Source organism: Oreochromis aureus, linkage group 3 (assembly GCF_013358895.1).
Source record: "Oreochromis aureus strain Israel breed Guangdong linkage group 3, ZZ_aureus, whole genome shotgun sequence".
NCBI classification, from domain to species: Eukaryota; Metazoa; Chordata; class Actinopteri; order Cichliformes; family Cichlidae; genus Oreochromis; species Oreochromis aureus.
In genome coordinates, this window is record NC_052944.1 from 107,658,988 (window position 1) to 107,728,688 (window position 69,701).

At 40.3% G+C, this 69,701-nt stretch overlaps 4 protein-coding genes and 2 long non-coding RNA genes across 8 annotated transcripts; 1 reads left to right on the forward strand and 5 right to left on the reverse strand.

Annotated features, from left to right (window-relative positions):
• Positions 1-14,734: 14,734 nt before the first annotated feature.
• On the reverse strand, positions 14,735-39,987 carry LOC120437855. Of its 2 annotated transcripts, none has more exons than XM_039608422.1 (6): positions 39,862-39,987; positions 38,469-38,549; positions 21,903-21,944; positions 15,351-15,629; positions 15,040-15,270; positions 14,735-14,943 (listed from the first exon to the last, which is right to left on the reverse strand). In XM_039608422.1, the coding sequence occupies exons 2-6, from the start codon at positions 38,503-38,505 to the stop codon at positions 14,846-14,848; spliced, it is 687 nt and encodes a 228-aa protein (XP_039464356.1). In that variant the 5' UTR covers positions 38,506-38,549; positions 39,862-39,987; the 3' UTR covers positions 14,735-14,845. The 2 variants fall into 2 exon arrangements, with proteins under 2 accessions (XP_039464356.1, XP_039464355.1); XM_039608421.1 differs by having other exon boundaries at positions 15,040-15,276.
• On the forward strand, positions 27,116-30,617 carry LOC120437854. Its single transcript, XM_039608420.1, has 7 exons — positions 27,116-27,318; positions 27,506-27,704; positions 28,069-28,114; positions 28,190-28,281; positions 29,450-29,560; positions 29,735-30,011; positions 30,139-30,617. The coding sequence occupies exons 1-7, from the start codon at positions 27,150-27,152 to the stop codon at positions 30,343-30,345; spliced, it is 1,101 nt and encodes a 366-aa protein (XP_039464354.1). The 5' UTR covers positions 27,116-27,149; the 3' UTR covers positions 30,346-30,617.
• LOC116314051 lies at positions 31,030-35,335 on the reverse strand. 2 transcript variants are annotated; one of them, XM_039608419.1, is made up of 11 exons: positions 35,132-35,335; positions 34,611-34,667; positions 34,361-34,434; positions 33,876-33,976; positions 33,528-33,728; positions 33,282-33,368; positions 32,824-33,077; positions 32,543-32,671; positions 32,320-32,460; positions 31,701-31,824; positions 31,030-31,629 (listed from the first exon to the last, which is right to left on the reverse strand). In XM_039608419.1, exons 1-11 carry the CDS (start codon positions 35,309-35,311, stop codon positions 31,412-31,414), a joined length of 1,566 nt encoding a protein of 521 aa, XP_039464353.1. In that variant the 5' UTR covers positions 35,312-35,335; the 3' UTR covers positions 31,030-31,411. The 2 variants fall into 2 exon arrangements, with proteins under 2 accessions (XP_039464353.1, XP_039464352.1); XM_039608418.1 differs by having other exon boundaries at positions 33,528-33,731.
• On the reverse strand, positions 35,342-36,200 carry LOC120437857. The gene is made up of 3 exons (XR_005611447.1): positions 36,160-36,200; positions 35,942-36,017; positions 35,342-35,381 (listed from the first exon to the last, which is right to left on the reverse strand). It is a non-coding gene; the product is annotated as an uncharacterized LOC120437857 (long non-coding RNA).
• Positions 36,206-37,899, reverse strand: LOC120437856. The gene is made up of 3 exons (XR_005611446.1): positions 37,807-37,899; positions 36,912-37,066; positions 36,206-36,372 (listed from the first exon to the last, which is right to left on the reverse strand). It is a non-coding gene; the product is annotated as an uncharacterized LOC120437856 (long non-coding RNA).
• Positions 39,988-47,372: 7,385 nt separating the features above from the next.
• Positions 47,373-59,751, reverse strand: LOC120434952 (matrix remodeling-associated protein 8-like). Its single transcript, XM_039603628.1, has 4 exons — positions 59,730-59,751; positions 56,961-57,302; positions 48,334-48,450; positions 47,373-47,401 (listed from the first exon to the last, which is right to left on the reverse strand). Exons 1-4 carry the CDS (start codon positions 59,749-59,751, stop codon positions 47,373-47,375), a joined length of 510 nt encoding a protein of 169 aa, XP_039459562.1.
• Positions 59,752-69,701: the final 9,950 nt, after the last annotated feature.

Genomic DNA, 69,701 nt, shown 5'->3' on the forward strand with positions numbered 1-69,701 from the left:
CGATTAATTGAGCAGCCCTAGTCACATATTGACAGTGGTTCACCGATGCCAATGACATATTTACCCAGCTACATTTCCGAAAGAATGCAAAAGCATTGACATATAATTTTCCTTCCTATGATAGCCCGACGGGCAGGGCAGGGATAGATTCTGGTAGCCCGACTGGAAAAATCGCTAGCCCCGGGACGTCGGGCTAGCGATTTTGTGAGCCCTGAGGTTTCCCTAATCTTATAACCAGTACATTTGCATAATGACTGAAACCAGCCCACTGAAGGAACAATGGGCTGGGAGGTCAGTTGTAGGTGGATAGAGGGACGTGAGTAGCTTGAATAAAGTGATATCGATTCATTAAATCCGGGATCGACTTTTAAATATAACTGTGTTTTGTCAGAAACACCAGATTCTCAGATTAAAGCTCTCAAAACTATTTCAACAACCACCAAACAGCAAATGAGAGCAGGTACACGGACTCCACACAAAGACGTAAACACAGACCCAACGCATCAGAATCAGCTTTGTCTTTCTCGGCTTTCTCACCCGACGGCCCGCAGACAGACACGCTGTCGCAGCTCAGCGATTCTGATGCGTCGGATCCGCTCTGTGTTTACGTCTTTTTGCGCTGATTCTGAGCTGCAGGTTTTGTCTCTCCAACCAAAATTCCCCGAGCCAGCAGCAAAAAAGCAGCTTCACATTTGATCAATGTCGTCATGAATTCCCTCTGAGTTTTGCTGTTTTGCTTCCACCACGATAAAAATCACACTTCATGCACAGCTCTCTCTCTCTCTCTCTCTCTCCCTCTGTGTAATTCAAGAACAGTTTCCCGTCTCAAAATCTCTGTTTTCTGCATTATTCATTCTCTTATCACCCACCAGTCTACCGTTGTTTACAGCGCTGTCAGCCGTGGTCTTTTTCTTTTCTTTTTTCTTCACTTAAATGACCTTGGGCAAGAAAGCCTATTTTCTGCTGTTCAATACTGAAGAAATTTAAACTTTTAAAATTTTGCAGAATATTGCAGAATATTTTTAAGGTTATCTGCTATAAAAAGCCAGACCAGGAAAATCTCCTTCATGTTTTTCTGTTTTATTCTCAGTTACTATGACACAAAGGCATCTGCTGTGATGATCACAATTCTGATGAAGTCTCACATGTGTATCATGTTAAATTGTTCAATTATTTTCATTTTCTTTCTATAATAATCACTGGTTCTGATCACTCAGTGCAAGAGCACTCCTAATTCACTCTTATGAAAACTACTTTAATCATTTTTCTCTTCCAGAGCTCACTCCCTCGTCATGCAGCTTCTTTTGAGTCAACTTCAAACTTTTAAGTCTATTTTATTAAACATTCACACCATTCTATCACTCATACAATTAGCAAGCTGATTAAATTGCATGTGTTTGTGTTCTTAGCCAAGTTTGATCAATGTCTACGCATTAATCCTCATGAGCTTGTCTTCGTCTTCTTAAGATTAATGCATTTTCTGTTTGTATGTACGGTTTTGCATATGTTGCTTTGGAGTATTCCAGACTCCTTCACAATTCTCCAGTTAAACAGTCAGTTTTCTCCTTCCCCGAATTACTAGCCCAAACTTTTCGATTTCCCACCTTAAATAACAGCCCTCCTGGTCTTCAGCCAGGCGTTAGGGCTTTTCAGGTTCCTGGACACATCATTCTGTGAACAGTTCACCCAGAAACTTGCCTTAACATATCCATTGATGTTAACCTATAATTTTCCTCCGACTGCTGCATCTGGAGAATTGGTCCAGGTCTGCTTGCCCCTGAAAATAACAAAACTAAGACATTTTCATTATTATCACGGGTGCCTAAACGACCCATTTCTCTCTCACTGATCAGCAATACCAACTTATGTTATGTATGTAAGCGTGTTCTTCCTTGCATTATGTGGTCATGTAAATGCAGTGTAAGCTGTTTTCTTCGTTGCATGCCTTCATTGTGTTCTTCATTGCATCTTAAATTGTAATCAGTTTTACTTAATGCATCTTTTCTCTGAGTTCTGGATTCAAACTATCTCACTTCTGATTCATTCCAAAAATAATTTCACATGTAACAATTTGTGCATGTGTTTTTCTATTCATTAATATAGTTGTCAGTTATTTTCTTCCACCATTTTACCTTTGCTATTGTTTACCTCTTTGTTGTGACGTGGTGGACATCCCTAAACCATCATGAGTCCAGCCTTCAATTTCAATCCAATCATATCCCGTATTCTCGCAGTCAGACTTGTCCTGGTTCACCTGACACTGGTCCTTCTCTTCACAGTGTCCTGTGCGGCCTTCAAAGCTCCAACAAACACAGTCTGTTTCTTCTCTGTTTTGATCTTTCAGTATTCTTCTTTTACGTTAAGTTCCAGCCTGGCAAAATATCACATTCAGTGCCTTCGAATCAGTGCCCCCAGTCATGTGACACTGTTCTTGACCAGCGTCCAGTTCCCCCTGCATGTTTTATCACGAGGTTTCCTCCATTCTGCTTCTGGAGTCGTCAGTCAATCTTATTTTCATTTGCTCTCTTGTTCTTCTCCAGTCATCTTTTCAGTCTTCTCTTCCAAGATTGCTCCAAGCGTGGCAAATGTGAAACTCAATGCCCAATGCTTTTCCACAGTTATTTATCCCACTGTTCAACTGCCCAGCCTGTAATTCACAGTACATGTTGTCATCAGGTGAATTTCTTACATGCTGCTGCTGGTGTCGTCAGTGTTAATGGTTCGGTTCCTTTTGTCTGCTGTTGATCCACGATGTTCTGTCGGTCTTCATCCGGAGATTAACTGGCCTTTGAACTTCTGTTCAGAGTCCGGACAAAGTAACAGGTGAAGCTATAACTTTTAGCCAAAAACTGGCTTGTTTTCCCAATTGTGTTAATCTATGCTTTTGCCGCTGTACTCAGGGTTCCAGGTTGAGAGAAGTCCACCTGTATTAACACACTAAAGCGTGGAATTAATATCCTTTTCATTTCTTTTCTTTTCTTTGCTTTCTCCACCTAGAGTTTAACTCGTCTCTCTCTCTGGGTTCTCCCTTCACACACTCCGTTCCTTTTATGGGCATGCAGCCCCGGTTACACACACACACAGGCACACAGAGCCATATTTCCTGTTTCTTCAGACTAATCGAACTCTTTGTTTTTTCTTTATATGTATAGTCCTTAATGTTATTATTACCTATTTACTTATTTAGTACCAATCACACAGAGTCACTCAAATCAAATACTGACAGCATTCACACGGTTAAAATCACTCAACATATGCTTTCCTACAAGTATTTTAGACATGCTTTCCATAATCAGAAAAAGCAAGTCAAAGAAAAAACTGAAATCTCTACTCATTCTCACAGCTTCTCACACCACACACATAACTGAAAAATAAACCACACCTTCATTTGTGGCTCACGATAGGTTACTACTTTAAAGCAATATATTGGTCTTAGGTACTGTACAATGCACTCAACATATATATATATCTATCATAAGTCAGTCAACTCCTATACATCCACAGTAATAAATTCAGACTCTATTTATACAATTCTAATGAGCAAAACCAGCATCTCAGTCACAGGCATTTGAGAACATCTACAAACAATAGTTATCAAGCTAGATAACACACGAAACCGAAAGCAACCATGTTCATGCACGTCATGGCTCCTCATTTGCATTCTCACACACACACACTGTCTAAAAATAGAATCAGCAGCCAGTGCACTGTTGGCTGAGAGACTCCTCTCACACAAAGATCTCTTCTTTTATATTACACAGACGTCTTATAATTACAACTGCACAGATTTCAGGCCTTGTAGGTCCTAACAAATTTCGATAAATTTACTATAACCGACTTTAACGGACAAACCCCAGGTTTTTTTGCGATCAATTCACCAGGCCAGACTCGAACTGCCCTGTCCAGATTTCTAGCCCTAACTTAATTTACCAGTACCCAAAAAAGCGCAATAATAGGAGACTTTAACTCCTAGCAGTTTTTGAGGTTCCCAAATTCTCACTGGCTGTCTGCCGTACTATCCCTACTCGCCGGTAGGTCAAGGGTCAGCGTCCTGCCCAGGCGCAAGCGTTACCAAGGAGAAAATGCGCTTCTTAACAGACGCCGCTGTCGTTCTAGAAAAATTTAGAGTAATTTGAACCCACAATCTACACTCCCAAACAGGAGTAAGATTCAGGCAGATCTTCCGTTGTGGACATAGGGGACTTTAACCCACACAAATGACCATCACCCGTAGACCAAATGACCAATGGGACTCTAACCCACGTAATGACCAAATTCCCTACTTTCTACGTGAGACTCTAACTCACTTTAATTCTTTTCCTTTTCTTTGGGACTTTAACCCAGTACTTTTACTTCTAACTTATCCTTATTTCAACCAACATGCTCATGAGATTACGATCAAAACCAAAATCAAAACAGACATTCACCAGTAATTGCAGTGAGTAGGCTTTAATTTGACATGCCCAATGTGACACCTTTTGGAAATATATTTCAACAGGCAGTGTCTTACCTTTACATGCCCCGGGGAATGCCTCCTCACTTTCACCACTGACTAGCGTCTGCCCGTCTAATCACCACGGACCCCGGATCTCTCCGTCTATACCTCCAAAATTCCCCTCTCTCAACCACCGGACGAAGCCTCCAAATGTTAGGGTTCAGAAATTGAGGAGGTAGACCAAAAATAATGACCACTGATCCTGTCGGGTGCAATTAGACGACATTTTAATGAATACACGTGGAGCCCAACACGGTGCAGATTCAGTGTTGGACTAACTGACAATATTCAGAACAAAGACTTTATAGGGGTGAAACAGTACAGCCCCTCTCCAGGCAGACTTAATATCTCCTACGTCAATCCAAAACCACAACTGTTCAGTTAACTTTTGACACAGTTTAGAAGAACATCATGTCTCGTCTCCATCCAGGTGTCGTCCCCTCAGCTCGCCTTCGCTGTCGCTTGTCTCTGGAACATCCTGCACCGGCTTCTCAAACAGTCACGTACAACCTGAAAGCTGCAACCCTGGCAAAACAGGCTTAAACTTTCCCCTACTAAATGAGTCTACTACTGTGTGTGTGTGTGTGCTGTGTTGCCCTCGCTCTGCACCTTATTTGACCTCAGCTTAGGCACCCAGGCTAAGGCCATCCTGTGTGTACTGATCTTGACTTATGTGTAAAATATATAAAACAAATATTTCAATCTAATACAACTGCTTAAAACTTAATCAAAGCTTAATCAAAGATATAAATCCATAATAAAATAACTTGCTCAAAATACTTGCACTCAGACTCTGCTTTCGGTTTCACTTTTGCAAAGCATGCTCTGCACAAGCCTGTGTTTCCTGTCAAGACCTTTTAGGCCCAGAGTTAGACCTTTTCTTCTATAAAGTAATGTGGCCAGCAAACACGTATTCAGATTATAAATTTAAATCTCAATAATCAGTACTGATATAATATTTCTGACTGTCTGAGGCTAAATTGAATCCAATCAGGACTTTGAGATTCGGAATCGAATGGATTATAGAAATCAGTGATGATGCCCAGCACCGGTGCAACCATGGCAAAAAAGTCTAGAGTCCTGTTCTACATAAATGGACGAGTTAGAAAGAGTCCTTAGTCCCAGCAGTGTCTGATCAAACCGATCCTCTGTTGAGGAGACAATGCTGTTTCTCCATCGTGGTCACATCTGGAGGTCAAGGTCAAAGCAGCGCTGCTGAAGGTCAAAGGTTAAATGAACCCCGAGCCTCCTGATGAGATCATGTTCTGTAGATGATGAGATGTTCACAGTGAGGAACATGACTCTACAGCTGCTGAGCCTCTGTCTGCCTCTCTAACATGCTCTTTCTATGCCAGCCAATTAAAAAGGAGCTCATTTTATTAATGTGGTTCATTTTCTCAGTTTTAACAGTCCACATGTTTTCTCTCTTCTATTGTGAGTTAAATGTGTTCAGTTGTTATTTACATATTTCATCGTCCAGTGTTTTGTACAGTTGGGTGGATTCAGTCCTGGTCGTCTCTCTGGCTCAGGTCCTGGAGCCATCGTTGTCTCTGGACAAACCTGGATCTGAGTGATTCATCTGACCTGTGAACTCTGACCCTCTTATGAAGAAACCTCTGGCTCCACAGCAGCTGGATCCACAGCAGCTGGATCCACAGGTTTAATCTGGTAGCTTTCCTGACCCGGCCCACCCAGGAGCTGTGACTCCTCCCAGTCTCAGCGGTCAGGTGGATGCTGTATAAACAGCACTGCACACTGACATGAACAGGGGAAATGTTTGTATCTGTATCTGCTGAATACACTCAGTGATGGAGCCTCAGAGGTCACACAGGTCAGATCGACAGTCAGCCTTTAGGGATCTCCTTACCTGGATCACTGAGCGTGCATCAGGACATTTTTACATGGAAACGTATGATTTTGGTTCAACACACAGCTGTGTTTATTTAGCAGTGACCATGCTATTGGGTAAGAGAATATCCTGAAAAATCAGTGGGAGGGTTTACAGGGGTGTGTTCATCGTCCAGACCTCAGTAACAGATTAAAAGATGATGAAGTTAGTTTGTCACCTCGTATGCTGAGGTAAACTTACTGACTGATAGAAACACATCAGAGCTCCATGATCTGCAACGACAGATCAGCTGGAGAGAGGAGGAGGAGACAAATATAGACAACTGAGCCGAGAATGAGGTTAAACAGAAAGACAGTCATTTATTGAGGCTGGAATGTTGACATACATAAAATGTGAAACCGAGACTAGACTCACTGACTAAACTGGGGAAAATAAAGCAAAAAAACAAGGAAAACTGGAACATGACATGAGAGACACAGAGGAAAAAAGACACAATATAAGCACACATGGTAATTAGGGAGACCTGACGACACAAAGGAAGCAAAACTACAAAAACTGAACACAGGATGTGACACTGTCAAAGTAAAACAGGAAACACTAATTCACACAACATGACACAGGAGACGGGAGGGAAGAACGGAAGAACTAGAAGAAGACAACGGGAAGAGACGCACGTGATGGACTGGAGAGAATGTACAGGAGGCACAATACAGACAGAGGAGACATGTAGTGAAAACATGAAACAAAGGGAGATGAGACACAGGAGACATAACTTAACAGAGAAGAGACTTTCACAGGAAACAGGGATGAAGAGATAAACTCAAACCTAACTAATCCACACTGACAGTAAACACCGGGCCTCCGCCTCGCTGACCCGCTTGACACACTCATTAACATCCTTCCTCACGGACTCTATTGCTGACAAAATACCGTCAAGCTTGGAGGAAAAGTCGGATTTCAAGCTTGCAATAGCCGCCAGTATTACGTCTGAGCCTTCGGCCATCTCTTCCTTCTCAGTCGGCTCATCATTTCCTTCCTCCATCGCCTGGCTAGCGTTGATACCAGTCCCGCTATCTTCACGGCTAACGCTAGCTTCACAGCTAGCCTCAGAGGTCAACTTAGAAGTGAAGTTAGATAATTTCGATTGAGTCGGTCTACTAATGTTTTTCCCGGGTTTCCTTTGCGAGAGAGGCATCACAGCTGTCCTAGGTGTCGTTCAATGTCTAACAAACGAGTATTATTCAGGATTTTACAGAAAGATAGCGGAGCAGAGGTGGGCACGTCCTTTCAGCCATCCGCCATTACCGGAACCTAGAATCTCACTTCTAAATGAAATTAAAAAAATGTTTTTTTTGTAAGTATGGCTAATGTATACTTTGACTTCTAAGGCATTCACGCACACACACACACGAACAACATCAACACAGAGAAGAAGAAGAGGGGGTAGTTTACTACGCATCATAAAAGAAACCAACCCCCCCCCACAATCATTAATCTTCCAACTGTATATTTCTGTTCTGACTTCAGAGTCCTTGTTTGTTTACTGAGCCGTACTTTGGGAGTCATACTGTTGTGATACTGGTAAGAAAAGGGTAAGGTGTGCGAGACTAAACCATTACACACAAAACTTCAAAAATCTAAAGAGAATGTGAGACTGATAGCTTTATTGTCCAGCAATAAACTTATCTACAATGTGCTAGTAAAGAGCAACTTGTACTTCTGTCCCATTAAGCGATGGTTTAACAAATTTCATTGCACGCTATAAAAGAAATCTGGATTTAAAAAGAACATAGTAGTGTAGGAAATAAGGTGTCTGTCAGGGTCCTGGGTCTGAGTGACCCAGGATCTCTGACCAGCTATGGCCTTTTGTTATATTATTTGTATTGTATATGTATTTTTGGTGTTGCTGCCACTACTGTTTGTGTGTGTGTATATATGTGTTTGGCTGTAAGAGGATGTCAAGCACCTGCAGACCTGGTGGGTGTGGCCCTGCTGGCGGCCTGGCCACACCCGAAGCCACACACCTGCTGCTGATCAGGGCTCGTCGGGGGAGCTACTTAGGAGAGTCTTGGAGCTCCCACCGACGGGATCATTGCGTTAGACTCCACGTTAGTTTTCCAGTTTAGTTAGTGTATGTGTATGCCGCGGTTGTATGTGTCCTGACGGCTGCCTCTATTTGTGTCCCCAGGAGAAGTGTGGGCGCCAGACAGCAGCCAGCACGCGGAGTGCTGAGACACGGGAGCGGAGAGCACTGAGACACGACACGGGAGTCAGGGGAAATCACAGGGGATTTATTGTCATTATTCCATTCACTGTAAATAAAGAGCACCGTTTGCATCGTAGAGTACCGCGACTGGGTCCTCCTTTCCCCACATCCCCACGGTCCGCCATGCCAGACCGTGACAGGTGTCTATGGAACAAATCTCCTTCAACATTCATAATGACCAAAGTGAGGACTACAGACATTTCTCTCAGTCAGCTGATTGTGTTTAGGGTATAAGCAACTAAATACACTGAGACTGCTCCACATTTTAGTGAGTTAACTCTGGATGTCTGCGGGTTTTGTCAACTTGGGGTGAACAAAAGCAGAAAAAACGGTAAAAGATTCAGACATTGAAAGTCTGGTTTATTTCATGAATACAATGAAACATTTTACAGTCCACAGAGCAAAGTAGCATACATGACAATGGATACTACAACATAACACGGACAGTGAGAAGTAAAACTCATCGTCTTACCAGCTGTTATATTCTGTAAACTTAAAATAAACCCCTGAAATTAGATTTTAGTGTTTTAAGTCATGTATTTAAAAAGAAATGAGTCAACACTTGTTTCCATCAGCAGCATTACTGAGGTGACACTTTAACAATGCTTCATATCACAGTCTTTATGATGAAAAAACATGTTCTCTCGTTAGCAGATGTAGCAGAATGCATTTATTGCAATGTATGAGCTACACTTCTTGTTTAAAAAAAAAAGAAAAAGAAAAAGAAAAGCTGATTGGAGATGCATTCAAAAAAAACAAAAAAAAGCTCCTGTCTTGACCTTCGTTCTGCGAGCACGCACGCACTCACATAGTAGCACACGCAGCATTGCACACACACACACACACACAGAGAGAGATCATTAATACAAAGGATTGCAGCAGCTTTTTGGATTTTCACTGTTTGATGGATTTAATATGAACAGCCACATAAAATTCTTTCCAATTTCTTGCCTTTGCTTCAATTAAGATGTGTCTTTAAATCTACGATACCTGCCTTGTTCAAAAAGTTTACTGACATACGTAGTAAAGAAGTAGCTAGGGAACTCAGTAAATATGAGCCGCAGTAGCTTAGGGACACTTTCTCAAATAAAGAGGATTTCATCATCTGCAGTTCGTGAAAAAGTGCCACATTAAAAACAAATCAATAGATCCACAAATTACGGATGTAGACTCTTTTCATCTATTGAGGTATACTTCATGCACTTATCAGCATGCAGTTTAAAGGCTTGCATTAGAGTGCATTGGTGCACTGTTGGGCATCTTTTATGCTTATACCACTGTGAATTTTGCTATACAAATATGCTCAAGAGACTATCATATGTTTGACATCCAACTAAAAATTCGAAAATATATATTTTTAAATCAGTAACTTTGCAAATTTAGAGGAAATGTTTTTTGGACAACAAATGAGTCACGTTTTAAAAACAGTTTAAATAATCTGCTCTGCCAGACAGACATTTATGAAGCGCCGGCTATAACACACTTGCTTACCGTGTGAAAGGACCACGGATGTCTTGGAGCAGAGAACCGCGTTGTATTTAGGGCTGGGTATCGTCACTGATTTCTAGAATCGATTCAATTCCGATTCACAAGGTGCCGAATCGATTCGATCCACGATTCGATTTAATTCGATTCGATTCAATTCAATTCGATTTGAATCTGGGAACTTTTGACAGTCAGAAATATTATAAATCAGATCAGTACATTTACATATTGTTGTATCAATAAAAAGGAAGCTGACACACGCAAGACTTTATGAAAGGTGTGAGCGTCACAGCAAAGTGTCAAAGTAGCTGAAGATAAAACACAGAAAAACATGAAGGTGATTTTCCTGGCCTGGGATTTTATAAAAATATTCTGCAGTACATCAAAAACGAAAGAAACTCATTAATCAACATATGGACATTACAGCGGTTTAATTAGAGACACGGCTGAGCGTTTTGCATTTTGCATAATTTTAAAAAGTTTAAATTTGTTCAGTATTGAACAGCAGAAATGAGGTTTTCTTTTTGGAAGAATGTAAAAGGAAGAAAAAAACAGCGGCCGACAGCGCTGTAAACACAAGCAAGCGAATAATGCAGAAAACGCTTTTTAGACGGGAAACTGAGAGAGAGAGAGAGAGAGAGAGAGAGAGGTGGAAGCAAAACAGCAAAAGTCAGAGTGACGATGTTTATGTGAAGCGTAGTTTGGATCTTCTTTTGCTGCTGGTTCGGTCAATATTGTTTGGAGAGAGATAAAATAGCTTTAGAATCAGCGCAAAGGATGTGAAAACAAAGCGCGGACCCGCCGACAGATCAGAACCAGCGAGCTGTGCTTTCAGCCCCGACCGTGTCCGTGCCGTCGGGTGAGAAACGCGACATCTCACTCATTGTGATCCGCGGGTCTGCGCTGTGTGTTTACGTCTTTGTGCAGAATCCGTGTACCTGCTCTCATTTACTGTCTGAGCTGTTTGGTGGTTGTTGAAATTTTGAGGTTTCACCAGAGATTCTGGCATTTCGGGCAAAATAAATTTATATTAAAAAATCGATTCTGGATTTTAATGAATCGATTTTACGTTTTCCAAGCCAGAATCGATTTTAATTGATAAATCGATTATAAAAACCCACCCCTAGTTGTATTGCTGCTTTTCTCTTATGCATAAGCAACGCCGGCTGGTCAGAAACGCTCTGTGTGGGTAGAAAATGGTCTGCACCGGCGCTGGTCCTGACGCGAAATGGCGAGGGTCTCAGGCTCTGAGGAACTCTTCATATAGGACCGGGTGCTTCCAAAACAGTAGATGGGGGACCGATAAGTCTGGGGGCGATACGCCTGCAGGGCATCACCTTGCTGTGCCAGTTTAAAACAATGAGGGTGGGGCACGCAGTTGCTGAGCTCCGGTGTAACTGGCCAAGATAGGCCTAAGGGTCCGCTGTTGCTGGCTACTTCAGAACATAGGCGAGAACTTGCATGACTGGTACATATGCGGGGCTTTTACCTTGTCCAGGAATTACAAAAGGAGCCGATACTTCAGACAATAGGCGGTGTCCCGGCTCGACTGGTACACCTGTCGGCTTTTACCTTTTCCTAAGGAATTACAACAATTAAATGATACCCGCAGTGGGCTTTTGCAATCCTGAACAATTTCAAACAATTAACCGGCTGTTTAGTAGAAGTATCACTGCAGCGTTTATTTTCTAAAGGGACTGAATGTTATTTGTGACCATCTGTTGTGTTAAAAACTACTCTGAAACCATGAAACCCCTTACAGAAGAAATGCCCGTTTGATCCGTTTTTAAAATAAAATGCTTGCATCGCTGCATGCTGTGACATCAGAATCACAAAATGAGTGGGATTAAAACACAATTAGTTTGTAAAGAGCGATACTGGTTGCTTTGGGGGAAAAGGTGACATCATGTGCAGCGTGTTTTAGAAGTAGGCTTATAGCATTTATTTTCTAAAGGACTGAATGTTATTTGTGTCCATTTACTGTGTTAAAAACTATCTGGCTCTGTCTCCCTCTTAGTTCAACATTCCGAAATCCCGATTTTTAAATAAAATGATCGCATCAACCTTTGAAAGAAACCGCAATAGATGCGTAAAATTAGTTAAATTAAAACTAGTGGTTTTATTAAATGAAACGCTTTTGAACAGGCTGACATTACCCATTCAGAAGAAATTCACATTTGTGCCGTTTTTAAAATAAAATGGTTGCATCGCTGTGTGCTGGTGAGACATATCTAGCATATACCATAAAATTAGGGTGGTTAAAACACAATTAGTAACACTTTTGACTAGATGTAAATAAAAAACATCCCCACTTTGTTAATGTGCACTGCGAAGCAAAACGCCTTCCACACCGCCCACAAAACAATGAATTGCTCTTAAGGACACATATGTCTGCATAACTGAATGTTGAGACATACCAAAATGATTAAAAAAATAGTTTAATTAAAAAACCCTATGGTTTGTTTAAATTAAAAAACAGTCAAAACCACATGAACTCATATAAACCTATGAACTCATATAACCTCTCTAACGCCCTGTGTGTGTTTCCACACATGAACTCGCATGACCCCCAGCACACCTGAACGCGCATACACATGCACGAAACCGGTCAAACCGGTTGTCAAACCGGTTTGGTTGGCCGCCATCTTGAACAGGTGCCATCTTATTAGTAGTCCCGTAAGAACGCTGCGTTACTGCGTTACTAAAACCGTGATTTTTTTGCCAGAATGTCTCATGACAGTGACGTAAGCGAGTGCGACGTTCGTGACAACAGCTGTGTGCAGATCAACAGTGGATAATATATCGAGTGCGGGAGAGAGTATGACCATGAAGCGTTTAAAGCGTGGAAGTACTGACCTTACTTTGAGTTTGATTCCGTAAAAAGTGAGAAAAACATTAGTGTCCGTTGTGCGTGGGAAGAAAACTTCTCTTTACAGCGAACCCCCCCCTAAACTTCCGAGAAAGCATCTAGTATGCTACCATGTAATGGGAAATTCACAGAGAAACTCGCGGATTCTTCCACTGACCCCTGCGGCACACCTGCACCAGGGTAAACCTCCGCCTACCTCACTCCTGCTATACAGGTGAAAATAGAGCAACAGGACCGCTAGTGTTTGATTTTATTTATTTTCTGCTGTGTTTTACTTGCATATATTTGAAAGAATTAGTGTAAACACAAAAAAGTTTTATTTTATGTGCAGGAATGTGCAGAAAATAATCTCCAAAAGTTGAATCTGTTCATCTGGACGTAGCGTTTTGTGGGAGAAACGTTTCGTCACTCATCCAAGTGACTTCTTCAGTCTCAGCTGACTGCAGGTTTCCCCAAACCTTATAAACAGTACATTTGCATAATGACTGAAACCAGCCCACTGAAGGAACAATGGGCTGGGAGGTCAGTTCCTTAATCAGTGGGCTGGTCATTATGTCATAACAGCAGGGTGCAAGATGCTAGCAGGCAAGGCATACATGGAATGCCATAACCAAGTGGCCAGGGTAGTGTACAGAAACATCTGTGCCGAATATGGCCTTGAAGTCCCGAGGTCAAAATGGGAGATGCCCCTAAGGGTGATGGAGAATGACCGAGCTAAGATCCTGTGGGACTTCCAGATACAGATGGACAAAATGGTGGTGGCTAACCAAATGCACATAGTGGTGGTAGACAAAGAGAAGAAGACGGCCGTAGTGATCGATGTAGCGGTTCCCAATGACAGCAACATCAGGAAGAAGGAACACGAGAAGCTGGAGAAATACCAAGGGCTCAGAGAAGAGCTCAAGAAGATGTGGAGGGTGAAGGTAACAGTGGTCCCCGTGGTAATCGGAGCATTACTTGCAGTGACTCCCAAATGAGGCGAGTGGCTCCAGTAGATTCCGGGAACATCGGAGATCTCTGTCCAGAAGAGCGCAGTCCTGGGAACAGCTAAGATACTGCGCAGGACCCTCAAGCTCCCAGGCCTCTGGTAGAGGACCCGAGCTTGAAGGATTTACCACCCACAGGGACGAGAGGGGAATTTTCTTTTTCTTTTATATATATATATATGTGTGTGCGTGTATGACTCTTTTCCCCTTTATCAGTTTGCAGATATAATAAAAACTCACATACGTTAGAGTGAAGTAAGAAACTTTTTTGTAACCTGTGACAACAAACACAACAACACAAATCTGAAAGAAAAGAACTGTGTGAGAAAATGATTAAATACTGTAAATGTGAAAGAGAGACACGAGACGTCATGTTAATATGCAAAAACATTTAATGTGGTTCATACAACACCAACATCACAACATCATAGTGTCAGAGTGATTATATGGATATATATGATACTGATGGAGGCAGCTGTCAATCAGAGGGACTTACAGGAAGTGTGGGTGTGGTCGCAGTGCCTCCGTCATGGGTCCTTCCTGCTCTGATTGGAGCTCTGAGGTCAGAGGGGGTGCTTCATGATGTTCGTCTGATGCTTCCTGACAGTCAGCAGCTTTGACCTTTGACCCACATAAAGCGTTTTGACCCCACATGTGACACAGAGTCAGGTCGCTCCATGGAGATCCATCAGAACAGCAGAAACACGATCAACATCATTATTATAACTTCTAATGTTAGACAAACAGCTGCAGAACATCTGGCTGAGGTTAGTTAGCTGTTAGCTGTTAGCTGTTAGCAGAGGAAGGCCAAAGCAAAGCTGCATCTTCATGTGTGTATATACTTTATCCTGTATATACACACAGGCTGCTCTTCATCACCAGCTCCTCCTCCTCCTCAGACTGTTTCTTTTTTCAAAAGAGGAGAATCAAAATTTGTGGAGGTGCTTGGAGGAGGAGGACAGTGAGGAGGAGGATGAATGATGGTAGGAGGATCTGCAGGAGAGATGATGAAGAAGGTTCCGTCAGTTTATTATCAGGTCACAATGTTACATCATTTTTTTAAACAGGAAGTGATGTCAGTGTTCTGACCTCTGACCCTCAGAGAGCTCTGAGGAGACTTTCCACCCTCATCAGTAGAACATGAGTAGAGACCTTCATCAGCCTGCGTGATGTTAGTGATGATGTGCTCTGGTTTAGGACCAACAGAAATTCCTTTGATGAAGAAATAAGCTTTGACTGTGGCACCATTCCTCTGTCTGCAGCGCAGAATAACATCACTTCCTGTCCTCACAGGAAGTGCAGGGATCTCCAGGATGACACCTTCATCTGACCATCAGAGACAAACAGAGTTAATGAGAGCAGAGTCACACAGAGACAGAGACACAGCTGGAACATCTCACCTGTAGTGTCTGATTGGACACTGAAGGAGACTCTGTCACTCTGCTGTCCAGAGGAGTCCTCACACCAGAAGGTTTCACTGGGAGCAGAAAGATCCACAACACAGTAGGAACCAAGAAGCCTCCCAAAGCCTGCAGCTGCTCCACAGTCCTCAGTGAGTCCTCCTCTGGTCCTCTTCACTGTCCATCCATCAGCTGTCTGTCCATCATCAACACAACTCAGATACACTGAAGAAGATCCACTGAAGACCTGCTGAAGGTTTGGACTGACAGACAGAGACACTGGAGGACACACAGAGATGATAAATTCATAACTATATGTTGATTAAAGTCTAATATAAGCACAGTGCTGGTGTGCAGGGCTGTTATATGCTGCTGACATATTATAAACTGTTGTCTACATCGAGCTTTTAGCCTCATAATAAGCAGAAATATTTGTGTTTGTCATCAACATTCAGATATTAGAGATGATTTGATTTGTGGATCAACAGGATCACTAATTGAAGCACTGTAAAGTGGAAAAATCTCCCTTATTTCAGCTGTGATCACACACTTTGGTTTTCACAGGAATGGCCAACCAAAGGAAAGACTTGACTGAGTGAAGAAAGATGAAGATCCAAACTCATGATTCAAGATTTTTATTTGCCATTTGCTCACAGGACCAACAGTCATATCCACATTGGAATTCTTTTTGCAGAGCTCGGTAGTCATGTCACATTTAAAAGGTAACAGAAAGTAGAGATCAAGCAAAGAGTGGAGCAGTCTTCTAGTAGTATTTACAATATCAAAGATATAAGAAACATTGTACAGGTTGTGTGCTGATACAAGTACTTGCTGGTGAGAGTTCCATTGGTATATTATATATAAATAGTGTAATAGGATTGTACACATAATATCGCACATTTCACAGATCTGAGTAAGTAATTGCGTATTAATCCATGATTTTTCCAACATTTCATTCAGAATGAGGTAAAGTAGTGCTGTGTTATTTTTAGGTGTTCAGTGTTTTTTGTTTGCCATCAGTCTGACAGTTGCGGGGAAGAAGCTGCTGAATAACCTTGTTCTGTGTGTGATGATGCTGTCCGCTCTGTTGTGTCTCAGATTGTACGTAGGTGTGCAGGGCTATTGCTGTTGCACCATACACTGATCAATTGGGGCGGTATGCAAAGTGGAGGAGGTCTATAGTGTTCGGGAATATGTGATTGATGTGTGTGAAAAGTCATTTGTCTAGACACTTCATGGCGACTGGTGTGAGTGCCATTGGTCTGAAGTCGTTCAGGGCGGATGTGTCAGTTTTTTTGGGAACTGGTATAATGATGGAGGTTTTAAAAATGCGTGGGACTACTGCCTGGGATAGTGACAGGTTGAAGATGCCAGTGTACACTCCAGCTAGTTGTTCCCCACAGGCCTTCAGTACTCTGGGAGTTGAGGCTGTCTGGAACGGTGGTGTCTCAGGGGTCTGTGGTTGTTGTTGTGGTTCCCCTGTAGTTTGTGACACCTTGACTATTGGGGTGATCGTGGCTCAAGAGTTGGGAGTTCGCCTTGTAATCGGAAGGTTGCCGGTTCGAGCCCCGGCTCGGACAGTCTCGGTCGTTGTGTCCTTGGGCAAGACACTTCACCCGTTGCCTACTGGTGGTGGTCAGAGGGCCCGGTGGCGCCAGTGTCCGGCAGCCTCGCCTCTGTCAGTGCGCCCCAGGGTGGCTGTGACTACAATGTAGCTTGCCATCACCAGTGTGTGAATGTGTGCGTGAATGGGTGAATGACTGGATATGTAAAGCGCTTTGGGGTCCTTAGGGACTAGTAAAGCGCTATATAAATACAGGCCATTTACCATTTGAATTCCCTGCCACATACTACGTGTATTGTTTTTGTTGAGGTAGTAGCCTTCAAGCTTTTCTGAGTGGGCCCTCTTTGCAGCTCTGATGGACTTCTGCAGTTCATAGCGGGCTCTCTTATGCTCTGCCTGATCTCCTGCCTTCAAGGCCTGCCTCCTCTCCCTGATTTTCTGTTTAATGTCTCCATTGACCAAGGGTTTTTGATTGGGAAACCTACGCACAGTCCTGGGAGGGGCACAAACAGATGCACACCAGTTTATGTAATCGCTCACAGTCTCTGTGTATTCGTGGATGTCGTTAGCAGTTTCTTTGAAGATGCTCCAGTCTGTAGCCTCTGAGCAGCCCTGCAGACTGGCTTTTGCACTCAGTCCAGGTGTTAATAGTCCTGACTGTGACTGGGTTTGCTTAATGAGGGCGGCCGTTCCTCCCCCGCGGATCTTGCCACTGTCCGTAGTGCTTCTGTCCTCTCTGAAGAGCGATTAGCCCTCTGGTGTTATTGCCATAGCAGGTGTTCTCTCCCCAAGCCAGGTTTCACAGAAACACAGTATGGAGCACTCCTGAATGTCTCTTTGCGTGAAAATCTGAGCATTCATCCATAAAATGGAGTTCATCCATTTTATTTTCCAATGACTGAATGTTTGCAAGCAGTAGCCTTCCTTTGCTAATCATGCACCGGAACCTTCGTTCAGCTCCTTCCCGTCTGCCACACCTCCGCTCCAGCTTGTTGTTCACAGGAGAGTCCTCTGCCTCATGCCGACCTAGCGTCAGGTCAGCGTAGCTTGTTAGCTCTGGATAGGATTCCAGCAGGTTCAGGTTCAATATGTGTCTTAGCTCAGCCCAAGAGATTAGAATAGAATAGAATAGAATAGAATAGAATAGAATAGAATAGAATAGCTTTTTATTGTCACTGTTACAAGAACAGTGAAAGGCAGTTTGGCATCTCTCCATGTGTGTGAAGGAGGTGTGCTCTCCCATTCTTACGTTCTGGGGTCTGTTGCTCAGGAAGTCCAGTATCCAGCTGCACAGTGAGCTGCTGAGTCCTAAGTTGCTTAGTTTATTAACCAGTTTGTGGGGTTGAACTGTATTGAAGGCAGAGCTGAAGTCCACAAATAGCATTCTCACATAGGTGTTACTACAGTCCAGGTGTGTGAGGGCTGTGTGAAGAGCTGTTATTATGGCATCCTCTGTCGACCTGTTTGCCCTGTATGCAAACTGGTATGGATCGAGGTTTGCAGGGACGGCAGCTTTAATGTGTGTCATGATGAGCTGTTCGAAACATTTGGCAATTATGGGTGTTAAAGCAACTGGACGATAGTCATTCAAGCAGCTCACTGTGTTCTTCTTGGGCACTGGAACGATGGTGGCTGACTTAAGGCAGGATGGTACTACAGACTGTAGCAGTGAGAGGTTGAAGATGGTGGTGAAAACCTCTGCTAGTTGGTCTGCACATGCTTTAAGCACTCTACCAGCTACACCTAGTAAGGAAGAGGAATGTAAAAAGTAACTTGACTCAGAGTGTTCTGCGACGTCGCCCTCTGAGGAGCGCCATCTTTGGAGGTTGGTGATGATGAAGCTGGTGATGATCTGGTGCAGCTGGTCTCGGGGAATAAAGAAAATGCTATCTGGGGCTGTTTGCTAGATCCAGCTTGGTGACTTATACAGAGTGAGAGACACCCTGAACCAAAACAGCTACCACAGCATTCTGCAGCACCATGCAGTACCCTCTGCTATGGATCTAGTTGGTCAGGGGTTCATTATCTACAGCAAGATAATGACCCAGAAAATAAGTCCAAGCTGTGCCAGAACTACCTCAGGAAAAAAGAAGAAGATGGTGAGCTTGAAAACATGGAGTGTCCAGCAGTCTCCAGACTTGAACCCCATCGAGCTGGTTTAGAATGAACTTGTCAAGGTTTCAGTGAGTGCTGGGTTTTTTCCATTGTACCAGTGTTTCCACCTCGGGGTGGAGCCGTCATTCTACTCGCATTGGTAACACCTGTGTGTAATCAGCCCGCTGGGATTTAAGACCAGAGCTCACAATCATTCCTCGCGAGATCGTCTGCTAACATCAGTCAGTGAAGGTTGTCACAGTCCAAGCGTCTAACCATTGCTATGTTGAGTTGACCGTGTTTCTCTCTGCTCTCAGTAACCTTTTGGATTCCTGCACTGCTGTTGCTAATTCAGCTGTTGGTCTGCTCACAGTTTTCACTGTTTACTAGTGATGGGTAGATGAGGCCTCGTGAAGCGTTTCAGCACATTCCCCAAACTGTATCGATACTGTGTCGACACAGTGTTGTTTTGCTCCATACTGACACCTGCTGGACATTAAGTATCATTGCAGGCAACTTACTTGAGACTCACAACAGACACTGATTCAATGACCTAGTCATACTTGTACACTGTAAGGTATTGTACTTTCCATGGAATCATTTTATATCTTTTACATTTCAAATATTTTAGACATCTTTAAAATATACTGTGAATTACATTAAGTGAAAATTAAAATGAAAGTATTGTGAATATAATATTACCCATTTAAATGTAATTGACTCAGAGTTTATTATAAATTTCTATCCAGAAAAATAAGTTTATCCAATGTTTTTGCATTCAGTCTATTGCGGGTTTTTTTTGTTTGTTTGTTTTTTTGGCACCATTTCCCCAGCTTTGGAAAACTCACAGGCACAGATGAAGCTGGGGTACACAAAAACTGTAAAGCCAGGTGGAAAAAGTTCTGATAAGATGTCTTCCTTTTCCCCCAGTACGTTAAAGGATCCTCTGATTGTGGAATGTTTCTCTCCGACACTCTCCACAATACTAAGGGGTTGGCAGTCCTTTATAATAAAATTCAGGACTGCTTGGCCCAGAACAGTCTTCCTAGATGCTTGATTTCAAAATAATAAAACACATAATTAAAAAAAATATGATAAAGCTGTTCAGTGTCTATATAGGCCGACCTGTGTTCATTCTCGGTGTGTTTGTCTCCTCATTTTCATGTTTGGCTCTTTAATGCCTAAACACTGAGGAGGTGTTCTGATAGATTACACTGAAACAAAGACAGACAAACTATTACCTTATTTCCAGTTAAAAGATCAAAATGATCCCACACAGCAGAAACAATTCTTTTTCTTTCGGGCTCCATTTTGTTATGGAGGGATGTGTATCTTTTTTTTTTTTTTTATCTTTGCGAGAGTAATTTTGTGGCAGATGCGGATGCGGTACCTTTTAAACACAGTTTGGCGCGTTGGCAATGAGCGATACAGCAGCTGTATCGATCACGTGACTTTTTCTTAAAGCGACGCACGCACCGATACAGGCATCGCTCTGTGAGTTTGATACATGCGTCGGTGCGTCAGTGTTGCTGGACCCATCACTACTGTTTACTCACCTGCCTGCCTCCCTGCACGGTTCACAGTCATGTCACGCGGGGCAGACCAAGTGAAGGTGTGTGTGGACACAGATGAGGAAATGGAACAGAATCTCAAATTATTAGGTTCGCGCCCTTAGTTCATGGCTCACTTGTTAAGTGTGTTTTGCTTTTGTTTCTCATTTTTGTCAGACGTGACCTCCTGTAATCAACTTCACATCGGGTCTCCGAGTTTTGTCTGCGATTGAGTCCACTCCTTCGTGTTTGGCCGCACGGACGTGACAGACCTGGACAGAAGAGTGCAAGCAAAGCAACCCACAAGTTCCACATTTATGGGAACTTCTGGGAGAATATTTGATTGCTATTGCAGAAAGAATGGCACGGGTGTGTTCAGCTGTTATATTTGCCAAAGGGGGCTACTTTGATAAGTCAAAGTTTAGAATACATTTTGGTCTATAAATTGATTCCAGGATTTCTTAACTCGAGTTGCTTATTTGTACCATGCTTTCATTTCAGAGTGCAATGAGACATTAAACTGCATCATTTTCAATAAACAACTGGAAAAAGGTAAAGGACCCAAACGCAGGACTCAAAACAGGGAGGTTAAAATTAAAGCCCAGCTTTATTGCTGGGGAAAACTCTTAATAAATTCCCCAAAAAACAAAACAAAACTCTGAACAGAGGAACTAAGGACTGAAACGCAGGAACAGAAAAACTAAACAGGAGCATGAGACAAAACACACAGCATGTACAGGGTAGCAAACATTAATGATGCGACAAAGGGCAAAGGCAAACACAGGGGGCTGAAATACACAGTGGAGCAATCCGGGAATAGGAAACAGGAGGAAGACACAGCTGGGAGAGATTAGGGCTAACGAGACGGGGGGAAGTAAAATTGAATACACTGACATAAGACATGGACCTTCAAAGTAAAACAGGAAACAAGAAACAAATCACAAAGATGCAGATTTGACACTGAAATAAACCTACACTAAGCAAGAATGAAACCTAAGAACTAAACTCATTACCAGGACTAAACTGAAACCTATAATAATAATAATAATAATAATGACAACAACACAACTAAAGAATCAGAACATGATTCATAATACACAAGAATACCAAAACACAAGAAACTGAAAATGCTGGGTCAAAATGACCCAGAACCATGACCACTAGTGTACATTTAATGAGTTACTGTGGAAAGAAGTGCCTTTAAATGGGAATATAAACAGAACTTTCAATTTTTCCATTAATGACAAAATTATGGTAATGACACAGACAATATGCTGTAAATCTGCAGAATTTTCTTTTTTACCATTTACAGAAATGTCTGAACTTACACTTCCATCTACTCACCTGCAGAAACAGTCGGTGCAGACAGCAGCAGCACACACACACCTGCAACAGGAGGACAGAGGTCACTAAAGGTCAGAGATCATTAAAGGTTAAAGGCCTCTCCACCACCATGTGTACAGTACAGATTCTTGTTAATCTTCCATTAACATCTGTTGAACTTATTAATATCAGCTTATTAATTCAACATGATGTCAAATTATATTAAAACACTGAAAGTCTCCATGGCGTCAAAGCGTTAATTACAATGTTCTCTTTTTTCTTTCGAGTTTTCTCTTTCATCCCTCCCACAACACAAGTACAACAGTCTCACAGCCCACACAGACTTATAGGACACACACACTCAAGCGCGTTCACTCATATTAGTTATTATGCACACACACAGTCAGACTTATGGAGCATCTCTTCACATTTTTTCTTTCTCTTTACACAGGAGTGATGTATTTCCTCTCCTCGCCCGTCTAAGTGTCACCCACAGCGTGCATCATTAGCCATACACACACAAATATGGGCACACTAAGGTTGTCACATGGAATGTAAATGTAGCTGGCACCAGAGAAAAGAGGTTCCCGTCACCCCAACAGTAAGAAATATACTTTCTTCTCACATGTCCATCACTCCCAGTCTCGTCTGGATTATCTCCTAAAGTAAAAACTGGAGATTTAATACATCACTGCTCAAAGATGAAGACTTTATCAAATATTTTTTTAAAGAGTGGACTCTATATTTAGACTATATTGACCTGTGTGGAACTTCAGCATCTGTTCTTTGTGAAGCAGGGAAAGCTGTGATGAGAGGTAAAATAATTTCTTTCTCATCACACAAAAGAAAGGAGAAAACAAAAATATTCAGGAACTAGAAAAAAACATCAAATCCTTAGAAGAAGCCTACGCGTCCCACCAAGATCAGGAAACATTGAACAAAATTCGCAAAACAAAACTAGAATTAAATGAAATTATTAATAAAAAAAAAAACCACAATTCTTAGTACAAAGACTTCGCTTGCAGAATTTTGAACGCAGTAACAAATCCGGTCGATTTCGAGCTAAACAGTTAAAAATAAATAAAGAAAAAACAACTATATGTGCTGTTAATGATTTATCTGGGAACACAATATATGACCCTGAAAGATTAAACAACATTTTCAAGAATATCTATGAAACTTTATATTCACTGCATATAAACCCGTCTAAAAATGAAATTGACCAGTTTCTTGACAACGTAGCTCTTCCAAAATTATTAGACAATCAGGCAATGGCACTGGATTCGCCACTGACGCCAGGTGAACTCCAGGAAGCCCTGATAAGTATGCCCAATAATAAGGCTCCAGACAGATTTCCTGCAGAAATCTGGACACTTCTTGTACCTGTATTCCACAGAATGTTGCAGGAAATCAAGGAAAATGGCAGACTACTGCCAAATATGAATTCTGCCAATATTAGTCTCCTGCTTAAACCAGGCAAAGACCCTGTATTTACCTCAAGCTATCGTCCAATATCCCTTATTAATGTAGGCTTCAAAATAATCTGCAAAGCTCTCTCAAAGAGATTAGAGAAGACATTAATAAACTCTTTTTCAAGGGTTTCAGATTATTCTATAAACAGGTTTTTGCTTTGGCTCTTGACGGAGGCGGCCGCATCTTTCTCCCTCTCCCTCACCTTATCGTGCCTGCTTGACTTCTCATGTCCTTGTCTAGTCTGGTCTAACTCTAACCCTCCGAGTCTCTTAGTCTTGTTCTCTAAAACCTAAAGAAAATGGATTTGATCAACTGGTCCCTCAACACAACTGATACTCTCTTCTTCAGATTCTTCTTCTTCTGATTGTCCTGCAGAGAAATTTCCAGCCAGATAAACGATAGATGGGTGGCAGCATTAGCGCGTCGATTGAGGACATTGAAGAACTACACAGTCGTCCCCCCCCCTCCCCCAGAGTGTCCAGAGCCAGGTTTTCGGCTGCAGGACCGGATGGCCGTTGTCTACATTGGATCACTCTCCTACCCCACCCCGGATGAAAGAGGTAAACCTAAGGATGCAACCAAAGCAGCGTGCCACTTAAATGTTGCAGTAAACAATGCCGTCAAGAAAGAAAAGACAAACACTGACAGAGCGTTTGGCTCCATTAACGCAGCATTTGCACACAGCGGGCAGAGACGACGGGAGTCCACAAGGAACAAAAGGAACTCGAACTGCTGCAACATTGGAAAAAAGAGTTTTTGCTTCAGACAGGAGCCGCCATTCGCTTCCCAACTTGACCTGGCAGGACATGTGTGTTTTGGAGGCTGTGAACGCAGCACTGAGGCCCGTCGCTGATTTCACTGACATTTTATCCACAGAAAATGATGTGACTGTTTCTTCCATCGTGCCCATGCTTCACCATCTGAGAGATTCAGCTCTCAAAGTTGAGGCAGGTGATGCAAAAATGACAATTTTGGCACAGTTGGATATAAAATATGACAATAAAATAGCCTGCGCTTGCTGCAGACTGCAACTTTGCTTGACCCTCGCTACAAAGGAACCACGTGACACACTCCGCCCTCACTGTCTCCTGCTGTCTGTACACACATGTTTAAGCACACACACATGATCGGTGTGTGGGATCAAACCAGCTGAAAGTGCAGGATCCGTGCAGGTCTATGGGCTCAAAATGTGGTCATAAATATTTTGTACTTGTAAATCGGTTTTGTACTTGTAAAAAAGATTTGTATGCGTAAAAAAAATTTGTCTGTGCGTAAAAAAGATTTGTATCTGTAAAAAAGATTTGTGCGTGGGTAAAAAAGATTTGTATCTGTAAAAAAGATTTGTGCGTGCGTAAAAAAGATTTGTATCTGTAAAAAAGATTTGTGCGTAAAAAAAGATTTGTATCTGTAAAAAGATTTGTGCGTGTGTAAAACAGATTTGTGCGTGTGTAAAAAGATTTGTGTGTGGACTTAGCCAAAAACCCCTGCAAGTTACAAGTACGAATTTTGACCCTATTTTTCTTCCTTTAAGCTGATTGGTCAATGTCATGTCAATCACAAATTAAACAATCCAATCAGAGAACAGATGGGCTTGGCTGTCGGGGATGCTTTACGGACCTTCAGGTCCTGGAAGGTAACACAGTTTGAAGATGGAGGACAGCGGTGGCGCTTCTGCAGCGCAGGTAAGCTTTAATTTATGGTTTACTGGAACAAGCTAATTGTCCAGACATATATTTTTGAATATCATGTTCGGTTACTACACTGTAATTTTTCACGGTGCCAAAAGCTAGCTTAAAAAGGGCTCTCAACATTAGCCCTAGTGTTGCATGTGTTCAAATAGTCTCCTGTGTGGCACGGTCTGTCTGCTTAAACATCAGCATCGTGGAGAATTATGTGTTTGGATTTAAGTTTAATCCCGATGAGATGTCGTTTTGGTAATATTTGGAACTGAAATGCTCTGACTTGACCTTAGCACTGGTCCCAGGTCACCCCCGAGTTTGTGTTAGAGTAATACTACAGTAATTACAGTATACAACAACTTTCAACAGCTACTGAAAGTTAGGGGACCTAGCTTCAGTGAGCGTTTCATTTATGACAGCTTATAGGCAGCGACATTAAGAAGTACTCTGTCATACAGTACCAGATTGACCAAGAATGCTTCTGTGGTAACTGTAGTGCAGTGTCTGTCTGGTGTCAGTAAGCTATGTCTATTGATATTTGCTTTGCTGAATGTGTCGTGTTCAAAAATTTAAGAAGGAATTCAGGAGAAAAAGATTTAAAAGATTGAATTTGCTTCAGCAGTTGAAATTACAAGTTTATAGTGCCAGCCTTTTGTGTGAACCAGCTTCCCAAAAAGGATAATGCTGAAACGGGCTTTACAGCTTATATACTGTGACAATAAAAACAGATGCTGATTCTAAGGCCCAGTTCACGGCATCTTGTTCAGACTCCATAACCCAGAGACTAATCTAACCATTATCGTGTGTTTGTAAGCATGCTGCAAAACCCCTCTGCACTCTATGTGTACCTGCAACATTTCAAATACAGCGCTGAATGACGCTCTCAACCTTCAAACATGGAGTGCCAACATGCTTATGAGCACATTTGCATTGTGTAAATCTTAAAAAATAATGAAACAGCCTTACTTAATAATTTTGTAAACTTGTAAATAAATTTTCAACCCTAACAGATGTCAAATGTGTTTAGGGACTTTTAAAGTCTTTCTTCATCGGGTTATGTGTTTTGAAGTGTGCTATACTAAATTTGTGGGTCATCTGTGTCATCATGGGAACGTCCACGGGTACTTCAGAGAGAACCCTTCTAAATAGGAGAGTGTATGATACATCCATAGAGAAACGTGTAAATCTTTGAAAATTGTCTGATTGTTTTACTTAACAGGTGACTGTAAATCAAGTGGACCTTGGTCTATCTCCCTCCAGAACAGAGAACCTGGGATGTCCCTGTGACTCTTTGGTGGGTTCATTTTTTTTCATTATTAAAGTAATGTTGTTTGAATTTTTTGAATACAGCAAGGTGGCACAGGATAGAACATATTTAAAAATAATTTTAATGCAATTCAGTTTCTTTACTGTATTACAAAGTTAATAAAATAAAAAGATTTTCATGAGAATATTATTTTGTTTTATTGAGTTTTACTTAATAAAACATTTAATTGTTCCTTCAATGCACTTCATATGATATCAGTAATTCTATAAATTTTTTCTTCTTTCAGGTGGCTTTAGGAAGACATGTTTTCCAAAACCTTCAAAATAGGCTGGTGCAGTCCTACCAACAGCAGCCCTTGGACCTTGATCATATTGAGTTCCTCTGCGTGAACGCATCAACTCTAGTCTGTTCTCTTTCTGCTCATATTAATGTTCCATCACTGGTAGGTTTATTTGATTTAGTTTTGGTTACCTTTAAAAATCGTTTCAATATATGCCATTTTATGTATCTTATAATGTTAATTTTAAAGTGTAGTAATTATGCTATACAAATACACCTGTCATCCATTGCTTTGTTAAATCCAAGATGAAATTTTGTTCTGTGTTTCAATATAAAGATTGGGGATAAGAATAATGTTACTAAGATGGTAAAACTGAATTCTAGGACTTCATCCAACTAAATATTTTAATGCAACCATCTTTTAGGTAGTTGAAGCTCTTCACCACCTCATCTGCCTCATCCATTCCGATATGGATACAAGAAGGTCTGCCATTGTTGTTGACAGCTCAGCTGGTGAACGGGAGGGCAAAGCTCTATGTTTCCAAAGACCACCTCAAAGATCTAATAAAGATGGACCTCTCCGTTCCTTGTATCTCCAAGCTTTTGGGCATATCGCAGAAAACAGTCCGACGAAGAATGGAAGAGTGGGGCCTCTCAATAACGGCAACCTACAGCTCACTATCAGATGATGAACTTGACAACTTAATTGCAGCCATAAAACAGGAATCGAAAAATCTGGGTTAGTTATTCATGTGAAAAATAATGCTTGTAATAAGATTCTATTTTATTTTTCTTGCTAGCAACATTTCATATTTACATGAATAACACTAGCTGAATGTCATGATTAGTTAGTAGTTTGATTTACTGTACTATAAGTGCCTTCCAATGTGCTGTTGTAATTCTTTCACTATGGAATGTCGTTTTAGGCTACAGAATGGTTAAAGGACGCCTCAGGGCACTGGGCCACAGGGTGCAGTGGAACAGAGTATGGGATTCCATGCGTCGTGTTGACAGTGCTGGAATCCTTGAAAGGATGGCAAATCTTGGATGTGTTGTTAGAAGGACATACAGTGTTCCTGGTCCTCTGTCACTGCTCCACATTGACACCAACCATAAGTTAATTAGGTAAGTTTAACATAACTCAATATAGTCATAGGGCACATTTGGGCACATTACTATTTAACTCATTCATGCATATGCAAACACTGTATTTTACATTACGCCATTACTTTACCGCCAAGTTAGCAGTTATAAATAATATATATATATATATATATATATATATATATATATATATTTATTCTCTAAATTCTAACAGATTAAGAGAAGTTCACCAGCCTTTGCATGCTTTTAGAAATGTGTGATCCACTTTCAAATTTGACAAGTCCTAACTTGTAATGTTTCATATTTGATTATTGGTGAAAAATGCAATTAATTAATTATACTCAGTGTCTGAAGTCTTAGGGGCTGTGTCTTTGTCTCTTTACAGATATGGACTTGTGATGTTTGGTGGTGTTGATGGCTTCTCAAGGAAGGTTTGCATTCTTCACTAAAATAGCAGAAAATGTGATGCTAGTACTAGTACTTCCATAATGTCTCTTTATTTTCAGATCTTGTACTTGAAAGCAGCTAACAACAACAAGGCTTCTACAGCACTGACGTTCTTCCTTGAGGCTGTACAGGAGCATGGATTTCCATCGAGGTATAATGCAAAAACTTGCTGTTCACATTAGAGCATAGAGGCTTAAATCAGTCTCACTTCAATTTTGAATACACGTTTGTGCCTGACACACATGCTTACTGTCTGGAAATGATTGAATTTTCCTATCATTTGTATTCTATTTGCAGAGAAATACTACAATAATAATAATACGTTTTATAACACCTTAAGTTTACCTTACAATAGCAACAATACAATATATTGAAACATTGTAAATAAAATTTAGACATAAGTTAAAGAAGAAAAAGCAAGCATGACAGTATAAAAAGCTGAGCAAGTTAAAATGGACTAATACAGAATCAGGTGTATGCAATTCTGAATAGATGGGTTTTGAGACGTGACTTAAAAGTGGTGAAAGAGTTTATGGTCCGGAGATCTGGTGGAGGCACATCCAAAGTCTTGGGGCAGAACAACTAAAGGCTCTGAGTCCCATTGTAGTTAGGCGAGCATGTGGAACAGACAGAAGGAAACTGAAGAAGAGCGAAGTGTATGAGTGGGCGAGTACAAATGTAGTACAAATGTAGAAGATCAGATAAATATGGACAAATATGTCAAATCAGTGTCAGCTGTTTCCCATGTGTTTTCATTTTCTCTAATCACACTTGTGTGTATGTAGTCTGTGTGTTTCTGTTCATTCTTTGTCATGTTGTCTGTTGTGCCATGTTTCCATGCGTCTCTGCTTCTACGCTCCATGTTTCAGGTATCTTTGTATCCACGGCGAGTTTCATGTTTTGGTTTTTATGTTTATCTTTAGTCTGCCCAGTTTAGCTTCATCTCTGCCTTTTGTTTTGTATAGTTTTTACCAGGCTTAAGAAACGGCTTGCTTTCTGTTAACATTCAAGTTTTGTTCCACATTCCATTTTTGTCTGCACTTGGGTCCACTATTCATACTTCACACAGTCAGCTGCTCAGCCAGACTGTGACAGAACAACCATTTCACTGACTTTGCAAGTTAACATTACTAGTTGTGCATTGTACTTTTGGGGAAAATATTTACAAATATAGCTCTGCATAAGAGCTCAAAGAGACCTAAAAATATTATACAGTTGAATGTAAAACATTCACATTTTTCTTTAAATGTTTAACTTTAAAATATTGCTAAAATGTGATACTCTGTCATTTCTGCGTCCTTTGTTTTTCATATTTCTAGAGTGAGGGGAGACCAAGGAGTTGAGAATGTTGACATTGCTCGATACATGTTTGAAGTTCGGGGCTGTGGTAGAGGAAGCTTTATGTCTGGCAAAAGCGTGCATAACCAAAGGTATTCCTAATTTACAACAAAAACATATTTTTGATTGCCAGGTGTAGTATTCCCATAACATTTTGTTTGCACAGAATGCTTGGAAATTATTTCATTTTATGAGGATGAATGTCACTGTATAGTGATTTTTTTTTTTTAAATGTTTTTTTTGTTTTGTTTTGTTTTGTTTTAAAGGATAGAACGCCTGTGGCGCGATGTTTGGAATGTTGTCACCAACATCTACTACGATCTTCTTCACGGACTTGAGGAAGACAGACTCTTGGATCCAACAAACTGTACTGACCTTTTTTGTGCACAGTATGTGTTTTTGCCACGAATCCAAGCAGATTTGGAGACGTTTATTGAAGGCTGGAACAATCACTCTCTTAGGACAGAGCGGAACTACACCCCAAACCAACTATGGGAGATTGGAAAGACTCAGAATCCAGTCAATCCTCCTGAAAGTATTGTGGTATGATTACACATCTTTAAATTCTTCAAATCGCTTTTTTGAAAAAAAAAAATATATGTATATCATTGACAAAATTAATAAAGCATGTATTTTAAAGACTTCCTGAATTGATGGCGTCTAATTTCAGGCAGAGTATCCAGATGTGGACATTGCAGACTTGGACCAAACTGGTATTCACCTTCCAGAACTTGTGTCTCCACTTGACAGTGAGGATTTGGAAAGAGTGAGACACCTTTTCAATCCCATGGAACCCTCGATGTCCTATGGGGCTGACATTTACAGTTCCCTTGTCCAGTATGTGGAAGGCATTCTTGAGAACAGGCAGGATTTATAGCTTTATCTAGAGTGATGGTTGAAAATAAGATGCCCCAACAGATGTTTACATTATGTTGAATTATCAGTTTTTGTATCCAAGGACAGTTACTAAAAGTCTGCATCAATATTTATTTTCAGTTTTTAATCTTAATGCATTTTGTGTTAGATGAGTTTACAGTTATATTTTCCTGATAATCTGTCAGTTAATGCAAAGGTAACATGATAAATGCTTTCTGTTCTCATGTAAGTCCTTTGTTTAATAATAGCTTCAATAAAATTTTGTTTAGGTGCCATCATACCTATTCTTGCTGATTTCTATTTTTATTTAATTGTAAAGGCAATATTCAATTAATCTACTTTATTTACAGTCTGACAAGAATTCTTTTTCTTAACTTTGATGGAGTGGCAACCATTCTAGAATGTAACTTGTATTTAAGTCCAATAACTGCTGCTCCAAATCCATGTCCTTGAAAACTTCTAGATTTTAATTTGGGGTGTTCAAGCACATTTCCTTTGATTTACAAAATGATTTCAAACAACCTCAAAAATAATCCGGAAAATTATCATCCAATTTTCATAGCTCAAAACTTGACTTTATTGATAACAGCTTGAAAGTGACAAAAACTCTCATGACTGTAGAACTGTAATGTTTTGATGTGTGTTAGCTGTCCTGCATGCGGTAATTAAATAGCTTGACCACAGCTGACAGTGTGGCAGATTTTTATTAACATTATATTCAACAGCATTGGCCTCTGTGTAACATTTAATACAGCTTTAGTATTAATCTACTTTTTTTCACTTCTTGTAATCCATGAAACTGCTTCAAACAAAGAGATGATGTGAATCGGATGCATGACAATGACTTTAAGTTAACAAAACAACCCTAAATAACACAGTCATTAGTTCCTTAACTTCAAATATAAAAATTAATGGTGGGAACTGTAACTTTAATTTTTATATTTAAAATCGCATGACAATATTCCCAAAAAATCAATAAGCCTAGGTAACAGTGAAACTTTTGGCTATGTAAAACATTTTTCAAGCATGGTAAAGTTTATTCGACATCCAGTGTCTACAAATTGCTTTTAAATAAGGCCGAAACCTGTGGCACAAGTTGCAATGCAATCATCAACATGTTTGGAAAAGACATTGTACTCGTGGAAGTGCCCAGGCACACGCAACGTTCCAAAACATGTAGAGGATATGAGGTAGTCTGCTTTGACCACTTCAACCTTCATGGTACCAGTCGGAATTTCCCATCCGACCCAAAACCTCATCAGCTGGCTGAGCTGGAATGGAGTGGCTGTAAAGATAATCAATGCATTAGAAATCAAATTAGATTCAAATTTTGAATCACAATGCAATTACACTTGCCTGTTTCAATGTAGGTCTTCAGAAATCCCACTGTTTGCATTTGGATGCTTAGTGGGTAAGGTGGATCATCATCGTCTTCATCATCGCCCTCATCTCCTGGCCAAACAATGTGGCTAAGAACAGCCTAAAACGAGATTTCAGAGACACACTTAGGAATGCAACTGCCTTACAAAACAGTTTTTTACATGTTACATTTGTGAAGGACTTTTTCCGACACTTGGCATTTATATATGGTGTATTCTATGGGGTGCTCATGATGGCACTGGATTATCTGGCAGCCTTTAAAAGAATTTCCCTCAGGATGAATAAAGTATTATCAATCAATCATTTTGTCTCACTTAAAGTATAATGGTAGAAGGACTGATTCTTACTTTTCTACTCTCCCAGACCCTTCCAAGTTTTTTCTACAACAATTATCATTCTCACAATCACATTCTTATTTTCAGTACTTCCTACAAAAAATTCATACAGAGCAGGGAGCCAGGGATCTTAACAAACTGCTGATCAGTAGATGACCTGCTCTACCTCCTGAGCTACAGCCTCCCCTAAAAGCAGCATTAACTGTCATGCCAACTAGCCTTGTAACTGTAGTCGGCATCTTAGAAATGCATTGAAATACCTGTGCAGTAAGAATGCTGTCTTCATGCTGGGGAAAGACCACTGAGGCTGTGTCAGGTCTTTGTTGAAGCATAGTCAACAATCCGGTGTCCTTCAGACCTTTTCTGATGTGTTTTGTCTGCCTTTTAGTTCGGCCTATCACCTAAAACAATAATTAAAAATAACCACATGATATTTGCTTAGGTGATGACAATCTAAAAACAATTTTTAAAGGGCAATCTTACTGCATGATGGAGAAGCTGTTGGAACAGCCATCTGCGGTTTTCTGCACTGACGGGTGGCAAGTCCCAGGAAATGGCCAAATTGTTAATGTCATCCTTCTGCTGCTCAGTGAGGTGTTTATTACCATCAAGCTTATAGAGGAGAAAAATTCCATTTTAGTATGTTGCAAATATATTGCCTAGAAAATCTGCATTTTCTTGAGGGGGGGGGTATTTACAGTTATATAAAAATGAGTTAATTTAAATTATGATTTCACTAAGGCTTGAAGTAAATTAGTATTCACCATGCAAATTGTAGAACGAATATCTAGATCTGGCACATCATCGAGCTGGACAGTGACAGTGTCTCTATCAGCATGGACCAACATGTGAATAATAGCCTTGCTGAGGCCATGCAATCGTGGCCCATCGTTCAAAAATGAATGCCCAATCATTCTGCCTGCTACCACAAATAAGTCACTGTCTGCCAAAATCTGAGAAGTAGAAGGCACTAGATGGTTCTCTTGTCCCTCAAAGAGAAGGGTCATGTTGGCTGCACCTGGAGAAGAACAGTACAAGCAAAATAAAAAAGCTATAGCTTTATCTATTGACGTAAGTACTTGATTAATGAAGTTGTCAAACATGATGCAAATACTTCAATGGTATCTTTTTTTTTTTTTTTTTAATTTTTGGAGTAAAATTTTCGATGGATTATTTTAAAAACTCATCTCACATTAATTAAGAAAAGGATATAGAAACATACCGCTATGGATGTTAAAGCCATGTTGCAACTTTAGCATTGCCATGCTGAAAAAATGTCTCTGGACCCCAGTGCCAACAGCTGTGTCACCTATTTTAAAATTGGGAAAAAAAAAAAACAACAACAACACAAGTAAAGTTACAAACTGCTTTACAGCACCCTTTAATGGAAAATCCTCATTTACCAAGTTGGAATGTTAAACAGCCTTTAAAGAAACTAACTGAATGTATGCTTCACCATAAGCATTACCTTGTAAAGAACAACGAAAAGGTCCTGCCCAATCAATCTGTGGTCTTTTGTAGAAAGCAATGATCTCTCGGCTCTGGGATGTTTGATCTTGTCGAATGTCAATAATAGCTGTGATTGTGGGGTTCTCCTCCTTTTCCTTTAAGAGATGCCTCTTAAACAAAACTGCAGCATCTTGGGGATCACTGGCCTTTTTCCACTGTTCTACTAAAAGATAAAGTACATTGTATGCAAAAATAACATTTTGTACTGTAAACCCAGTAAGCCAAAAAATTAAGGCCCAGCACACTTTCTGGTAAGCACGTCAATTTGGAATTTTAAATATACTCTGACATTTGGTATGAAAAGTACCTTCCTTATTGTTGGCTGGGATGTCAGTGTTCATCTCAGCAGCAAAATTGAGAAGTGTGTCTCTGAATTCATGTGCTGTGTGATGCAGGTCATCCACTTCACTTTACCCAAAGTGGTGCAAAAGAAAAAAAAAGATCAGTGTTTAAACATATATACACTGATCCATCCATCTATCTATCTATCTATCTATCTATCTATCTAGATAGATAGATAGATAGATAGATAGATAGATGCAGGAATACTGTCAATAAAAGACAAGGTGACCTAAACAATGCACTCTAAAGAAGCAAAAGTATATTGTCAAAATGCCAGGATGAACACTGATAAAAGCTCATCCATGTGGTCAACATGATGATCATAGAAGATGAACAGGTTAGGTAAGGATGAGCCCCTGCTATGACATGATGCAAAGGCAGAAGCAAGAGCAACTATAAATGTGCTACACATAGCATTTGTTTAGTGTTGTCCAACTAAAATGAACTTACCGATCACCACATGTACTGGCATGCAAGACCAAGTCATCTGGAGGATAACGATTTCCACAAACAGGACAAGAAGGCTGAAGAGGATATTGCAATTAAAAAGTGTATTTATTTTAGTCCTCGCAAAGATGAACAGTCCAAATCTAGCACAGAATGCCACAGGTAATTAGCAAATAATGAAATAGTTGAACAAAGATCTGCTTGGAATTTTGTATTGTCCATATTACAATGTTAAATATATCTGGGAACTCACCTCCAATTGGACTTCATTCTGATGTGCCTGGTCAGTCATGCTTTCACACGCAGCTTCCTGGTAAAGGAATATAATGTTACATTACACATTTATGGTAGGTACATGCTGCTCACGATTTGTCATTTAGAACAAACTAGGGGATCAACAGCCCTCATGGGGACACTCCAATAGGGCATAAAGTTTTGGACTCTCCATCAATTGCTCTAAAGAAACGAAGAAGCTTCTCAGATGAGAGGTGGCACATCTTCAAGGAAACTTATAGAAGTCCAGATGTTTTCTTTCCAAACTCTTTACACTACAATGACTGGGATGACTGAGAAACTTCACAGACATTTAGAGCAAAACTTACGACTGATTTCAGCACATACATTGACTCTGGAAATTCACCCAAAGTAGTCTTGGGTAAAGCATAATATTCTGTCCTTCCATTTTGAAAGTAGTAAAAAGGAATACAACTTAAAAAGTTTTAGTTTTTAGCAAAGGTGGTAGCAATGTTTGTTTTACTGTTGAATTTGGCTTACTTGTACACAGTTTTCTACGTGACAAACAAGTAGCTGAAGAGGCATAGTCACACCACAGGTCTTGCACTGAGACTTCGGCATTTTGCTGAATTCTGCAGCATCATGTGGAAGAGGTGTAGTATCAATTTTTTCTTGGAGAGGGACAATATAAAGTGTATTTTTTCCATTGTTGGTGGCCATCTTGAGCGTCTTGGCTGTGTAGCCTTGTGTCCCTGAGATACTAAAGAGAGATTTCTCTGTCCGCTACCACCTAGAATATGGAACAAAAACCAAGTAAAATGCATTCGCAATACAGTAATGTTCTAAAAGTTGAGATCATAAAGTACAAATAAATCCATAACATTATGGAACACTACTGTTGTATAGCAATGTCTTTAAAACTACCTTGTATCAACCTATACTTTTCATTTTTAAACAATGCTTAAAATGTTAAATGAATCACTAGACTAAAACAATATTTCATTCATAACTATATTCAGAATATTCAAGTTTTTTAATAAGTGGTGCTGTACTGTTGATGTTATACCTGTAAACAATGGAAGTGTATTGATGTGCATCTTATGCCTTTATTGCTTTTCAATCACAATGCGCCAAAAAGTGAGTTAATCTAAAAAAACAAGACCATGCCAACAAATCTGAAAACTAAATAATAAAAGCCATATCAGTGTTCCATAAGTTATTCTCGGAAGAAGTGTTAGAAATGTTTTAATTAGACAGAAAAGCTTCTTCTAAAACTTATCCGGATGCTTTTGCTCTAAGTAAATGTCTTCTATTAACTCAGACACAAAGTCGGGAGTTAAAATGACTTACCTCCTGCTTTATACAAGAGCCATCCACCAGTTAGGGCCTTCATCTTCGGATACTCTTCATGCAGAGCTACAGTAATCTAAATTAGGGTTAAAAGAAATCAAACATTTCCTCATGATTAGTTTGTCAAGTCAAATTGTAACATTTTTCAATTTTAATTTTGAAGTTTAAAATTAGATTTTTTTTGACAAGATAAAGGCATCTAAAATTGAGAAAAGTACTTCTTCATGATCAGCATTGTCAGCTATGCTGAGAGTTCGCCTTCAAGTCCAGCTTGAAGAAGCCGTATTTCATTCTTTGGGGTTTTTGTCGTGGAATCAGGCAAAAGACAGAATTGCAACTGAATGTTGCGAACTGCATGTATGACATTACTAGGAGCTGGGAAAGGCCTCTTTCCTTTGGATTGCCTTCTTTGAAACATTGCTGGAAATGACCTGTAAATAAGATTATACATTTGAGGCATTAAACACTTTGCCAATTTCTTCCAAATTAAAGCAAGACTACTCATCTGATTGGAAAAGTACTGCATTACTGTTAAGGTGAAATGTCATAATGATGTTTAAGGAGGATCCAAGTGCATAGGTAATTTGCAGAACAGGTTGTTTAAATAAAAAGATGACTTACATAAAAGAGAGTAAGAGTAAAAGCTGAACACACAATAGAGACAAATCATGGATGCAGCATTTTACTTTTGTGCATGCCAGGTTAAAGCCTATGAATTATATTTTTAAACAAAAACCAAAGAGTAACTCAAAACCAAAGGGTTGCTTGAATCCAGTATTCATTATATCCTTGTCAGTACAGATGTTGTGTCTTCTCCAGAATACAGGAAAAGAATATTAAAAATATGAACAACTGAAATACAAACCTAATTATCTGGGCTTCTACTTTACTGAATATCTTAGATTATTGTTCCATAACACTCCCCCAATGAATGGAGTAGCATTACTGGCAAATTTCTTTTTCTTTTTACCTTTGCATTTCTATTTGGGTGCTCACTCTTGGGGTTTGCTGAGGCACTGTCGCTGTAACAGATGTGGTTGCAGTTCCACTCCTAATATCAGACTGGGAAGTTGACAGAATTCCCACAAGATTCAGTATAGCCTTCTCTATTGCAGTCTTTGGCTCCTGTTGAAAATATATTTATATGTTATTGAACATCTGCATCTTCATTTAAACAATACCATATGGTTTCCCGATATATCCCTATTCCCTTATTAACCTGATATTAAAATAGTTAACAGTATAACTAATAGTCATGAGTGAGAGTTTAAAAGAACACTAAGGAAGCTTGTTAAGCCATAGTTACAGTAGTAGAAGAAAATTGAAATCAAATACTTTATACACGCACATATATTTGTGCTGTCAGCGGTAATCTCCTTAAAATGACGTTAACCGATTTTACGTTACCAAGTTAGTGCAGCGTAACACGTTAGCACGGTTTGCTCGTTAACGCGTTAGCAGCTACTGAAAGTGAAGCTAGGTCCCCTAACTTTCAGTAGCTGTTGAAAGTTGTTGTATACTGTAATTACTGTAGTATTACTCTAACACAAACTCGGGGGTGACCTGGGACCAGTGCTAAGGTCAAGTCAGAGCATTTTCAGTCCAAATATTACCAAAACGACATCTCATCGGGATTAAACTTAAATCCAAACACATAATTCTCCACGATGCTGATGTTTAAGCAGACAGACCGTGCCACACAGGAGACTATTTGAACACATGCAACACTAGGGCTAATGTTGAGAGCCCTTTTTAAGCTAGCTTTTGGCACCGTGAAAAATTACAGTGTAGTAACCGAACATGATATTCAAAAATATATGTCTGGACAATTAGCTTGTTCCAGTAAACCATAAATTAAAGCTTACCTGCGCTGCAGAAGCGCCACCGCTGTCCTCCATCTTCAAACTGTGTTACCCTTCCAGGACCTGAAGGTCCGTAAAGCATCCCCCCCGACAGCCAAGCCCATCTGTTCTCTGATTGGATTGTTTAATTTGTGATTGACATGACATTGACCAATCAGCTTAAAGGAAGAAAAATAGGGTCAAAATTCGTACTTGTAACTTGCAGGGGTTTTTGGCTAAGTCCACACACAAATCTTTTTTTACACACGCACAAATCTGTTTTACACACGCACAAATCTTTTTTACAGATACAAATCTTTTTTACGCACGCACAAATCTTTTTTACAGATACAAATCTTTTTTACGCACGCACAAATCTTTTTTACAGATACAAATCTTTTTTACCCACGCACAAATCTTTTTTACAGATACAAATCTTTTTTACGCACAGACAAATTTTTTTTACGCATACAAATCTTTTTTACAAGTACAAAACCGATTTACAAGTACAAAATATTTATGACCACATTTTGAGCCCATACAGGTCCCGGGGACGAGCTTCGTCACATGAACGAGCTTGAGTACAGAATAATGTGCCTAACGTGAACATGAGCGGCTATAAAAACAGTCTGGAGCCACATCCGTGTGTGTGTCCGTACGTGTGTGTGTTCAGAGCGGGTTCTTACCGTGTAAGAGCAGCACGATCATCAACATCTTGACCATAAAAAGTTACAGCTGATCCTCACCGAACCCCCGACAGCTCTCAGCAGTAGCGGTTTTAGATACGGGCGACACGGGCGGTTGCCCGGGGCGGCATCGTGGTGGGGGGCGGCATCACGGGCATCGGCAAAAAAAAAAAAAAAAAAAAATGCTCGTATTCATGCTGCCCCAACGTCAGCCAGCGCATATTGGGAATGGCATGAGCTCCGATTAGTTTTCTATCGCCCATTTGCTGGGAGTAAGGCGCCCTCCTTTTGCGAGTGCGCCTGCTGCTTGCGGCACAGGGAGGAGAGGGCGGGCGGCGGGGATTCTCTGACCGGCTGGAGCAGCATCTAATAACCAACTCGCAAAGTAAAACAAAATAAAAACAAACCAACAAACACGAAAACACCAGACATCATGATACAGACTTATAATTTGCACCGATGTTTTTTCGAAATTCTATACACGAAAAGTGAGCGCGAGAGCCCTCGGTGCGCCCTGGCGCTGCTGAAGTCAAAGTAAACTTTATTGTCATCTCCGCTACATACAGTCCAGTATATAGAGAGACGAGACGACGAGGCTCCAGTTACAGCAGTTCAAGTAAACAAACAATAAATATAAGAAGAGTAACAAAATAAATATACACTTTAGGACTCGGGGTAAAGGGATCAATAACAATTTAAAATTTATAATTTATAATTTACAGTTTGATGATTTAAAGTCTCACACACAACCCGTCGAAAGGGGGAGGGGGCTGCTTCAAATAGAGCACATTTCATTCATAATGTTGTAAATCCAAGTCCATTGTATATTCATGATTTGAATCCTGGGTTGTGTGAAATCCCAGAAATACACCCTAGACAAAGTGAATCTGTGAACTAAGGTGTAGGTCTGTTAGGTTATGTTGTGGCGATCCTCTGGTTGAGGGATGGGTGTTCATACTGGAGTGCAAAATTAAAACCAATGGAAGATGGACAAGAAAAGTTCAAAGCCATCAGGTGCTCAGTTTAGAAAAAAGAGAAAAGAAGAGGAAGAGAAACAAGCAAAAGATACAGGTAAGCAGATGTGTCATTGGATAATGGCAGGTCATCCTGAAACAATCAGAATCAGAATACTTTATTAATCCCTAAGGAAATTATCTGGGTTACAGTTGCTCCAAGAAGAAATGGTAAAAATAGCAACAGTAACAGACTAAACTCCAAACAATTTTGCCGTTTGTATACTATGCATACTTTCTCTTCATATGTGTGTGTGTACAACAGTTTTATGTTAATGTACAATCCTTAATATGTTTTTGTGTGTGTGTGTGTGGGGGGGGGGGCAGAGGGAGTGTTCGCCCAGGGCGCCAAACAGGCTAGGACCGCCACTGGCTCTCAGACAGATCCGTCACTCTGCAGATGATGGCGCACAAAGAAAACTGAGGCCGTCTCTCAATACTCCGCTAGTCCGGAGTTCGTAAGCTCACAGGCGAGACTTGCCGAGCAACGCAGCGATCGTTATACAGTTGAACAGCAGTGTACTTGATGACATCACAGCTCCATCCCCTCTTCATTTAACTGTCATTAATATTTCTAATGGAAATTACACATGGTATGAAAAAAATGGCACATGATGTTGGAGATTTCTTTAAGAAAAAAAAAAAGATAATTAAAAAATATCTTAACCACTTTGGGAAAATTCACTTTTACATGTGATCTGTTACATAATGTCTAATAAGCTTCATACAGTTAAGCACAATCACTACATGACAGAAACACAAGCTTCATCTCTCTGTTAATAAACATAATACACATGTATGTGTGAAGAGAAACAAACAGGTGAGATGTTAGAAAGCTTTTATTTTAGTAAACACTCAGACCTGCAACAGACAGCTGCTGGGGTTTGGGAGACAAGTGAACTAATGTTTCAAATATAATGTAATATCATATAATAGCCTATGTTATAGCTTTAGAAGCTGATATGACAGAATCGAGTGGACGTACTTATTTACCAGAGAAAGAAAGATAGAAAGATTTGGCTCATGCGAGGGTTTTATTTAATGGATTAAAACTATCTACAAACTTGCAGAAGCTTATGTTATAACTAATGGTGTCCAATCATCAGCCTCCCCACTGTGAAGAGGAACGAGGCAGGCTGTCCTCTGTCCCCTCTCCTCTTTGCATTAGCACTTGGACCTCTAGCTGAGGCCATTCACCAAGATGTGCATGATATAAGAGTGGGTGGAACAAATCATAACATAGCTGACGACATTTTGTTGTTCTTATCAAAAGCAGAAGCATCAGTATCAGCTGTTATGTCCATTATATGTGAGCTCAGCTCATTCTCTGCTCACAGAATTAATTTGGGCCAATCAGAGGTTTTGCTGCTGGGTGAGCATTATGAGAGGGTGTGTGTGTGTGATTGTCTTATAATCTGTATTTTGACCTGGTCTGATGGACACACAAGCAACTCAGGTGTGGAACCATCAACCTTGTTGTTAGCAGACATCCTGCTCTGCCTCCTGAGCATTAATGATAATGTACTTGAATGGGCGCTGACAGCACCTGACTCGTGTTCTGTTCCCCCTTTGGCTCCTAAAACGTCCTTGATGCCCTCTAAATGAATCTGGTTGTTCCTGTAAGTTGTAAAGTGGCACAGACTGCATCACAGTCACTGTGTGGCAGTTTGAACTAGCGTAGCTCCTCTAAAGGCTCTCAGCCACCACAGCTGGACTTCTGTCTCTCTCAGATGTTACACTGCCCACATTTCCTGCTTCCAAGACCTTCAAACAACACTGAGTTTATTTACTCCCACTGAGATCGTAGATGTTTGTCACTTCCATACTTCATCAACAGGCTCCCAGCTGGAGGCATTGAGTGGAGTTCTTTTAGATGCTTGTCTACACCCTCTAGCTGTGGTCTACACCTCCCTGCAGTCCAACAACCTCATTTTCTTCTATTCAGCAGCGTCTTGGCTTCAGGAGCAGACTGTGAGCTGCCGTCCAGCGCGCCTTCACACCGCTATCCCCACATGGTCGACTCCATCACTGCCTGTCTGGATGCTTCCCTCTCACTGACTTTGTGTGATCACTGCTAATATCAAACAACAGTCGGTCTTCTATAAATGATACCAATCATGGCCAAAGTGTCCCTGTACAGGTGAGAGCTGCATTAACAAGCTGTGACCTGAGTGTCCACCTCACTTTAACCTACTTCAAGTTCCTGTGTTTGTGAGGAAAGCTTCTACCTCCGTCTCCTCTCACTGAGTCCTCTCCTCCTGTGTAGTTCTGCAGTTCCTTCACACCTTCATCCAAACAGGATGGAGGCTCTTATCCCTCCTTTCGACCAATCACAGGTCAAGTCAGTCTCTTTCACTGGTTGGACTCCAGTTGGCTTTGGTTGATTTCAATACCTCATAGGTTTATATCCTCTGTGTAAGCACTGATACATGAGGAAAACTTAGCAGTCTGTCACCCTCTGCTGTTCTCCCAGTGGTGTCATAGGCCACCATATTGCCTCAGCTGATGCAGTCCTGTGTAGCTGCAGTGAAGACCTCCATGCTGGTGGTCCAGGGGTCTCAAGACACAGTGGGCGTGGCTCTACAGGTCCAACAGGACTGCTGCAGGCTGCAGGACACACTGGGCGACCTTTTGGGTTGCTATGCAGCCAGGTGTAGATTTCAGTGGGAGGGGGGAACAGGGAGCAGTTCTAGCTTTGACCACACCCACTGTGGTGTCCATGTGACCCTGCTCCCCCTCCACAATGTGACATGTGTTCCCTGTCATATTATCAGGATTTGTTCTAACTAATGATCCAGGATCACAGATGTGTTTTGGGAAAGTTGATGAACTAATCAAACCTCGTTTCCAACGATCTGTGAAAGAGTTCAGCTGTGATGCAGCAGCTGAAGCCTTAATAAGAACTTTGTTCTTTCTTTCAGTCACATAAAGAAACAGTAACATGAAGACATTTGTTATTCTATAACACTCATGATTTATTTTTCAGTCAAATCCATATTTAGCTGCTGTGCTTCCTCAGTACTCTCAGTTAATCACACTGTCACATCATTCATTTCATTGGATTTAATGACTCATTCCTGTATTTGTTCCTTCTGTAACAACATTGTAACTATAGTAAAATCAAATGTCTCTTTATGTTGTGAACTGCATTGAATAATGAAATTGTCCATTCATATATGTGTCAGATGATGATGAAGCAGAGTGAGCTGGGCTGCAGTTTTTTCTTTACACCAGTATAAAGTCCATCCTCGGTGGGGGCTCAGTGCTTCATGCACTCACGTGACACCGTCACAGTGGGTACCTCCCACTACAGCTGGTCGCTTGTTGAATCTGTTTGTAAGAAGTTGACCAACAGTGTTTGTTTCTTTTCAATAAATGTGTTTTTGGTTGTTTCAGATATGAAACAACTCTTTAAGTTACACATTTCCATCTAACCTATCAGTTTATTCCACTCTTAAACTTTCAGATGATCCGTCTTCTCATCCTGTTGAGTGACATAAGGAGGAACTGCATCAAGTATGAAAGTGTCATCATGCTATAGCTATCGTTTAACCTGTGCTCTGACCTTAGCTGTGACCTTCCTACTAGCAGGACAGCTGTGAACATATTTTACATCCAAATATTTTACAGGTGCATTTTTCATTTCAAGCACTAAAATGAATAGAAGCTGGTAACTTTGCACTTGTGCTGTTGCTGCTGTATATTGTTCAAACCTCCCACATGAAACCAGCACCAGTCTGAATTTTCTGGCTGATGTCACAACATCCCACCTTAACATAACAGCTGTTCTGTGAACCTGCTTTGGTTTCCATTATCATGTTTGGTTCATATAGACCTGTGAGTAAAAGCTAATGCTACTACTGTACTGATTGTTGAACATGAAGGTAAATGTTGGCCCTGCAGGCCTCCAGTGGACAAAACAGGACCTGATGCACTCGTTCATGGCCTCGTTAAGGTTGCATCACTGGGTGCAGATAACATGTTCAACTCGTGTGAACCTTTGACTGGTGTCTGGACCCCCGGAGACACATTGGCCCAAACACCCTGGAGAGGACACAGGAAAGACAGCTGAGTAATCACATCTCAGCTGTGAAGCTCTACTTCTTTGCACCACCTTTCTTTCTAGATTTTCACAAACATTAGCCCCAGCTCTCCATGGTTAACCTTATTTGCTCTCAGTAACAACCTTTCCTCATCACAGACAACCAGCACACTTCTTAATGAGGAGCAGCTGTGCAGGACCTGGAACCAAAAGGCTACCTACTGATTTTAAAATACACAATAAATATGCAATAAATAATTCAACTATTCCATGCAAATGTTCTTTATGTGCAAATCTATGCTCAGGGTGCAATGCTCAATAAAGTGCCAGATAAGGTGCTTTTAATAAAGTGCAATATTATTAATATCACTGTGTGCAGATCTGTTAGCCCTGCAATAATAGAGCATCCTGAAGTTGAATATCCACTAGACTGGGTTCAAGATTTGCTGCATTGGGAACCTGAAGCATATGATTGCAGAGAGACTGAGCACTGCTCGGCAGAGCGCTGATCTTTAGCCTGCTGTCGGTTCATCAGTCGGTGTAGCTGATTCAGGTTGATATTCAACTTTATAATCATCAAAGTAAGCTGGGAGATAGCTCCGATATAACTGAGTGAACAGCAGGCAAGTAGTACAGCAACTGGCATACTCGGTGAGGATATGGGGGGGTGTATGTGTGGTTCTAAATAGCAGGAAACAGGGAGAACAACTATTATTACATGACAAATATGACAATCATTACTGTTCAACATCATACACCGTTAATCAATTACACCATAAATAATCAACTAAATGCTCTGGCTGAATGAAATCTCACAGTGTCATTTTAAACAGGCAGAAAGCAGGAATATCTGCATATCCCAAGCAACAGAAAAGGCCTAATATCTCAATATTAGTGAAAATCAACAATTAGGCGGTCATTAGAGCCCTCTAGTGGCCAAATAACCTAACTACTTTACCCAAGTCTGCCCCGTGTCAAAGGCTACGGTGGAAAGTCACATACATGTTCTATAATGTGATACTCTAACCTAAAACCCCTGAAGGATGTAAATAATATGTCCAAGTATAGATCCGTCTCCTCCCAGTTAGCCTGAGTGGAGATGTGCACTTAAGCAAAAATACCACAGCTTTCTAACAACTTCCCGAAATTAACAGTAGACTTATATCCATCCTATTACATAAATTTGGGAATTAAATCTTAGAGCTAGAGAGGTTCTGACCCATGTTTGCACAGGAGTGCACACAGCTGGCAATCCCTCGCACTCATATAAATTGGGCTTAGTGCTCATCGGACTGGTAGTACGGCTGGACAGTCATAAAAGCATGTGACATCATCACCAGCAAACAGTGAGAACAAGGTGAAAACTTATTGATGTTTAAGGAAATTATCACTACAATTATAACAATAAAACTGAAACACGAGGAGACTTTCTGACAATATATGTTCCAAGTGTTTAATTCCTTTATAACTCCAATAAAATTAATCATACATGTCAGGGTTCTTCCAGATAGGTGTACGTCTGCATGGGATTAATGAAGACTGTTATTCTTAGAAAGTCCCACCATGCTGTCAGAGAAGAGCTGATGTTGATGCTTTTAAAGCATTCATGTCGTTTGATGTTTGACCTGATAAATGGTAGATCTGAAATCTCTAGATTATTGCATAGTGCCTGTTCTACATTTATCCAAGGCTCATCTAAGAAAATATGTTTTAGCCATCCTGAGATGGACTGAAGCCTGTTGGCTAAGAAGTTGTGATGAAAGTTTGGCAGATCTAGTTACAAGTTACACACTAGCTACGTGTTTTGTAAGCTGCTGTGCTTCACAAATAAAGCCTGAAGCAGCTCAAACTGTTAGAACCAGCACTGAGGGATGTTACAGTCAACATGAAGTCAGAAGGCAGCAGCAACAAGGCCTTCTTTCACATTAAATGAAAAACATGATTTGCTTCTATATAAGAACCTGAGTTTAAATCTGAGCTTTGTAAAAATAAGATATGTGACTTAAAAGAAAGATTTTCCTCTGTTAAAATACCCAGATATTTATAACAAATTCAGCTGGGAAACCTTGTGCAGACATAATAGTAGGAATTTATTTTATTTTGAAAACTACATACCCTTCATTTTGTCAGCATTAAGTCTCAGTTTAAGGAACAAATGAGACTGAATAATGTCAAATGCAATCTGCAGACAATCCACTGTTTAGTGTCAAGCACAGAGATGTTACATGTTTATTTTGAATGGACATTAAACCACACAGACCGTCTGTAACAGGGAGCTGCTCTTATTGGACTGTATATTTATAACAATGCTTTGAATGTTTTATTAACTCCAACACCAAATGCAAACCTGGTCATACTGTTCACAGCTGACGTGTTTAATCAGTGATGGAGACTCTATGACCTCATGTGACGTCTGCTGGAATCAGAGATGGTATTTATCTATCAGTCACTGTGCTGCACCACAACCCACTCACCTCACAAGCTCCGCCCTTAAACCCCATATTTCCAGCTACATCAACTCCTGACACCACCCTCCCCTGTAACAATAAATGCTTTGAAAAGTTGCTGAGGGAGAAGCTGCTCTGTCTGTGTTCATTGTTGGGTGAAAGCTGTGTTTGGATCAGGCTGCCTGGTCTGATGGATCTGCCTGTTCAAAGCACCAACATGAGTGTGTTTGTGCAGCTGCAACACAACAGCTCAGTGTTTGTCTGTTTGACATGTTTGTGGTTTCTAACCAGCACCACACCTTTACTGTCCTTCTACTCATTACAGTCACAGTAAAATCTACTTTATTCTATTCTGACGTAGTCTGCACAGACTGAAGAATGGTGACTCCACTTTACTGCAGGGTGGTGTTTCTCCACTGAAGTCTGGGTGGATGAGATGCAGTCTGAGACAGCTGTTCTCCATCAGTCTGTTTGTAAATTTTCTCTCAGTGGGAAAACCAAAAGGAAGAAGTACTTAGTAATTACTGCCCTGTGTACTCTGTCACAGTGAAGGCCGCTCAGAGTGATCAGTGACTGACAAAACAAACGTCACCCATTAGTTCCCTCAGGTCACATGACTGTTTTCCCTTTGTCAGTTTCCAGAAATAATAAAACTCACAGATGTTAGAGTGCAGTAAGAAAGTTTAGTATCGTGTGAAAATGAAGTGATTTATACAGAAGTGTTCAGATGATTTTAACAACACCAGAAGCTGCTGAGTAACCTGTGACAACAAACCCACAACACAAATCTGAGAGAGAAGAACTGTGTGAGAAAATGATTAAATACTGTAAATGTGACAGAGAGACACGAGACGTCATGTTAATAAGTAAAAACATTTAATGTGGTTCATACAGCACCAACATCACAACATCATAGCATCAGGGTGATTATATGGATATATATGATACTGATGGAGGCAGCTGTCAATCACAGGCACTGACAGGAAGTGTGGGTGTGGCCTCAGGGCTTCCATCACAGGTCCTTCCTGCTCTGATTGGAGCTCTGAGTTCAGAGAGGGTGTTTCATCTGTTTGTCTGATCTTCTCTAAAGCTTCCTGACAGTCAGCAGCTTTGACCTTTGACCCACATGAAGCTAACATGTGACACAGAGTCAGGGCGCTCTGTGGATCCATCAGAACAGCAGAAACACGCTCGGGGTCATCATCATTATAAACTTCTAATGTTAGAGAAACAGCAGCAGAACATCTGGCTGAGGTTAGTTAGCTGTTAGCTGTTAGCAGAGGAAGGCCAAAGCAAAGCTGCATCTTCATCTTAAAACACACTAAATACTTTATCCTGTATATACACACAGGCTGCTCTTCATCACCAGCTCCTCCTCCTCCTCAGACTGTTTCTTCAGCAGTCAGACGTTCCTGTTCTTGGCTCCTGTTCCTGAGGACACAGAGGACAGTCAGACACTCACATGGGTCCGTGGGTTTGATGCTGTGCCAGCTGATCAATATCCTACAAACAGACTGATCGGTTCTCTGATCTGTGATCGATCAGCTGGGACTAGGATGAGGATCAGAGCCCAGAATTGTTGTGTGTTGATGTGTGAGGCTGCACAAACAGCTGTGCATCTTTTATTCTCACACAGCTGGAAACAGCTGGACACACTAAGAGCTTATCTTAGTTTTGATGGTAGACTCTATGTACATCACATGTCCATGATGCATTAGCATACAGGTTCCCAAAGCGTGGAGGGCACAGAGCCACTGCATTTAAAAAAAGAAGAAGAAGAAAAGAGCGCTTGAACACTGCTAGCATAATGGACAGATTTTTGACGGGGCGCCCACACAAACGCAAAGCAGGAGATGAAGCATCGCCAAATATGTTTCCAAACCAACTTCCTTCCAAGCCAAAGACTAGAAAATATGATGAAGCATATCTTACCGATACCAATGTTGAATATTATTACACAGGAAAAAAAACAACTACACGTAAAATAATTACACCGTGACGCCTCTGCCTTTCTAAATGAAGCGACAGGGGCAAAGATTTTCTTGTAAAACAAAGGGGGGCCTAGCAAAAAATGTTTGGGAACCACTGCATTAGCAGCTGTTTGGCTGAATTCTTACTGACACTGTGGACAAACAGCTGTTACTCTCACCTCTGACACTGAGTCACATTGATTTCTGTAGCAGCATGTGTCCATCCTTGTTGTAGACGGTGCAGGTGTAGACTCCACTGTCAGTGAGGTGGAGGTCTTTCAGGGTCAGACTGAGGTCTTTATTTCTCAGTGAATCTTCCTCCATCTCTGTGCGACCTCTGTAACCCTGGTCCTGTTTACCCAGCTGATGTTTTCCACTCTCGTACACGTGGACCTTCATGTTGTTGTGTCCACTCCACTGTGACAGCCTGAAGAAGGTCAGCTGTGGTCTTAAAGGCCAGCAGGACAGACCCCTCCCCCTCTGGCACCTCCACTGCCTCTACTTTGTTGACTGAGAAGAAACCAGAACATGAACACAGACAGACATCAGTGAGGTTGATCCTCCATCCTGTCCTCTGCTGTGTAACCAGCAGCTCTTCACTCCTGTTTACAGTTTTCCTGTTTTATTTACAAGCTATTTTAGACTCAGTCTGATGGAAATCAGACAGCAGTGACCTTTGACCCAGAGCTGGCAGTCTGTGCTGGCTCCGCCCCTGCAGGAACAAAACCTGATCATGTGACCCCCTCACTGCTGTCTCAGGTGGAGGAAACAGACCGAATGTGAGTGGCTGACATTTATTCAGCCTCAGATGATGTGAGAGTTTTACTGAAGCAGGGACGATGTCAGTCTGCTCCAGGACACAGCACCAGACACCACAGGTCCAGGTAAAACACACATATTCTGTTTAATTATAGGGAAATATGTGCAACCCATTCACCCATGTTAACTTTATCATCTCCTCACTGTGCCACTGTGACACACTGTAACATGCTACAGAATTAAAGGTGGAGGTGATGGATGCTGCTTCCACTTCCCTATTGTCCCTGTTGTCTCACTCATAACTCAACTTTAAGTATACAGCGCCAATGAAGGGAAGCCAATACAGGAGAAATATGGAAATATGGGGTTTGTATGTTTTTTGTGAGATTTGTGGGTCAGACTGAAAAGGATTGTGTAATCATATGTGTGTAATTGTGTGTGTGGGAGAGAGAGCTCGCTGTACTTTTCCCCTCTCCTTATAAAAGAAGCACGTGTGTGTATGTGTGAGCTGAATGTCTTCTTTTTGCTGGTTGTTGGCTCAGTGGGGGAGCTGGAAACGGTGGGAAAAGCTGTGTCTGGGCTCCATTTGCTGAGCCACTGACAGATTTTTGTCATTTGATGAGCACATCATAGCCAAATAATTAAGTACAAGGATACAATTGAGGAACTTTTACAGAAGCCAGAGAGTAAAACAATCTTTTAAGTTCACAATTTCAAAGTGATAAATAATCACATTCAAGTTGTTTTCTAAATTAGACCTTGTTTTATTTTTCAATAATCATATTTTCTGAAGTTATTTTCTAAGTTTGACTTTGTTTCTATTCTTTTACACAATTAAATGTTCTTAAAGTTCTAATTTCAATTAGATTTAGTTTTTATTTTTAGATGATTTGTAAACGATTTAATTAAACTTTGTATTTGTCTTATAAAATAGATCTGTCTGAAGTTATTGTCTAAATTAAACTTTGTTTTTGGTTAATAAAAATTTTGAAGTTAATTCCATTTGAACTTTGTTTTGCTTTGATAAACAATTTGATATTTATGAAACAGTAAACCCTGATCTGACCTTAGTTTTTATCTGAAATGGTTAAATGTTTCTGGAAGGTGGATGCTGAACTGAACCTTGTTTCTGCCCAATAAACAATTTGATGTTTCTCAAAAGTTAAATACTAGATTCACTTGGCTTTGTTTGATGAACAGTTTGGTGTTTCTGAAGATGAATATTAAATTAACTCTCATTTATTGTTGTTATCAGCTGCTAATTATAGAACTAAGCTGGTAATTGTATATGTTTGTTTTTGTATCTTAACCTTTCTTTTGAAGTTGTCGTCACTCATGTTCAGTTAATCCCTACAGAGTTCACTGCTGATTGAATTTGTCTTCTGAAAGTTCCTTTAAATTGTTTTCTGATTATCAGTTTGTAGCTGCAGAACTAACTGATATCTGTTTGTTTATTTTGCACTCTGATTCCTCTATTGATTTGCTATTTGTAGTTATCAGTCAATACCAATAAAGTTAACTGCTAACTGGTTTATGTTTTGAGTTTCCTTTAAATTGATTTCTGATAGCAGTCAGTAGCTACAGAATTGACTGTTTGTTTTTTTCATTTTGCATCCTGATTCCCTTATTGATTTGTTCTCAGTTGTCATCCATTGAAAACCTATAGAGGTACCTGCTAACTGGATTTGTATTTTGAATTCCTTGTAAGTGTTTTGGGATCAGCTGACAGCTATAGCATCAACTGGTATCTGTCTTGTGTTTATTTTGCATTTTTGACCCCTCTATTGGTTTGTTATCAGTTCTTATCAGTTAAAACTTATAAAATCAATTGTTTGTCTTCGTTTCTGCATTTGGATTATTGTAATTGATTTGTTATCAGTGGCATCAGTTAATACCTATAATACCTCCTAACTGGCCTTGTATTCTGAATTTTCAGGTCTAACTGGTATTTGTTTTATGTTCATTTTTGCATTCAGATTCTTTTATTGGTTTTGTTATCAGGTGTGATCAGTTAACAGCTATAGTGTTAACTGCCAGTTACTTTTCTTTTTAAGTTTGAGCTGATTTCTGATATTGGTAAACAGCTATAGAATTAGTGGGTATTTTTATACATTTGTCTCTGCACGTTGATCATTATAAATCAATCTTGCCATCAGTTGTAATCAATTGAAAGCTATAGAGTTAACTGCTAATCGGTTCTGTGTTCTAACCCCCCTAAATTGATCTCTGATATTAGGAAACAGCTACAACCGGTTTGTTTTTGTGTCTGTGTAAAGGACATCGATCGATTTAATTAATTTTGTCATCAGTTTGTAATCAACTGACAGCTATAGAATTAACTGTATTTGTTTCTGATCTTTCCATTTGATCTTAAGGCTGGTTTCTCTTGTCAGTTGATGATGGTTGAAATGCTCTTAGGGTCAACTGCTATTTGTTCATATATGTGATCATGCATTTTGATTTTGAATTAAGTTAGTAGTTTACACTCTTAGGGTTAGCTGCTAGCTGTTTCTGATTTCTGCATTTTATTTTGAGACTGAATTCTCTTATTGGTTGGTGGGAGCTGACACTCTTAGGACTATTCTGTTATTGGTTGATGATGGTTAAACACTCTTAGGCTTCACTGCCATTTACTCTACATCTGCTCTTGTATCTTAATGTTTTAGGATACAAGAGCAGATGTAGATCTTGAGCTTAATTTCTGTCATCAGTTGATGAGCTATTAATGATCTTGGGGTTAGTTGTTTTGCTTTGCATTAGACTGTAGGTGTGGGTTGTTGTTGTTGTTGTTTTTAATCATTTACCAGCAGGATTGAACAGCTATGATTTTGCTTGCTTTAAATTAGAATCATTGAGTTTGCAGTTTTATTTCAGAATTATTCCTTGTTAAAATTGAAATCTGCGGTTTCAGAAAAAGAAAAAGCATTGTGTAACCCATGGTTATTTTATTGACAATTGTATTGTATTTTTATTCTAATTTTAAGTGTTACTGTTTTGTTAAGTGCTGAGTTTTCCCATGTACCGTGAATGCACCATAGCGCTGTGCGTGGTGACTTTCTTTCACTGCATCCGCCTGCACGGACCTAGATGCGCAAAGCTGTGTGGAGATTCAGTCCTATAACGTGTTGCGGTACGGAATTAATGTTTTCTTTGAAGAATATCCTGGTGAGTCTCACAGTTGTAGATTAAGTTGTGATTCACAGTCCAGTTTCTGAGTATGAAACCAGTCAGGATACTATGTTTGTCGAAGATGTGATGTTTGTCTTAGCGCCTGCTAACGATTCCTTAGCTCCCTTAGCTGTGTTAGCCTGTGGAAAGTATGCTAGCGTACCCACATGTGCTCCCTGGGCTAATGCGCTTACATGTGAAGTTTTAGCTAACACACCACGTGAGACACTTTTCATGCTTCATGATTTGCAGTTAAATGCATTTTTGTCGTTGATAAATTGTTATTGGCCAATAAGAACTGTATAGATGTGTGATGTGTGGAAAAAAAGGGATAACACTAGAGAAATATATGTTTTATTTTACAAGTGAAGTGATTGCCCTGCAGTCGTGTGCAGGCTGTTTTTTTGTGGTAGAAATCTGCTGCAAGGACCGAGCGGTGCCATCTAAGGACTGGATGCCACTGGAGGTGCCTAGAAAGGACATTCTCAATCTGAAGGCCACCTGTTTCCTTGGAGGGTGGTAGGATACAACGATTTGCAATTTCTTTTTAAGGATTAACGTTTTTTTACTGAGATCTCAGGACGCTTTAAGTTGTTACTTTTTCTTTTTGGGTCAGATCTGATTCCACTTAGCACAAAAAACTGATGCATCTAAAAGCAAAACTGTGACTAAAGACAATTAACACTTACTAAGAACACTGAATACGAAGTGCACTGAACTGAAATGGACAGCCTACCTAATACATTTATGGACACTTTAAGTGATATATTGTACATTGTTGAGATTTACATGTTTGAAATGATTTAAATGTTTTGTTCATGTCTATGTTTGGACCATTTAAATGTTGAATACACTCAAATCACTTTTTTCCTTTAAGTTGTTGTCAGTGTCTCATTCTGAGTGGAGGGGTTTTTTTTCTCCTTTAAGTTGAGTTACCACTGCCAGTCTCCTTACGATCCTAACTGAACCCAACAAGAGTAGATTCTGAAATATTGTTTTTCTTGACTCTGGATGACAGATTACTGTGGATTTAACAGGTTTTCTTGACTACTCAGTTAAAAAGGGTGACAATTGCGCTGATCGTTTCGAAAATAGAGGTTGATCGTGTAAACCTCAGTAATTAGAAAAGTTGAATTTATTTTCGGTCCTAAACAATAAAAGGAAACTTAATAATAATTAGAGCTGGGAGTAAGGGAGTCCTTATTCCTAGAAGAAAACAAAAACAGGTAAAACAAACATTAAGACTTATCAGGAAAAGGGATAGAAAATTTGACATTAATTAAACAATAACAATGAGAATTTTTTTTTTTTTTTTTTTTCTTTAAAGCGCAATGGCGGACATTGCCATTTCACCGGGAATAGAGAATTTGGGTCAGTTGGAGAAATATGTTATGGATGCTGGATGGTGTAGAAGATAAGAAAGCAAGATCTACGATGGAGAAGAAATTGAACAAGAGATGGGATCAGTGGAAAAAGGAAGGCTATATATCATCTTGTCTTGGGGGGCCACTACCCAGCAGTCCAACCATATTCCAAATAGAAAAACAAGCTAGTGACGAATATGAGCATCCACACTCAGAATGGAAGAAGGAAGGAGGGAAATCAGGAGGCTCCAAAAGGAAGGAGATGGACAAAAACGAGAGAAAACCATAAATATGTGCTACTGGATGCTAAGAGGAAAAGGAAGACGAGTAAGAGTCAAAACTCCAGACTACAATTTACAAAGTGAAGACCAAAAATTACAAACATCATCACTAAGAACTGGGCTGCCCACTACCACACCTGGAGCTCCTACTGTGTTTAAACTGAACTACCGACTGTTTGAGTTTGCCTGAATCTGACAGCACACCTGGGGACATCGGTCATCCAGGGAACTTGAATTCAGTGATGTTGGACATCACACCTGAGGGAAAACCTGACGCAGAGAGAGAAAAACAACAAGGTGCTGGTGAACAGAGTGTGAAGGAGAAGGTATCGAGAGATTGGTCGAACATGACCACCAGGGAGAATCTAGCCAAGCAAACTCAAACGGCACAGATGTCAGGCAACAAAAGCACTTGGATGCTGGGGCCCTGGTATGAAGGAGATCCCCCCCCCTGTTCTTCCTATAATCCCCTCCAAAACCCCTGCCTTCCAACAGACAAGCTACAGAGAGATTCCACACCAATTCCTCCAATAACAACTCAGGAGATTCCAGGAGGAGAACAGCAAACTGGAAGAAAGGAGAGGATGAGTGACTCAGATCCTGAGAATCAGTAAGACACAGGCCAGGAAAACTGAGAGATGTCATCAGTCCAAGGAAAAATTAAACCAGACCAAACAAATAAGAAAAGACAAAGACTGGCTTGCTGAATGCTGAAATAGTGCATGAAACACATGTTTCATCAGCAACATCAAGGAACCTCAAGGATGAAAATGACACAGAGGATGAAACTGATTATCAAGAAATACTCTGCATCTATCAGCAGAGGCAGCTGTGTCTACCAGACCAGACTGGAGGCAAGAAAACAACATCAACAACTTGCTATGCCAGTTCACATGATAACAAAAGAAGAACCAGTCTTTCTCAAAGATATAGAAGAACTGGTGAAAACATTTCCACCTTTATCTGCTGGAGCATCAGCAAGGATTTTGACTTTTGAAGACAACACAGCAGGACAGACACTTGCCATTGGAGAAATTCGTGCCTTGCTTTTCCGAACAGGAGTACACAGGGCATGAAGACTCTTGGAAGGAATTTGGATTGGATCTGAAACCTGTAATAGTGATCACTTTGATACCTTATAAAACGCCCTGTGGGAATATATGAGACCCTGTACTCAGGAATGAAAGAACTAAGGGCACTTAAAGGATTGAAGTTGGAAGCCAATGAGTCCTTGACTGAACATCTGGAACGAGTAGCCAAGATCTGGGGACATCACACAGGAACGCGACATGAGAGGAGTGAGGCAACCGTACACTTGGGTCTGCCAAGATCTGTGCAAGACTCTCTTGATGGAGTGGTTGGATTGAGTGTTATGACGGATTCATTGTGGAGAGAACATCATGTCAGGAGACAGAGAGAAATAAGAGTGAAAGGCAAAACAACGAACCAAAGGCTTCTTAAGCATTAGAAGGAAGCAAAGGATTCGGAGATCAACAACAACAATGTTGAAGCCAAACAAATGGAGGCTGTGTTTGCTGACTTAAAAGCAGAAATGCAACAAGCTGTGGTTGCTGCGTTGGCTACACAAACACAGCCTGAGCATGAACCACAGCTACGAAGACAACAACCAGTCCAGGCCCAAGATCTGCATCAGTGTGGAATGCTGGAAGAGGACGCTTTAGAGGGGAACACCAGCCAGAAGTGTATGAAAGACAACAAAGAAGGCCTCAATTGGACAGAGTCCTTTGCTTTGCCTGTGGAATGAGAGGACATTGGAGAAGTGAGTGCCCAAACCAACATCCACAGCAGATGAGGGCCCAGAGACCAATATCTGGACCAAAGGTCCAGCACCAAACTACAGAAAAATGCTCCAGCCTAGACGGAGAGGTGGTCCACAAGATCTGGACCAAAACCCATGCTGATGGGGCATATGGAATATGTGCATGTTCGATTACAACACCTATAACAGAGCCAATGGAGACCTGCACAATCGAGGGTGAGAAGATGTACTTAATGGCTGATGCCGAAGCAATAATTTAATCACTGAACATTTTAACCACTGCCAAGAGACACTCTACAGCTGAACTGACTTGGACAATGAAAGGAGTGGTGTTTTGAGACCAAACAGGCATTGGCACAAGCAGTGGCCTACCTCACCAGACTTTCATCGATGTTTCTGAAAAAGACAGAATTGTAAATGCTGTTCTTTTTTCAGATAGAGGAGGGAGAAAGAAGAAGATTGGACAACATGGAAAGTTGATAAGAAAAATCATCAAAAGCCATCAAAGATCATTAAAAATCAACATAAACCATCAACTGGAGGCATTTTTTCAAGCTCAAATGCATCCACTTTGACACCAGCAAGAAAGATAAAGATCTACAGCATGCATATCACCCATGGCACTCAAGTAATCAACATTTTGTTCTTATTAAATGTACTATATAAATAAAAAATAAAGTAAAAAGTAAAACTTACGCACAGATAATGGGTTTTCTATAAATCTTTGGGTCAGGGAGCCCGGACAAGATATTCTGGTCCGAGACTTTTGTCTCACTATGTAATGTTGTACAGCCTGTTTGATGGTTATCCTTTTTGTGAACGTGCTGCTGGTTCACACAGAGGTCCACAGCACTGTGTAAACTTGTAATTTCAACTGCCAAAGCAAATTAAATCTTTTTAAATGACAGACCTTTCTCCTGAAATTCCCTCTGAAACACTTTGAACACGACACCAACCTTATAAACACTACATTTGCACAATGACCGAAACCAGCCCACAGATTGAACAATGTGCTGGGAGGTGAAAAATGTGAGTCATGGAAAAAAAATCTATTTTGGCCCCTACATCATGAACTATGACATTTATGGGGATACTGACCAGTTCAATTCCCACTAAATGACACTTAAGGCACTGCAGGTTCAAACATGAATCTAAATGAAGGGAGAGAAACATCACCCCTGACCTTTCACCTTCACACGGCCTGCTTTTCCTGACCTGACTCAATGATGCTGTGAATGAAAGGCTTCCTGTTAGCAGGATGCTAACATTGCTACTCTAATATGAGACTCTGCGTGTGCCACAGTTGTGTGTTTCATACACTCAGTGAAACTCCACACACGCAGAACAAAGTAGAATCTGACTTTCACTGATTTCCTCAACAATGAACTCTCAGTGAATGAACTAACAATGAACTAACAGGACATAATTTATACAACAAGTGAAAATGTATCTTCTCCATCAGGTTTTACTATTACTGTTATTATCTGTTAGTATTTGATCAGGTTTTCATTTCAGTGTCAGTTTACAGATGAAGGTGAAGGAAACACTGCTATTGGACACAAACACAAATCCGCACTTCAAACATTTAGGACGACCTCATCATTTATTCATTACTCTTTTTAAATCATCAGTTTAGCTTCTCTGTGACCTGTGATGTGTTACACTCACCTCTGACACTGAGTATCACTGATTTCTGTAGCAGCTTGTGTCCATCCTTGTTGTAGACGGTGCAGGTGTAGACTCCACTGTCAGTGAGGTGGAGGTCTTTCAGAGTCAGACTGAAGTTTCCAGTTCTCAGTGGATCTTCATCCATCTCTGTGCGACCTCTGTAACCCTGGTCCTGTTTGACAGGCTGATTATTTCCACTCTCATACACGTGGACCTTCATTTGTTTGGGTTCAGTGAGTGTCCACTCCACTGTGACGTTCTCAGGAAGGTCAGCTGTGGTCTTAAAGGGCAGCACGACAGACTTCTCCCCCTGTGGCACCTCCACCACCTCTGGCTGCTGAGCTGAGAGGAGAATGTGGGAATTATATCATTTTTATATCATGTTTGTTCTTCTGTATCCTTTTTATTAAGCTTTGAGTAGTGGCATTTGATTAAACATTTATTCAATTTTATTTATTCAATTTATTAAACATATATATATATATATATATATATATATATATATATCCTTTTATTAAGCTTTGAGTAGTGGCATTTGATTAAACATTTATTCAATTTATTAAACATATAGTTTCAATCATGTTATTACTAGTGTTGGTCAAGTTACTTGAAAAAGTAATCAGTAACTAATTACTGATTACTTCCCCAAAAGTAATCCGTTACTTTACTGATTACTTATTTTCAAAAGTAAAACACGATTTACAACCTGAATAGGTAATAAAGCGATAGATCTTTCAGCCCAATTCTACTTTTTCTGCATAATCCATCATACAAAATGTAATCAAATGGAAAAGTCTCTTTTTAAAACTTTAAACTTTTAATCTTTTAACTTTATGCATCAAGCAAAAACTTAATTATATGCAACATTCTCTGACTGGAAGAAATTTGTTTAACATTTAAACCTATTTTCTGCACATTCCAGCACATAAAATAAAATATTTTTTTGTGTTTACACTCACTCTTTCAAATAGATGCAAGTAAAACACAGCAGAAAATAAATAAAATCAAAGACTCAGCGGTCCTGTTGCTCTATTTTCACCTATAAAGCAGGAGTGCGGTAGGCGGAGGTTTACCCTGGTGCAGGTGTGCCACAGCGGTCAGTGGAAGAATCCGCGAGTTTCTCTGTGAATTTCCCATTACAGGAAGTTTAGGGGGTTTTTTCGCTGTAAAAAGAAGTTTTCTTCCCACGCACAGCGGACACTAATGTTTTTGTGACTTTTTATGGAATCAAACTCAAAGTAAGGTCAGTACTTCCACGCTTTAAACGCTGCACGCTCATACTCTCTCCCGCACTTGATATATTATCCATTGTTGATCTGCACACAGCTGTTGCCACGAACGTCGCACTCGCTTACGTCACTGTCATGAGACACTCTCTCAAAAAATCACGGTTTTAGTAACGCAGTAACGCAGCGTTCCGACGTGAAAGTAACGGTAATCTAATTACCGTTTTTGCAATAGTAATCCCTTACATTACTCGTTACTTGAAAAAAGTAATCAGATTACAGTAACTCGTTACTGCCCATCTCTGGTTATTACACATATTGCAAAATGTGCTTAGAAAAGTTGGCATTCTGTCTGTTAAGAGGTTACAAGCTTTATCTGGTGAGGTGAAAGGTGAGACAGAGCGCAGTCAGGCCGAGGCACGCTCGCCTGCATACACAGACATTATATAGACTCATTTCTAGGTAAGAGTTAAGACATATTTTGCTTGTAACTCCATTTTGTGGCTGCATAAGCAACAGTTTTTTATAGAACGTGCTTCTGATGTTCCACAGATAAGCAAGAAGAAGAAGATCAACAGGAAGCACCTGGCGTGGAGATGAAGAAAATATCTTTTTGAGTGTGTGTCAAAGGTTGTCAACAGAAGAGCTGTGGTTATTGTAACTTATGCATGTTATGTATCTGCTTAACGCAGGAAGGGGTGTGATACCCTGACATGTAAAACATTCTAAGTCTGCTTTCTTGTGGGGATTTATGCTGAGGATTGGGACGGTATTTCTTCCCACACGTGTGTTTAATAAAATCATTGTTTTGATGCACTTCACTCAAAAAAATAACTCTTTGAATGAATATAAAAAAAATCATGGAAAGAATTTCCACGTAATTAAATTGCTTTATTTTAGCATTATCCAATTCTGTTATTTCAACTTGATTAATTAATGATGAATCAACTGTTTTACTACAGTTGAGTCCAACTTAATTTAATTGAGTTGATCCAAAATGCTTAATGGTGATAGAAAGCCATTTATTAATGTGGAAATCAGTTCCATGATTATTTTAAGTTTATTTAAAGAGTTATTTTTTGGAGTGTTAAACAAAGTGTGAAAACAGTCTAGAGTGTGGTTAACATAAAATGTTAATGGATTTATAATTACTTGCACTCCTCTTATCTTTACCAGGGTTGCAGTGATCCCAGATGTGATAGGGTGAGAGTACTGGACAGGTCACCAGTCTATCACAGAGAGACAGACAACCATTTGCACTCATGTTCACAGATATTTTAGAAACACCAATTAATCTAACCCTAATTACTGCATGACTTTAACTGTGGCAGGAAACCAGAGTACCCAGAGAGAACCCACTGCAAACTTGGCCAGATTGCAGGTTTGAACCCAAGACCTTCTTGCTACGAGGCAACAGTGCTAACCACTGTGCCACTGAGACTTCAAAAAAATAGGGAAACTATGATTAGGTAAGCTAGGTCTTATAAAGTAATTTCCGGTGCACTAGCAAATCATGGCCTGGCCACTGTTGCATTTTCCTTACCCCTTGTGTCACATGGGTCCATCTTATCCCAGATAGCAAATATTCATTGAAACAATGTTAAATCAATATCAGGCAATTCCACTGAATCAACATTGAAATCTGAAATTGAATTTACATCACTTTTGGACCCTCCGTTAATATTAAAACAATTTCAGAATTTGATATTGAATCATTGTTTATTTCTTAGCAAAAACAATTTCAAGTACAAAGTCATGGAAAGACAAAATTACATATACTCACGACTTTTTTTTAAGTCTTTGTAAACTTACACTATTGGATAGAAAAAAATACTTTACATAATATTACATAATATTTGAGTTATTTCAAATTTTTGAACCACAATATGTTTTGATATCACTGTATGCATGTACCATACAAATGTATAAAAGGGAAGAACATACATTGCTGAAATTGAAAATCATTATTTTGAAAAAGAAGTTTTACTTAGGCTGTCTTTTAAGATACAGTAGCTTGCAAAAGTATTCGGCCCCCTTGAACTTTTCCACATTTTGTCACATTACAGCCACAAACATGAATCAATTTTATTGGAATTCCACGTGAAAGACCAACACAAAGTGGTGTACACGTGAGAAGTGGAACGAAAATCATACATGATTCCAAACATTTTATACAAATAACTGCAAAGTGGGGTGTGCGTAATACAAAGAATACCCCTAACCCCCCTCTTCATGCTAGACAGATTTGTTACAGACCTCCTAGGATGAGACATTCTTTCAATCTACAAATGATTATATACTTCTAAGCATATATAAATATATATTTCTAGGCATAAATGACAATCCAACAATACAAATCTAACAGTTATTATCAGTTAGGTGTAGATGGACTTGTGAAGCAACTACTTTTCAAGAATTTTTGAGAGAAATGGTAGATTGGAGATAGGACGAAAATTGTTAAAGTTGTTGGGATCTAGACCTGTTTTTTTTTTTTTTTTCAGGATTAGGGTGATGGTGGCAACTTTGAAGGCGTCAGGAACAGTTCCAGCAGTGAGTGAAGAGTGAATAATAGCAGATATGAGGGGAAGGAGAGGGGGTAGACAGGCTTTGACAAGGACTGTGGGAATAGGATCAAGCTGGCAGGTAGAAGGCTTTGATTTGTGGATGAGATCAGCGATATCAGTTAGAGATGGAAGTTGAAAAACTGAAAGGAAGTTAAAAGGGGGTTGAATTAAGACGGAGGAGCTACATTGAGCAGAATTAGAGAGTCGCAGAAGTTAGATGAATAGATATGAGCGGGCAGAGAATCAGGTGGCCTGTAAAAGGAGTTGAATAATGAGAATAGGGTCTTGGTGGAGTCCTCCCTTGAACAGATAATGTTAGAGTAATAGGCAGATTTAGTTTGATTGATACATTCCTGATAAAACAGAACATGATTGTTAAACATTTCCTTATGAATAGTGAGGCTGGTTTTCTTATAGAGACGTTCAAGCCATCGGCCTTTAGCTTTCAATAGTCGGAGTTCGGGGGTGTACCAGGGTGCTGAGCGAGAGAAGGATACAGGTCTGTTTTTTTGTGGAGCAAGAGAATTCAAAATAGTACTGAGGCTATGATTATAATAAAATACCAGATCATCTTTTTGATTTGATTGATTTTATTGATTAGCATTCAAATATCTCAGTGAATATAGAATACAGAATAAAGATTACTACAAAGCAAAAAAGCACGAGACAAGGATAATCAAAAGGTATTGGCTGAAGCATTTGCTTATTACGCCAACCCTTTTAACAAAAAATCTTTTGCATGCAGCTCCTGTACACAGGGCTCGAAGCAAAGAATAAAACAAAGCAAAGCAAAAACAAACAAACAAACAAACAAAAAAACTTTCCACCTTAGATAACTACATCAAAGCAAAACAATCAAGAGTTTCAGAATTATTATTTTTGCTCTTTTCATTCTTGATTAATATATTTTTCTAATACTCTATTTTTAAACATGTTTTTAAACAAGGAAAATGAACTACACCTTTTTAAATCACTGTCATAACTATTCCACAGGTTAACTCCTCTAACAGAAACACATCTCTGCTTTATGTTTGTCCTTATCTTGTTTTTTTTAAAGACATCTGTTCCCCTTAAGTCATATGGACTCTCTCTGACTTTGAACAGCTTCTGAGTACTGTGGCAAAGCAAGTTATTTTGTGCTTTATACATTATCTGTGCCATTTTATATTCGACCAAATCATAAAATTTTAGGGTATTCAGATTAATAAAAAAAATGTTAGTTGGTTCTATATAGTTTGATTGATTTATAATTCTTATAGCTCTTTTTTGTAACTTGAAAATAGGAAGAGTATTTGTTTTATATGCATTACCCCATATCTCCAGACAATAAGTCACATATGGAAGCAACAGAGAACAATAAAGTGTGTATAATGATTTTTTGTTCAGGACATGCTTTGTTTTGTAGAGAATAGCAATGGTTTTTGACATTTTTGTTTTCACATGGTTTATATGAGACTTCCAGCTCAGCTTATCATCAATTAGCACTCCAAGAAATTTATTTTCATACACTCTTTCAATTTCAATTCCATTAACCCTGATTTTAGATACATGTTTCATTTGTCTAGTGCCAAAAATAATCAATTTTGTTTTCTTTATATTTAATGATAACTTATTTACATCAAACCAGTTTTTTAATATATTTAACTCCTTTTCCGCTGTAGTCAGAAGCTGTTCTAAATCTTTACCTGAGCAATACAGAGTGGCATCATCAGCAAACAATACACATTTTAACAGTTTGGAAACACTACATATGTCATTTAGATATAATATGAATAATTTAGGGCCCAGCACAGAGCCCTGAGGAACACCACAAGTTACCTTCAACTGATTAGATTTTACATTATTGATTTCAACATATTGATATCTGTCATCCAGGTAACTTTTTATCCACTTATATGCTATCCCTCTTATGCCATATCTCTCTAGTTTATTCATTAATATAGAATGATCAATTGTATCAAACGCCTTTTGTAAGTCTATAAAACACCAACACTATATTCCTTATTATCTGTTGCATTAGATATCCCTTCTACAAGTTCCATCACTGCCATCGAAGTGGACCTTTTCACTCTAAAGCCATATTGGTTATCACTTAGGAGATTATGCTTCTCTATATATTTATCAAGTCTATTAACAAATAACTTTTCTAAAATTTTTGAGAACTGTGGGAGTAGTGATATTGGCCTGTAATTGGTAAACTGACATCTCTCTCCGTTTTTATGGATTGGAATAACTTTTGCTATTTTCATTTGTGAGGGAAACACACCAGTTCGAAAGGACAGATTACAAATGTATGCGAAAGGTTGCACTATATATTCTATAATACTCTTAACTAATGTGAGATTATTCTGTTATCATATGTTACTTTATATCTGTAATCAAAGTAGTTGAATTATGATACTGCTGTAGATCATATTATGCCCCTTAATATAGAGTGTGTGATCAGTATGTAGTTTTAGTTTGCATTATACTTCTGACTTAAAAGAGTGTGAAAATCATTAGATCTATTGGACTGACCTGTATTACTCGACACTGTTGAATGTGTTACACTGTTTCTTGACATTTCATACTGCTGAATCATGAAGAGAATGTTGGGTGCAGGAGACCTTGTGTCCAGAATAGAAGAGACGACCACATTCCATACCCCCACCTTACAGAGAGCAGAGAAAGAAGGAGCCGAGGTCATAACTTAGGCGCCGTGTGAGAGAAAGAATGTGAATGTTTAGGCTTTTACGACTAGGTGGGGGCTACTAGAAGCTATAAGAAGCTGAGTAACCCGTCACCATTTTGAGACTTGCTGTGACCCTCTGCAGGCAGGTCTCCCCATCATGATGGTTCTTATGCTCTTAAGTGTTGAATTATATGGAAATAAAGTATTGTTGATCGAGCATTTATACACCGAGTATTGTCCTTCCTTCAGCCCAAAGATTAAAAGAATTGGGAGATTTTAACAACTTGGTGCCTGGTGACCCGGATCTTTGGTGTGCTGAGGAGGTGCAGATTTGGCCTGTGGTGAGATCGTGGGGCGAGGCGAACAGAGGGCCGGCCTAAACTGAAAGGTAAGCACAACCTGTTGTATTATAAATACCAAATGTGCATATTGGGCTTTCCAAATTAATCTGTTCGCTGAGTTACACGTATTTTCACATTAAATTTGTCGGTGTCTGGTTTTTGGCGCAAGATACTAACAACATAAGTTGAGGCTGAATTCCAGTGTGTCAGATAAACTGCTTCTACCAAGATACTAATAATATAGTACGTTGAGCCTAGTTGCAGCCCACTTTACCTTCCACATTTAACTTTGTCTAAGACTGGCTTCTGCAGCAATAAGATATTAGAATCTCTTTCGTTGATGCGGCCATAAGTCCAGTACATTGAATAGAGGTTTTGAAGTTGGTTTATGGTGTCGGTTGAGCCCCCGTTGATGCAGCCATAAAATTAGTATAAAATTAAGGTTAAGCAGATGCTGGCTTGCGGTGCGGTTGAGCGCCAGTAACGCGTCCGTAGGTTGTGGTTTATGATGCGGCCGTGTTCTGGTGATGCGGCCGTAAGTGCAGCATGAGTGGTAGCTGGTTTCAGCACATTGAATAGAGGTTAGACAGTGGTTTATGGTGCGGTTGTGCCTCGGGGACGTGTGCATCACTTCTGTTTTACGATGCGATTGTGCCCCGTTGATGCAGCCATAAGTGCAGTGAAAGGGGTACCTGGTGTATGGTGCGGTTGTGCTTCGGAATAGTTCTAACAGTTGAGCTCAGAGGTTTCTGTGCAAGCTTCCGCTGGTGAGAGGCGCTCTCTGTGTGTCTTACTGCTGGTGAAACGCGCTGTGTGTGTGAAGCGCGCTCTGGGTGTGTTTCTGGGTGTGAAGCATGAACACAGTGACAGTGACGGTTGATGTGTGAATAGGAGGACACTAGAGCAAAGACACATTTTAGGATCAAAGGTTGATGTCTAGTGTACCTGTGGAAATTAATTTTGTTTATGGTGTGGCAACCCCAGTCTGTGGACGCACAGGCCGGTCCAGCGTCGTCTGGGTGCCGAGGTGGTGACTTGGGAACTGAGGACTCCCACATAGCTACAGAATAACACTGGAACGGCCGTGTAATCACGGGTTCACATTTATTCTGGACTAGAACAAGACACATTTTGCGATCAAAGGTTGAGTTCTAGAGTAGTCGAAAAAAAGAAAGGTTGAATTCCTCGATTCAGTGGTTAAAATTGTTGTGTGCCTGTCCCCTGACGAGTGTGAAATTAAATAAAGAGGGAATTTGGAGCCACATAGAGATAGACGGGCATAATTGGGTGTATTACTCTGTGGTGTAATAAAAATAAAAATAAAAAAGAGAGAGAGTAAGAGGTATGTAGTGGAGAATTATTGAGAAGCAGAGAGAGGAATGTGTTGGGAGACTGGCGTGCAGTTTGCGCTGTCAAGGTGGGCGTGTTGCCTGCTTATCTGTTTAACAGTGATGAAAATGATATTAAATAAATCTCTTAGTGTGTTAATACAGGAAGCTACGGACCTGGACCAACTGCCCCCACAAGCACAGCGGCCGAAGCAAAATTATAAGTAATGGGAACCACACCCAGCACGAATCAGCAGCTGTGAAACCGACAGCAGCGAGGAGAGAATTAGAGGAGAAATGAAGGTTTTAAGAGCACATGAAATTGGGTTGAATTTTGGGGCCAACGGACTTGTGGAGGTTGGGAAGGCGTCCGGAGCATCACAACAAAAGGTGAAACAAAAACACACACAAGCAGAGAAATGTGAGAGAAAGGCTCCTTTAAGGAAACGCCTTGTTGGAGAAAAAGTTAAAATTAACCTGCCTGCCTACAAATGCACACACATGCAATGAAAAAAACAGCTTACACTCATGAACATGTGAAGATTTTCCAGCAAGGTTAAAGCAGCAAAAATTAACATACACCTGTTTTTTTGTTTTTTTTAATGATGAAGTTTATCCATTACTAACAAATAAACCCTCTGGGTTGCAGGACAACAATTTAGCTTCAAAGAAAAAAAGAAAATAAAGAGACTGGTATGACCAACTAGTGATGAAATAACAAATTTAGTGGTTAACAGTCAAATTGTGAGATGTTTTCTGCTGATTGAACAACACAAGTGATTACTGACGGAAAGAAAATTCTCTTTTGTGAATTTAAAAATTTGAACATGTGCATGTTGTCCCGTCAACTTGGTGGGTTATGAGTTGATTATATCGTAAGAAAGAGAAAAAAAAGGGGGGAGAGAAGGCTGACACAGGGCCTGGCCCGGTGTTTCTCCCCTCTCGTTGTAACACAGCCAACACAACATCATTTTCCTGTTCGTACACTTCGGTTTGTTTTTGTTTTGTTTTGTTTTTTGTTTTTTCTCTTTATGTTTAATTACAGGCTGCTTTGCCGGCCCTGAAAGCCGAGGCTGACCTGGACTCCTGCTCTCCCCTCTACGTGACCCTGACCAAATGCTGCAACAGCTGGACCCACAACAACAACCTGAAAATGTCAACAGTGCTGCAGGAATGCGATCTCATGCAGCAGAGACGGAGAGCATTAAACCTAAGGCCCGTTTCACTACACGGGGGAAAATTCTCCGACAGCTTCAGCTGACAGAGCTGTGACGAGACGCCCGCCAAACCCGAATGAAAAGTAAGGCCGAGCAAAAGAATGCTGACCTTGATAACTCTGCATTCAAACTGTGCAGGACAGTGATGGACCAACACGGCAGAGAAAAGGGCGTGACCAAGACCGAAGGAGCAACTGAGGTCAGAAGGCACCTCAGAATGGACAAAAACACAGAAGAAGATGCAGGTTTCACCTACGGTGAGCATGGACTGGAGAAAGGACTGCCCCAATTGGGGTCAGAACCAGGATGGACAAAACTTTGAGCAGCAGCAGCAGCAATGGTCGCAAACGGACTGAAAAGGAGGAGGGCAGGACCCCAGGGCATGCTTCAGGCCATGGTTTACCCAAGACACCAGAACAGGAAAGTGATGAACACAAACACACACAAACACACACATCTACATACACTGACTCAGAATGAAGAGAAACACATACACTGATTGCTTCAGTGAAAAATGACACACACACACACATTGAAATGCTGATTCACTGAGAAGTGATCCACACACATACACATACACATGCACACGCTTGTGCAACGAAGAGTGATGCGCACACACACACACACACACACACACACACGCTGATGCAATGAAGAATGCTTTGCTAACAAATGCTTATGCTGATATGCAAAATGCTGCACACAAATATCCCAATACATAATTGTTACGAGGAGCCATTGATTACCATTGATTACTTAAAATGTGTTTTATGTCACCCAAAGGGCATTTATGTAGATTTAAGGAATAAGGTCTGAAACAGTTTGGTTAAGAAAACAATGTCTGTGCGTGATGTCTGTTTATGGCTCAAGGCCTTGACTGAATTCTTTGCTGTGCTTCACACAGCCTGGTGAGGAACAGAGGCACAGAGTGAAAATGATGAATTAATAGTGTAAGTTTCAGGTCGGAGTACGGCATTTTCTGTGATTGAGATTTAATTCAAGGAGGAACAAAGGTGTTACGGTACCTGAGGTTCTCATTCCTACACAATATTGTCCCGGCAGGAAGCAAAACTTTCCTGTGAATTTCTGGTTGATTTTTGGGTTTTGCTTAGCGCTAGCTTGATTTTATCAGTGAGCTTTGGCTTGTGTTCTTTCTCTAAGCGAGAGAGGGATAGTTTCATGCTTGGACATGTCTGCAATGGGCCCTAGTTTGTGTTATTTTTATTAGTATTTTGTTGGTTACGTCTGTTTTCGTTTTTGTTACAGTGCACTGAGGAAAAACATCTGAGAGGTGTGATCCACCGGTGGTGATGTTTTGTGAGTTCATGATTTAACAATCAGCTCTTTAAACCAGGCCTAAAAGATTGAAATTTAAAGCGCTATAAAATATTATTACTGTAAACAGTCGCAGAGTGTGCTTCTCCATGATTGTAATTGGCTTGAGAGAAATTCACTTATAGGGGACACTGATCACGTGAGAAGTCCTGAGTCTAAAAGGATTGCAGCGAGTCAATCCACTCCAAAAAACAAGGAATTGTTTTCCTTTAAAATGATGACGTCATCTTGCTGGTGATGGATGCTCGAATAGGTCGTGCGTGAGACTCCATTATCAGCAACATCTGGTATGAATGGGTGTGAATGAATGCATGTGGCTGGACTGTGATGGACGGACTAAAAGTTTTGACTGACTTGATACTGAGACAATGACTGCACCAACTTTAGGATTAGTAAATGCCAACAAACAATTCACCCAGCCGGCAAGAGAGGGTGGATGCTTTGCTTTGTTTTGTTTTGTTTTTGCAGGAGCAGGAGGATAAGAGCGACCAGAGGAGGAGACGGTAGCTTCACATGAGAGTGTGGAACTGCAGATTTAACCCGTTGGTTGCTAATTTTGAGTTCTGAGATATGATGTCACTAACCTTCTCTTTTGATTTTCCAGCTCCGATGAATTGACACATGGGAGTGTGTCAAAAAGGGGGAAGTTGAGTCTGAACATCAAACAATGGTTTTATGAACATTTTATGACCTTATTTGTGTGTTTGATAATTTAGGTATGGTAAAACTTAAGCTTATAAGGTGTTAGACTTATGGTTCATTAATTTTTGATTTCTTTTACACACACATAGATTATGATTAGAATAAGTTCCTTGGTCAGAGAGTCCTGAACATGATATTTTAAACCAAATTTGCATCACCGGAAGAACAATGGATAACAACATTAGATTATCAAGGCTAGGGAGAGAGGTGTTTTGGTTTTCTGCTTTGCAGGGAAGTGAGCGGACACCAGACGAGGTCACGGAGATACGAGGACCCTTCACAGCAGAGACAGACGTAGGGACTCCCGAGACAGCAACTGGGGTCAGGTGTCATGGCGTTTGGGCTCCTCGAGAAGATGGATCCCATAAACACAGCAATAACCATGAAGGGGTTGGCCAAAATCTAGGAACACCAGACCAACGAGGTTCGAGAGGCTCTTGGCAAAAAGGGGGACACGGCTGTGACCCCAAAATACACAGATCTTTGTTTGAAATCGGGGCAGAATAATCCCCTGATCTGTGCAACGACTAAAGGGTGGTCTAACCCCGGAGGTCGAAGAAAGAAGCTGAGAATCACCCAACTGGAAGATACTGGTAGCTGCAGCAATAAAATAAAGGTTAAAAGCTCCTTAGACAGAGGTTCTAGTCTGAGTACATTTGAAAGGTATAAGGTGGCACCAAAATGGGGGTGGGAAACTGGAGCACCAAAATAAAGCTGTGGGAGAACTGGAAAGTGATGGGAGTGTCATCTGTACTTGGTTGTTGTAATCATAGTTTTTCTTGCATTTGACATGCGCAAACACAGAGGTCATTCTACATATGGTCCACCCGTTAGAGGGGGACAGAGGGCCTCAGGACCAAGAAGAACTGGACCTTGTAACGCTGGAGTGTATGTTATAAGTGATCTCTTAAAAAAGAGAGCAAAAGGGGGAATTGTGAGATTATTTTGTTATCATATGTTACCTTATATCTGTAATCAAAGTAGTTGAATTATGATACTGCTGTAGATCATATTATACCCCTTAATATAGAGTGTGTGATCAGTATGTAGTTTTAGTTTGCATTATACTTTTGACTTAAAAGAGTGTGAAAATCATTAGATCTATTGGATTGACCTCTATTACTCGACACTGTTGAATGTGTTACACTGTTTCTTGACATTTCATACTGCTGAATCATGAAGAGAATGTTGGGTGCAGAGGACCTTGTACTGATAATGGGAGAAACAGACCACATTCCATGCCCCCACCTTACAGAGAGTAGAAAGATATGGAGCCGAGGTCATAACTTAGGCGCCGTAAGAGAGAAAGAATGTGAATGTTTAGGCTTTTACGACTAGGTGGGGGCCACTAGAGGCT

What these genes read in the sequence shown, in the direction of transcription:
- LOC120437854 (XM_039608420.1), top strand. Translation starts at nt 27,150, where the DNA reads ATGGACCTCTCCGTTCCTTGTATCTCCAAGCTTTTGGGCATATCGCAG. An exon ending in ACAGGAATCGAAAAATCTGG is followed by an intron (nt 27,319 to 27,505) that starts GTTAGTTATTCA and finishes ATGTCGTTTTAG; the next exon opens with GCTACAGAATGGTTAAAGGA. An exon ending in AAAAGCGTGCATAACCAAAG is followed by an intron (nt 29,561 to 29,734) that starts GTATTCCTAATT and finishes TTTGTTTTAAAG; the next exon opens with GATAGAACGCCTGTGGCGCG.
- LOC116314051 (XM_039608418.1), bottom strand. Translation starts at nt 35,311, where the DNA reads ATGGCCACCAACAATGGAAAAAATACACTTTATATTGTCCCTCTCCAA. An exon ending in AGAATGAAGTCCAATTGGAG is followed by an intron (nt 34,435 to 34,610) that starts GTGAGTTCCCAG and finishes TATCCTCTTCAG; the next exon opens with CCTTCTTGTCCTGTTTGTGG. An exon ending in GCCAGTACATGTGGTGATCG is followed by an intron (nt 33,977 to 34,360) that starts GTAAGTTCATTT and finishes CTTTGGGTAAAG; the next exon opens with TGAAGTGGATGACCTGCATC.
- LOC120437855 (XM_039608421.1), bottom strand. Translation starts at nt 38,505, where the DNA reads ATGGTCAAGATGTTGATGATCGTGCTGCTCTTACACG. An exon ending in TGCACCGACTGTTTCTGCAG is followed by an intron (nt 15,630 to 21,902) that starts GTGAGTAGATGG and finishes TGTGTCCTCCAG; the next exon opens with TGTCTCTGTCTGTCAGTCCA. An exon ending in GAGCTCTCTGAGGGTCAGAG is followed by an intron (nt 14,944 to 15,039) that starts GTCAGAACACTG and finishes TCTCTCCTGCAG; the next exon opens with ATCCTCCTACCATCATTCAT.
- LOC120434952 (XM_039603628.1), bottom strand. Translation starts at nt 59,751, where the DNA reads ATGGACCCATGTGACACAAGGG. An exon ending in GGACCCATGTGACACAAGGG is followed by an intron (nt 57,303 to 59,729) that starts GTAAGGAAAATG and finishes TTCTCCTCTCAG; the next exon opens with CTCAGCAGCCAGAGGTGGTG. An exon ending in GTGGACACAACAACATGAAG is followed by an intron (nt 47,402 to 48,333) that starts GTCCACGTGTAC and finishes CTGTGTCCTCAG; the next exon opens with GAACAGGAGCCAAGAACAGG.